Here is a 58,153-nt window from a genome sequence, read left to right on the forward strand (position 1 = left end):
CATTATCTCATTAGTCATCTCTCCCCCCCCCCCAATCCCTCTTTTTTGCTGAGCTAAAAAAGTTTCAGCTTCCTTGCTCATCCAGAAGATGGTCAGCGTCAGGATAAAGACTGGGGCAGATTTTGCCACTCGGCAAAATGGGTGGGAGGGCACCCCCAAATGCAGTGGGGCTGGCTTACCAAAATGTGGACAGAGTGAAGTAATAAGGCACAGGACCATCGAGAGGGGAATCAGTCTAAAATTACCTAACTGCACCAATAAAGGTACTCCCATCGCCTCAATCACGTTGCTGTAGCTGCTCCAACGTAATGATATCATTTTGGACCTGGGGAGACCAGAACTGCACAGACTGTTCTCAGTGTGGCCACATGATAGCTTTACGTAACAACAGCCTGATGAGGTCTGCTGTGCGATTTGTTTAAGTCCCTTTCGCTAAGAATTGCCCTTTTTCCACAGATCACAGCACACTGAGCTGAATTTTCCACTGTGACATTCACAGACACACACCCCAAGATTGCAGCCAGTTTGGATTAACACCTGTGAAGTTTTTTACTATTTTTTACACTTTTGTCCCAACGGGAATCCCTCCTCACTTGTTTACAACTGAACCTCTTCTGCTATTTTGCTGGTGGTTTGTCCAATTTGGAGAGATCTCTGAGGGAGATTTTCTTCACAGTCTGCTTTGGGGATTTCAGGATCCAGAATACTTACTTGCGTGTTGTTCTTAAAATCTGGCTACCTCTTTGCTCATCCTGGAGTCCAAATAGTTTGTGACCAAGTTAAATAGCACCAGGCCCTTTCGAAATCCCAGACTGATGCTACAATCTACTTCTCCATATTTAAAGTTTTTAAGGCTAAAAAGCCAATGTGTTGTAGTGGTCAGAGTCTCAGTACCAGCACTGGGTAGATCTGGGTTCAAATACCCATTTGGTTGAGCCAGCCTCTCTCTCAAACTAACCTACCTCACAGGGTTGTCGTGAGGATAAAAAGAAAGTGAGGGAGGAAAACCACATATGCTGCCTTTGGTTGCTTGAAGGAAAGGCAGGATATCAATGTCATTAATAATAACAAAAACAGATGCCTTACTGGAGATCTGTGATCAGAATTCCTGACCTTTACCCCCCCCCCCAGAAAGCAGCCACAGGAAATCCAATTTTGACAAAGGCAGTGGGAGAATGAGGAACATAGTTTGTTCAACATAACGTGTAGCAAGTTACCTTATACTGTGTCTGATCAGTGGGCCACCTATGTACTGTCAACACTGACTGACAGCAACAACTTGCCAAGGTTTCAGACAGTGTGTGATTTCAATTGCAACTTTGCAGTTTCATTTTCTAAAAATGATAATCACAGCAGCTGAGAGCTGATAATTATCAAGGCTGCAGCCAGCTTTCCCTTCCCTAATTCCCTGAAATCCTTCTTCTCCAGGTGCTGTTTGCATCGGAAATAAATTCCTCATTGCCACCTTTGCACGATGACATCCTCTGCCTTGCTCTGTATCAGCCTTTTTCAACCTTGGGAGCCTAGATATTGTTGAACTACAACTCCCATCATCCCTAGCTAGCAGGACCAGTGCTCAAGGATTATGGGAGTTTGGAGCCCAGCAGCATCTGGAGGGCCACATGTTCCCTGCTCTGAATCTGCCAAGTGGTAGGGCCGGCCCTGTACCCAGACTAGCTCTGATACTGGAAGCCAGCCAGGCTGGGCAAAACACTTCAAAGGATCAGAGTGCAGTGAGATGAGATGAGGGAGGAGTGACTTCAGTGTTACCCCCCAACATGCTTTGTGTTTGGTTTATATGTTAACCCCACTTACAGTTCATAGCCAAACCCAGAGCAGGCACCTGACGTGGACCCCAAAATGGCACTCCCTTCCCCACCAGCAAAAGGCAGGGGTCAGTGAAGATTACAACAGGAACAAGCTGAGAAGATAGATTGACAACAGAATGAGCTGCCTTGGTGGGCCCTGCTGCTTGAGGGTCACCTTGCCTCATGGGTAGGCCGGCCCTGACCAAACCACTGGCACTTGCATAGCAACTACACATGAGCCTTCAGGTTGCTTCGAGAGGGCCTGTTTATTGAACATTCAACCCAATTTGTTTACACAAAGTTTGTGGGTCAGTTAGGTGACGCTGCATCAAGCGAGTGTTATCCTAGACTTTGCAGGGCACTTTATCATCACTTTCCTTATCACAAAAGAGTCTGAATTGGGTTTTGTGGGTTGGGTTGTTCCACAAGAGCGCCAAATCAACTTTAACTGAATGTTGGAAGATTCCAGAAAAATAAGAGAAAGTACTTGTTCACACAGCCCAAACTGACAGGAGGCAGTGAAGGCCACCGACTTGGATGGCTTTAAAAGAGGTTGGGACAAATTCAGGGAGAACTTTGTCAATGGCTACTAACCACAATGGCTATGATCTGCCTCCACAATCAAAGGCAGAGATACTGAAAATTTCAGGAAGTGGTAGGGCTCTTGTGCTCAAATCTTGCTTGTGGGCTTCCCACAGGCATCTGGTCGGCCACTGTGAGATGCTGGACTAGATGAGCCACTGGCCTCATCCAGAAGGCTCTTCTTACGTTCTTAACTGAGCAACTTGGATTTGCTGGCATGTGATCAAATCCCACCTGTTAATCATAGAATTGTAGAACTGGAAGGGGCCACAAGAGTTATTTAGTCCAACCCCCTATAATGTAGGAGGAGTCTTTTGTCCAACGTGGGGCTTGAACCCATGACCCTCAGATTAATAGTCTCATGCTTTACTGACTGAGCTATCAGAGATGATAGGCCTCATTTTTCTGTGATCATTTTTTAGAAATAATAAATCTTGGTTTTTGACACCCACAAAGGAAATGATGGTTGTTTTCCTCCTGTGCCCCCAGATGACCCCCAAAGGATTGCAGTAGGAGTGGGGGCTTGCAAAGACACCCTGTTTTGTGTGTGTGTTCTGGAAAACAATACAAAGGAAGACACAGGTGCTGAGCCATTCAGCCTGATGTGATGAAGCTGAGGTCATTGCAAACTTTGCCCACCCCCCTTTCAGATCCTGGGAGATTTCTACTTCTTCCCCCCAACTCCCCACTTTATTTACACGCTCCTTTCCAGCACAGAATTCTTTGTTTTCATTTAAAAAGCCATAAATTCAAGAGAGTGCTGACTGGAACGAGGAGGCTGGAGTGCCTGGGCGGAGGACTGACGCCAATCACATCGGGGAATAAACAAGACAAACTCCCACAGTCCTCTTCGCCCTCCCGGCCTCACTCCCGTTTACACTTTGCCCATTCAAAGGATTAATCAATCCACTTAACATCACCTCATGGAGACCAGCTGCATCTTCTAAGCGAACCGGCCTGGACAGGAAGCCTTGTAGGATGCGGAATGAAATTATTTAATGAACTCACTTGCTGTTATTCATCACCAAACAATCCCCTTGCGCACACTGCAAAATTCGGAGAACTGTGACTTCCCTCCCCACGTTTCTCTCTAAGAGGAATTCTGGCTTCTTGCTACCCCTCCCCAAATTTACCACTTCCACCTCCTCCCTCAAGTCCTTTCCCCTACATCTAACGTAAGTACAGTGGTACCTCGGGTTAAGAACTTAATTCGTTCTGGAGGTCCGTTCTTAACCTGAAAGTGTTCTTAACCTGAGGTACCACTTTAGCTAATGGGGCCTCCTGCTGCCGCTGTGCAATTTCTGTCCTCATCCTGAAGCAAAGTTCTTAACCTGAGGTACTATTTCTGGGTTAGCGGAGTCTGTAACCTGAGGCATCTGTAACCTGAAGCATCTGTAACCCGAGGTACCACTGTATCTAATTATCCACCAGAGGCAAGTCACGGTCCCTCTTTCATCTCCATTTTGGCCTCGGGGAGAATACCTTATTCAAATGTTGTTATTGTGAGTTGGAATTATAGAGATGGAATTGTAGAGCTGGAAGGGACTTTGCTCAGTGCCGGCTCAGCAATGCAGGATGCAGCTTATTGGTTTTATGTTATATTATCTACTTCTTGATTTTGTGTTATGTTATCTGCTTCAAATGCTTTTACATACTAATAAAAGCAAGATAGGCACAGTGTCTTCGTGTGTGTGACGGTACTCACTGCTACGGAGTACCAACACCTTTTTTTTGCTGCCGATTGCCACCATTTTGTGCTGGCATCCACATCACTTTTGTCCTGAGTAGCTCAGCTGGTCAGAGCATGATGCTGATAACCTTAAAGTCCCACCTTGGGACTGGTTGGGAGAAAAGCAATGACAAACCTAGACAGCATTTTAAAAAGCAGAGACATCACCTTGCCGACAAAGGTCCGTATAGTTAAAGCCATGGGTTTCCCAGTAGTGATGTATGGAAGTGAGAGCTGGACCATAAAGAAGGCTGATTGCCGAAGAATTGATGCTTTTGAATTATGGTGCTAGAGGAGACTTGTGAGAGTCCCATGGACTGCAAGAAGATCAAACCTCTCCATTCTGAAGGAAATCAGCCCTGAGTGCTCACTGGAAGGACAGATCGTGAAGCTGAGGCTCCAATACTTTGGCCACCTCACGAGAAGAGAAGACTCCCTGGAAAAGACCCTGATGTTGGGAAAGATTGAGGGCACAAGGAGAAGGGGACGACAGAGGACGAGATGGTTGGACAGTGTTCTCGAAGCTACCATCATGAATTTGACCAAACTGATGGAGGCAATGGAAGACAGGAATGCCTGGCGTGCTCTGGTCCAGGGGGTCACAAAGAGTCAGACACGACTAAACCACTAAACAACATTGGGACTGGTAGGTCAGAAGGCAAGGAGACTGACAGTAGGTGGCGCCATAGCCAATGAGAGGCAGAACCAACTAATTCTAGTTTTGTCCCCTTCCTCAGGTATTCCATAAGACTTTAGCCAGTCCTCTGCCATTATAGTTTTCCTGCAGTTTTCCTCTCAGTTTCCTCCATCCCTGCTTTGCTCTGACTTCTGCCATTGTTTTAAGCCACCACTACCCCCCTCAGCGTCTCCCCTTTCTCACTCCCATGCCCAGCCACTGCTGATTTCATGCAAATCCAGGGTTTTGATGCAGCACTACAAATCCTCCAGTGGGGGCTACATGGTGAGATTCTTAATTTTTAAAAAATATCCTTTATAGAGAGAAAAATAATAAAAAGCGCAAGCTAAAGGGGTTGTATTCAATTAGGCCCTACTCAAAAGTAGACTCGTTGAAATGGATGTGCCTAAGTTAGTCATATCTATTAACTTCAATGGGTCTACTCTAAGTAAGACTAGCATTGGAGACAACATAGCATACCTAGCTTTTTCAACCATTTCTCATAAAACTTGGGTTTTCATCCTCTTGATCACCCACTTTTGGACAACCTCCAGTTTCTTCATTCCTACATCTTCACACGCATATGTATTTTTGCATCTTTGGATGTCATATTTGATGGTGTTCGACTAAATTTTAGTCAGTGTAGACCCATTGAATCTAAAGAACACAACAAAATTATATCAATCAAATCAAAAGTTAAGAATGGAGTGGAAATATTTCGGAGATTATATGTCAAAATAGTGTTCTGAAAATGACATGTTAATAGGCTTAGAATAAAAAATGTAAGCAATAACAAAACAAATAAAGAAAGAAAAAAAGAAAAATCAGAATTTAACAAAAATAATTTATTATAGAATGCAAGGGGGGAAGGTAGAAAGAAATATACAGAAGTCGAATTGCTGTGGAGGGAAGTAGAGGGTGGGTGATGGGTTTTATAATTAAGTGTATAATTATGCAACTGTTGTAATTTAGATATTATATTTTATGTGAGGGAATCATTGGGAATTTTGGTTATTGTGTATATATGTTAAGTTTCAATAAAGATCTTTGAAAACTAAAAAAAACAAAGTTAGTGCCATTAATTCAAATGGGTCTACTCTGAAGTAAACCTTAGTTTAACACCAACTGTTGTTTTCACCATCCTCGGTTTCAGGCAGGAGACATTCCTGGTTCTCCCTGGACCTGGGACCTCCTTCAGTTCTTCTCAAATCATTCCTCCAACATCTCCTTAAGAGAGACGGGGGGGGGAGTTCTCTCGTTTGTCTGCTTTCTTTGGACAGCATGGTCTTTCTTGCAAAGCATCACTCTAGGAGTCAAGGGGTGAGAGGAGAGAGAGAGAGAGAGAGAGAGAGAGAGAGAGAGAGAGAGAGAGAGAGTCAGTCCCCGGCATTCAGCCCTCAGTGCGTCTGTCTCCTTCTCCGGCCATCTCCATCCCCTGTCCGTCCTGGGCCTCACATCTGGATCCCATCGTCTCCTGCACAGCTGCAGAGATTCATGGCCCACATCTGCTTCCAATCCCAACACAGAGCATGACTTCACCCGTGGCGGTGCTGGAGGTGGCTCCTCAGGCTTGCTGAGTCACTGCCGACAACCATCCCACCTGAAGCCCCGTCGCTGCGCAGCCCTCACACCAAGTGTGTCTAGATGCGGGTTCGAGACTAAGAGGCCTCGGGGCCATCTGGGTCCGCTCTGCTTCCAACTACCCAGGCTGCAGACACCTGAAGCCCATTTAAAAGCACTTAAAGCAATGCCCCACAGAGAATCCTGGGAACTGCAGTTTGTTAAGGGTGCTGGGAATATCCGGTTTGTTTTTGTTTGTTTTTGCAATGTACATAATATCTCTTGTTGTTATTCTGTTTTGTTTTCTATTTTTTTTTTAAAGATATTTATTATAGTTTTAAGAAACAGAACATAAAACAAAACAAAAAATCATGACCCAAAAAAAGCATACAGAGAAAAATTACAAAAAATACAACAATAAAAAACTCAAACACAAAACAACACGAAAAGAAAAATGATTAAAAACCAAATCAATTTTTCACATTTTTCAAACTTCTCATTAGCTTGTTTCTTTGACCTCCTCACACCTCCCTTTTTTGTATTCCCATTTCACATCATTAGTTCGGCAAATCCTTACCCCTTTTTCTTTATAATATTTGACTCAATTTTCAACAAATTTACATCTTTATACCTTAACCAATTATCAAACCATTTTTACATACTCTTACTGGTCTTATTGCTAAGTCCACTTAAATCCAATCCAACATCATTTTAACATTCTTTAATTTTGCAATATTTCTGTAAGTAGTCTTTAAATTTCTTCCAATCTTCTTCCACCAACTCTTCTCCCTGGTCACGGATTCTGCCAGTCATTTCCGCCAATTCCATATAGTCCATCACTTTCATCTGCCATTCTTCCAGAGTGGGTAAATCTTGTGTCTTCCAATACTTTGCCACGAGTATCCTTGCTGCTGTTGTAGCGTACATAAAGAAAGTTCTACCCTTCTTTGGCACCTGTTGGCCGACTTCTTCTTCTTATCTTACTATGTGCGCTTGTTATTTTGTACTTTTTTTTTTAAGGTCTGGTAATCTTAGCTCGGCAGGCAGTAAACCATAGTTTCCAGGATTTCAAGTCCATCCAAAGGCAACTATGGGGTTGCGGCGCTCATCTCACTTTCAGGCTGAGGGAGCCGGTGTTTGTCCGCAGACAGCTTTCTGGGTCATGTAGCCAGCACGACTAAACCACTTCTGGCACAACAGAACACCGTGACAGAAACCAGAGCACACGGAAACGCCATTTACCTTCCTGCTGCAGAATGTTAGCTATTTATCTACTTGCACTGGTGTGCTTTCGAACTGCTGGGTTGGCAGAAGCTGTGGGAACATGTGAGGCAAGTCAGTGCCTTTTTAAACATGTTTAGCTTTTTTGAGAAACCATTTCCTAGCCCGGTTGATTTATTTCTGCCCTTTAGCTAAAAGGATTATCAGAGTCACATTTTGCTAACCCATTGCTAGGGCCCACAAAGCCATAAAGTTCCTCTAAGAAATGTCCTGTTTCATGGAAGCTGCTCAAAATGGCAAAATTAAAATCATGCTGAAACCTTGCTGTAAGGAGAACAGCGCCTTCTCTGTGGTGATCTGCCAAAAGACATCGTGGATTCCCTCCCACAGATGGATAAAGGCCCATCTAGACCAAAATCCACACCCTCCAACATTTCTTCAATGAAAAGAGGGACGTCCTAAGGAAAAGTGGGACATTCCAGGATCAATTCAGAAACCGGAATGACTTCTGTAAATCCAGGACTGTCCCTGGAAAATCCCGTTTACACAGTGGTGTCCTGTAAGCAGGACCTGAACTCAACAGCAAGGTTAACTTTTAGGGTGCAGCCAGGGCTGAGGGTGGCCTTTCCTGAATCCAGGCCTGGTGTGACTTACACCCACCGGAGTGGTAAAGAAGAACCGGGAGCTTAGGAAGTAGCACAAGCAAAACCCTTGGCTCTTCTGAGCAATCAAGGTGCCCAGGAATTTATAGCAGCCTTGGCCAATCCAGAGGCCTCCAGTTGCCTGCCAATCAAAGGAACTGAGTCTCAGCCAATCCGAAGTGAAGGTCTTCAGCTGCCTGCTTATCTGAGGAGCTGAGTCTCAGCCATTCCGGAGGCCTGAAAGAGCCTGAACATTCAAAGAAGTTGATGTTCACGTCCAACTTTCATCCTTTGCCAAGTTCTGAGGTCTGACCGCAGATTCGCCGGCCTTTGCAATTCTGACGTGCCAAGTCCCTGGTTCTAGACTAGCTTCGCATCTCCTGATGAATATATTTGGTCTGTGCCGATGGTGGCAGCTGCCTGATTTAGACAGGAACTCTATTCTTGTAACTTGAAGCCATTGGTTAGAATCATAGAATAGAATCATAGAGTTGGAATAGACCACAAGGGCCATCGAGTCCAACCCCCTGCCAAGCAGGAAACACCATCAGAGCACTCCTGACATATGGTTGTCAAGCCTCTGCTTAAAGACCTCCAAAGAAGGAGACTCCACCACACTCCTTGGCAGCAAATTCCACTGTTGAACAGCTCTTACTGTCAGGAAGTTCTTCCTAATGTTTAGGTGGAATCTTCTTTCTTGTAGTTTGGAACCATTGCTCCGTGTCCGCTTCTGTGGAGCAGCAGAAAACAACCTTTCTCCCGCCTCTATATGACATCCTTTTATATATTTGAACATGGCTATCATATCATCCCTTAACCTCCTCTTCTCCAGGCTAAACATGCCCAGCTCCCTTAGCCGTTCCTCATAAGGCATCGTTTCCAGGCCTTTGACCATTTTGGTTGCCCTCCTCTGGACACGTTCCAGTTTGTCAGTGTCCTTCTTGAACTGTGGTGCCCAGAGCTGGACACAGTACTCCAGGTGAGGTCTGACCAGAGCAGAATACAGTGGCACTATTACTTCCCTTGATCTAGATGCTATACTCCTATTGATGCAGCCCAGAATTGCATTGGCTTTTTTAGCTGCCGCGTCACACTGTTGGCTCATGTCAAGTTTGTGGTCAACCAAGACTCCTAGATCCTTTTCACATGTACTGCTCTCAAGCCAGGTGTCACCCATCTTGTGTCACCCTATAGAGCAGAAGAAAGCAAGCTTGCTCTAACTTCCATGTAACGCTCTGTCTCGGGAGACAATGGAGGAGTGTGCCTTTGGGAGTGAGGTCAAGCTGTTGGAAGGTTGCAGCACCTGCTGTGGCCGTAGAGACTGATGCAGGAGAGACATGTTTTGTTGCAGCTGGGGCAGGTGAAGGTGTCCAGTTGTGTTGCTGCAGATGCACCAGGGTGTTTCTTCTCTCTGCGCTCCTCCCAACGGTCATTCCTCCTCCGGTCACTGCTATGGATGCACAACCTGACTGCCTGTCTCCTGGTACTGTGATTGTCTGCAAGGGATTCCTACACAGCAAGGTTGATTTTGCCAGCCTTCATGCTAAAGATCATATTTCCTGTCAGTCTCCTCTATTCCAAGCTAATGTACCCAGGTCCCTCAACCATTCCATGTAAGGTCCCCCCTTCTCTGCACATGTTCCAGCTTGGGTTTTTTTATATGGGGTACTCAAAGGTACGCAGTACCAGCACCTTGTTTTGTTTTGGTTTTGTTAAAAAGTGTAACACTTACTGTAACAACTTCATGGTGAGTTAAGAGCAGTGGACTCGCGTCCCTTTCTTGGTACCATGTCTAATTTTGTGAAGCAAGGCCTCAGGTAGTTCATGGTTCAGCTTCTTCTCAGCTAGTGTGGTGTAGTGGTTAAGAGTGGTGGACTTGTAACCTGGTGAACCGGGTTTGCTTCCCCGCTCCTCCACTTGCAGCTGGGTGACCTTGGGCTAGTCACACTTCTCTGAAGTCTCTCAGCCCCACTCACCTTACAGAGTGTTTGTTGTGGGGGAGGAAGGGAAAGGAGATTGTTAGCCACTTTGAGACTCCCTAGGGTAGTGACAAAGCGGGATATCAAATCCAAACTCTTCTTCTTCTATTTTTCTATAGAGAGAAAAGCTCTGTCAATATCCTTCTTAAATTGTGGCACCCAGAACTGGACACAGTATTGTAGGTGTGGTCTGACCAAGGCAGAACAGATTGGGACTATGACTTCCTCTGAACTGGACACTAGACTTCTGTTGATGCAATCTAGAATAGTATTAGCTTTCTTTGCTGTTGCATTGGTGTTATGTACTGAGTTGAATAGGATCCAAAATGCAGCAGTCTGACTGGTCCTAGAACAATGCAGCAGTATGATTGGTCCGCAGGAGCCACCCAATCCAGCTCCAGGTAGAAGTGAATCCGCAACCTGATTGGCCTACAGGAGAATCCCGGAATTAGCCAATCACGTGCGGCCAAATGTGTAAATAATGTATATAGAGCAGATATTTTGGGGAAACTTTCATTCCTCACTACTATGAGCTGAATAAAGACCATGAAATCCACACTCAACTCCGAGTATATTTCAATCACAGTTTAGAACAGACATTGCCAACATGATGTCCTCTAGATGCTTTGAACTACAGTTTCCTTGGCTGTTTTCCCACGTCAGGAAGGCTGGAGAGTTGGTGAGAGTAGTTAAGAACATAAAAAATCCTCATTGTAGTTCTCACATCCTGTTTTCACATTGGCCAACCAGTTGCCTCTTCTTCAAAGTCCACAAGCAGGTACCCCACCTGCAATTCCCATCTACTGGTATTCAGAGTGAGGGAGAACATAGCCAGCAAGGCAAGTAGCACCTGATGGGCTTAACAAGCCCTATATGTAATATCCCTTGTGTTTTTGTCTTTGTGTCTGTGGGTGTCATTTGGGCATAACGTCTCACAGCCGAAATCTCAAAGGGCGGAGACGAGATCCCCTTAGCAGACGAATCCAGAACTGCTCTCTGTTTTCCGTAAACAAGCTTGTTATCTCCCTTTCCACATAATTGATGTGGGCTGCGCAAGCTAAAATCTGACACTAATGAATACAAACTGACCTGACTGTTTTTGGAAGGCGTATTGAATTCTGGAACCAAGAAGGCACGCAAATGAAGCTGGAACGAATCGGCGCTTTACCTCTTCAAGGACCTCAAGGGCAGCGAGACTCTTGCATGGGCTGCGCCAGCGTAGTTTTATAGCTCTGAGAGTTTGGGGCTGGAAAAAATAGTGGTGCTGAAGAAGAAGAAGAAGAAGAAGAAGAAGAAGAAGAAGAAGAAGAAGAAGAAGAAGAAGAAGAAGAAGAAGTTAAAAGTGGGTTTCTAGTCCATATGAGTAGACACATGAAATATCTCCATTCAGAGTGGAGGTCAGTTTTGCCTTATGACTACAGTTCTGTGCTGAGGAGAAATGCTTCAAGTGCAGGATTTCTGTGTACACAAACTGGCAAGTTTTCCAGGATCCCTGGCCGAAAGGTATTTCACAGCTCTGATAATGGAGTTTCCCAGCCCCCACCCCCTGGGAGCATGCTGTTGCACTAAAGTCCTTCTTGATGGCTTCCAAGAGAAATCTGTCTAGCCGCTGTGGAAATTAGATATCTAAACCAGATAAGAACAGAAGACTCTCCTATGAGGAAAATTTGCAGCATTCAGGACTTTGGGGCTTAGAGGGAAAAAGCAAGTAAGAAGCAAAAAGGTGTTGTTTAGTCATTTAGTCGTGTCCGACTCTTCGTGACCCCATGGACCAGAGCACGCCAGGCACGTCTGTCTTCCACTGCCTCCCGCAGTTTGGTCAAACTCATGCTGGTAGCTTCGAGAACACCATCCAACCATCTCGTCTTCTGTTGTCCCCTTCTCCTTGTGCCCTCCATCTTTCCCAGCATCAGGGTCTTTTCCAAGGAGTCTTCTCTTCTCAGGAAGCAAAAAGGTAGAAGTTTATAAATAATAATAATACAGTGGTACCTCTGGATGCCAACGGGATCTGTTCCGGAGTCCCGTTCGCATCCTGAAGCAAACCCAACCCGCGTCTGCGTGTGTGCAGGTCGCAATTCATCACTTCCGCGCATGCGCGTGGCGTCATTTTGAGCGTCTGCACATGCGCGAGCGGCGAAACCCGGAAGTAACGCGCAACCCAAAAATGCTCAACCCGAAGCATATTTAACCCGAGGTATGACTGTATAATAATAATTTATTATTTATACCCCGCCCATCTGGTTGAGTTTCCCCAGCCACTCTTGGCGGCTCCCAATTGAGTGTTAAAAACAATACAGCATTCTGCACGGCATGAAGAAAGTGGATAGAGAAAGATTTTTTTCTCCTTCTCTCATAACTCCAGAAGTTGTGGACGTCCGGAGAAGCTGCATGCTGGGAGATTTAGGACAGATCAAAGGAAGTGCTTCTTTACACAGTGCCTGACCAAACTTTGGAATTTGTTCCCACAAGAGGGAGTGATGGTCACCAGACTAGACTGCTTTTTAAAAGGATTAGACAGATTCGTGGAGGAGGGGGCTATCGATGGCTACCAACCGTGATGGCTCTGCGCAACCTCCACACCAATGCTTCGGAAGTGCAGTTGATGGAAGCTGCCAGAAGGGGGAGTGATATTGTGCTCAGGTCCGGTTTGCAATCTTCCCATAGGCCTCTGGTTGGCCACAGTGAGAGGATGCTGGGACTAGATAGGCCTTTGGTCTGACCCAGCAAGACTGTTCTTAGGTCTTTTATGGTGATGACTGTAGTTGAGAGATATATAAATGAATAAAACAAAACTAGGGGGCCATGCTTGCTAACCACGCCTACTTGCCAACACCATTGCCAACCCCGCTTTCCCCAAACTTGGCCAAGTCCTGACTGGTTCCCAATCTGTTTACACCTCACCCTGTTAGAATTCCTGCTCAATGATTGCAGTCATAGGATTGCTGTCTTTCACATGACGGTGTATGTTTTGACTCCACAGAGTGGGAAGTGGCAGAGACGGGATGCTTGTGTTACTGTGTTCTGTGAAGTGGGACTATTGTCCTTTGTCCTTTTTCTTTTTGCTGTCTGAAGCTAGAGAGAGAGGGAGCCATGTTGCAGCGCTCCGTGTGTGTTTATATGTAAATAAAGTAGATTAGCCAAAATGCTGAGTTGCTGAGGTCTGTTACGCAAGCTGCGAAGACTCTGCGGATCCCCAAGTGTGCCCGTGTCTGTTGGCATCGGTCGCTGTGATGTTCGGGCAGAAGAAAGAAGAGAAGAAGAAGAGTTTAGATTTGATGTCCCGCTTTATCACTACTCGAAGGAGTCTCAAAGCAGCTAACATTCTCCTTTCCCTTCCTCCCCCACAACAAACACTCTGTGAGGTGAGTGGGGCTGAGAGACTTCAAAGAAGTGTGAGTGGCCCAAGGTCACCCAGCAGCTGCATGTGGAGGAGCGGAGATGCGAACCCGGTTCACCAGATTACGAGTCCACTGCTCTTAACCACTACACCACACTGGCTTTTGAAAGCTTTTGAAGCTCCCGAACGATTGACCAGGAGGGAGAGAACATGCCAGTCGGGCATGTGTCTCTACCAGGGTCCTTTTCAAGTGTAGGACGAGCTCCTGACACACACACCCCTCACAGCTCACCCAAACCTCCCCACCCTCTCCCTTCAGAGTTTGTCCTACAGCCTCCCATCGCAGCTCGCTTCAAGCCTCATCCCCTTTTTGAAGGAAGGGGGAGGCAAATCATTCCCTGAAGGGCCTTCCTCCCACCTCCACTGAACCTCACTGCAGTTGCATTTAACAGAGTAGGAAGGCGCTACAGAGCAAGGTTCACCTATTGGTGGCTGTGCAAACTGCAGCATGACAACAGCCTTACTTTTGTATGCATATAGGAAGATATGAAACAAACTTCTCCCTCATCCCTACATATAGCCATCAAGAGGGACATTTCCCCCCCCCCCATTTTCTTTAGCCTGCTAGGCTGTGCCAGGCCAGTCACAGCTTCAACACGCCTGGGATTTCGTCTTCATCTCTGGTCAGGAACTGGCTAAGAATTTCCGCCACAGTTACGATTTCATATGAATCAGAGCAGAATCATATCCTTTGAGTGGGTTTCATTCAAGATCGCTACTCATTCAAGTCTGTCACTCACTGTCGGTAAATCAGGCTAAGGAAGCAGCTTCCTGCTGCCATCTTCTGATCAAGCTCAGTATTGCACCCAGTAAGGACTCCTCACTGAACGCAAGATCATCATAATAAAATAATAAATTTTTATTTATACCCCGTCCTTCCTGGTTTAGGAAACCGGGCTCAGGGCGGCTAACAACAAATTTAAAACACTGCTGGATCAGGCAAGGAACTGTCTAAAAGAGCATCCTGTTCTCACAGTGACGAAGCAGGTGGACAAAGGAAACCCAACAGCTGGCATTATTTATATTTATATATAGTAACACTGATTCTAGTCTTTGGGCAATCACAATGATGGATATGATGAAGCTAGTAGCCATTGATGGCTTAAGGGAAGCCCTCTGGAGGAGGAGCAAATCTCAGGGAGACTCTCAATCTGTGTTCTGCGACTGCTAAAGTGTGCAGTTAAGTGTGTAATTCACTTAAATAGGAATCGTGACTTTTGATTTTTTTTTTAAGCTGGTTTCTAACCCTCATGTGCTCAAAGCACATCAGCTACACTAGCCAAGGTTGTGTAAGTCAGAGCTGGGGGGGGGGGTGGATAGTTCTGGGAGGAGGACTGAGAAAGATATCAAATACTTGGCAGAAACAGTGCTTTAAAATCAAGCAAATATGCGCAGGCCTGCAGAATCTGGAAAAAAAATAAAAGGTTGATATGACAACAGCTCAAGTACAGGATGCCTCGGTTTTTATTTTATTTTCAAAACACACACAAAAAGTATACACAATCCCGGCCTTCAGCCAGGGTGCTCTCTACGGAGTCCAGCGCTGCGGGAGGATACAAATCTCCCATCTCACCTTGGGGGAAGCAATCTTTCAAGGTCAACTTCTTAGAGCATGGGTAGGCAAACTAAGGCCCAGGGGCCGGATCTGGCCCAATCGCCTTCTAAATCCGGACCACGGACGGTCCGGGAATCAGTTTGTTTTTACATGAGTAGAATGTGTCCTTTTATTTAAAATGCATCTCTGGGTTATTTGTGGGGCATAAGATTCGTTCATTCCCCCCCCCCTTCAAAATATAGTCCGCCCCCCCCAAAGGTCTGAGGGACAGTGGGCCGGCCCCCTGCTGAAAAAGTTTGCTGACGCCTGTCTTAGAGCAAATCCGCACCATGAGCTTAAAGCACACCCAACGCACATTTAAAGCACATGATGTCCCCCTGCCAAAGAATCTCAGGAACTGTAGTTTGTTAGGGTTCCTGGGAATTGCAGCTCCATGAAGGAGAAACAGCCAACTCAGTCCTCCTGCCTTCTTCAAGCTCATTCCAGCTGTGGCCACCCTCTGACAGCTTGTGAGAAATGAAACCCACCATAAGCACCCTGTGACCATGTGGCATTTTCACCTCTGATGGTGTCTCACTGAGTCCATGGTCCCGAATGTGAGCTGGTCTGCATGTTTCCCAAGCTAGGCTATTGCACCTCTCCAACAATCCATCGGGATGCCGAGCAGGAAAGTGGACTCAGGTGCTGCCTGCAAAGTCCTTTGTCCCAAAGGTCTGTGCAGCAGGGTCAGGGATAGCTCAGTCGTTAGAGCCAGAGACTCTTAATCTCGGGGTCAAGGGTTCGAGCCCCACGTTGGGCAAAAGATTCCAGCATTGCTGGGGGTTGGACTAGATGATCCTAGTGGTCCCTTCCAACTCCACAATTCTGTGACACCTGGTGCCTCATCACAGATCAATCTTTGGAAGCAAAACCAGCTCACGGCCTGGGAAGACACAGGTTCTGAAAAGCCAAGAGGGCTCTCTCCACCACCTCGACTGAGTGTGTCAGCCGTGAATGGGAAACTAAACCTCCCAGGATGCTTTGGGGGGAAGCCACGTGCTTTGAATGTGGACTGAACATGACAAAAATGTGCAGAGCGGACCTGCCCTTCAAACCAGGATTTCCACTCGCTTTCCACATGTGTAGCAATGCTTAGGCCATATATCCCTCGTAACAGCAGTAACGTTACAGCGGCAGCATGTGGAAAGTTGAGTGGGCCTCTGCAATGCCACGAAGGAGGTTCCCAAGAACCTCTAACCATTTCCCCTCCCCTCCTTCTAAGGTTTGAGGTACGCACACACAGACACCTCCATGGTTGACTATTTACGAGTGCAATTTCTGGAATGTTGTGGGCGGTATCAATATAGAGCAGGAGCAGGGAGCTTCTTTTAGCTCAAGGGCCATATTGCCTTGCAGGGCACCTGCCAGGGGCCAGGGGTGGGTGAGGCCAGAGGTGAAAGTGAGCAGAGCAACTTGTATGCATGATTCATACAATAGGCTACAGGCAATGGGTCAATGGACACACCACAGCGCCCCCTGCAGGCCGCTCCCTGCTGCCAGTGGAAAGGAGGGCAAATTTAGCTCTAAGCACGGCAATGTTCTCAAGGGATGGATTTTGTCCCAAAGGGACAGATGGCAGTGAGTTACTTACAAAGGAGGAAGGTGGGGTCAGTTCTACAGTGTGGCCTGAACCTGCCCAATTCCCCCTGCGCCCCCAGCCACGGAGAATCAACCTTAACTTTCTCAATCCCATCCTAAGGAAGCCCTGCTGGATCAGAAAAAAAGCCCATCAAGTCCTGAAATTTTCTCTGCAATGAAGCCAACCAGCTGCCTCTGGGTGGCCCCCACGGGTGGGATATGAAGCAAAGGCCACCCCCTGATGGCTCCTCCCACCCACCAGGAAACCAGTCCTACACTACGCCTGAACCCAGAAGCTTCATAAAGCTATGAACACGAATTGCCACTAATGGACCTACCCTTTGTGAACTCGTCTGGCCACTGCTTAATAACAAAAAATGAGTGCTTTTTGTTTCTTGGTCAGGCAGGGGGAACCACGGGGAACCCTTGGACTCTCTATAAATTGCACCCCGTCTTCCCAGGCCACAACCCTCCTGGCCCTGTCTCTCTCCCCTGCCTAGAGTGTTTTCATGGTCCTCAGCCTCCACTATAACGCCCGTTTCCTTGATGGAGGACACAGAAGGATGGAGCACTTTAGAATGTTCAAAGTGACCTGCATTCCGAGAATCCTTACAAACCACTCTCTAAAGTGGGCTGCTGTAGCTTAGGGTAGTTTAATCCGGGCTGTGGATTGTTTAGGCTTCTTTTGCTGCCAGGAAAGAGGTATTTTCCCCCTTCTCCCATCTTTTATTGCTTATTATTATAACTTTTTAACATATTGTCTTGTTTGTAAGCCACCCAGAGAATTTGTTGTTGAGTAGCTGCATTTTTATTTTTATTTTAAAGACGATTTGTGGGTTAAGCAACACTCTCCTCTCAAAAGATCTGAATCACTTTGCTGCCAATCTTAATCCAGGATTCCACTTCCCAAATAAGACCACCTAGATCAGCCTTTCCCAACTTAGGGCTCTCTGGCTGTTTTGGACTACAACTCCCATCAGCCCCTGCCAGCACTGGGAGGATGGGAGTTGTCAAAGCAGCTGGACAGCATCAAGCTGTGGGGGTCGTGGACTGATCTAGCTACTTACCGTTAAGCTAACAAACATGGTAGGAATCAAACAATTTTATCCTATTGCCTTGTGCCAGGCAGATGGTTCGAAGATATACTGCCCCTGCAACTGGAGTTTCTATCTAGCTATTGCATTGCTAAACTGCAGCTAGGGCACATTTCGCTAAAAGGAGGCCCATTTGTGTTCATGGGGAAGCAGCCTATGACCAGCTTCTTTGCTCCTCTGTTCTGCACTAGCCATCACACCGCTTCTAAAACTAACCGCCGATATAAGCCTGAAATTTTGCTTCCGTTCCCCCTTACTATCCTATTCTCAGCCTACTTCTATTTTCCAAAAAACCACCAGTACTAATCCTAGACCCTCCTCTATCCTCGCTTCCTGCCTGCACTGCACAGGCCCTCCCGATTCCAAACACCTTAGGGACTAGCACCCTTTCTACGAGTGCTGAGATGGACCTGTGTGACCAGAAAAGGCTAAATCATAAAGGGACAGGGCAGGAGGCACCAGTCACAGAAGTGATACCCGGCCAGAGAGGTTGCTGGGCCCCTGCTCAGCAGCCTCCCAAGAGTTCCCCACGCTGTAGCTCTCAGCAGAGTGGATTCTCTGATGTGTGGTAAGGGAAGAGTGAGTGCTGAAGCTCCTCCCACACTCGTTGCAGATGTAAGGGGTGTATATTGAGTGCGTTCTCATGTGTCTTGTGAGCTTTGAGCTGGAAATGAACCTTTTCCCGCACTCGGTGCATCCGTACGGCCTCTCCCCTGTGTGGACTCTCTGGTGCGTGTTCCGGGTCGACAAGTGGCTGAAGCTTTTCCCACAGACGTTGCACAGGTAGGGCTTCTCGCCCGTGTGGATCCTCTGGTGTTTGCTGAGGTTCGAGCTGTAGCTGAAGCTCTTCCCGCACTCGGGGCAGCTGTAGGGCTTCTCGCCCGTGTGGACCCTAAGGTGTTTGGTGAGGTCCGAGTTCTGCTGGAAGCACTTCCCGCAGTCCGGGCAGCCGTAGCCATAGGGCATCTCTTCCATGTGGATCCTCTGGTGGGTGACCAGGCCTCGGTGCTGGCTGAAGCAGGCCCCACACTCGGAGCACACGTAGGGCATCTCACCGGTGTGGGTTCTCTGGTGGATGAGAAGGTTTGAGCGCTGAGCAAAGCACTTCCCGCACTCGGGGCACTGGTGCGGCTTCTCGCCCGAGTGGATTCTCTGATGCTTGAGAAGGTTCGAGCTCTGGCGGAAGCACTTCCCGCACTGGGGGCAAGGGTAAGGCTTCTCCCCCGTGTGGATTCTCCGGTGGATGGTGAGGCTGGAGCGCTGAGTGAAGTGCTTCCCGCAATCCGGGCACTGGTGGGGACTCTCTGCCGCGTGGACTCGCTGGTGTTTAATGAGGGCCGGGTTTTGGTGGAAACCTTTCCTGCCCTCAGGACTCTGGAAGTGCCTTTCCCCCGGCCGGGCTCTGCTAGGAGTCTTCAGGCCGTTTTCTGTGCTCCGGTTTCCTCTCCTCTCCACGTAGTCACTGCTGGAGCTACCTTTGTCTAAAAGAAAAGGGGGGGGGAGAAGAGACCTCACGTTTCCTAATGGACTTGTGTCTCCCAATACGGAGGCAGAGATCCCAAGAAAACTGGATACTGTATTTTTCGCTCTATAAGACGCACCACACCACAAGACGCACCTAGTTTTTGGAGGAGGAAAACAAGAAAAAAAATATTCTGAATCTCAGAAGCCAGAAGAGCAAGAGGGATCACTGCACAGTGAAAGCAGCAATCCCTCTTGCTGTTCTGGCTTCTGGGATAGCTGTGCAGCCTGCATTCGCTCCATAAGACGCACACACGTTTCCCCTTACTTTTTAGGAGGGAAAAAGTGAGTCTTATAGAGCAAGAAATACGGTAGTTTGTTTACGTACGCGACAACATCAGCTAGAACTTCATATGAACAGAGGTGGAAAGAGCAAGGATTACCAACTAAGGAGGAAAGGCTTATGAAACTGATGGGCTATGCTAAAATGGCGAAATTAAATGCCAAACAAAGAGGGCATAATGACGAAGTGTTTAAGGAGGATTGGAGACCACTGATAGATCACCAATATAAGAAGTCGTGGTCAGGTTTTGAAATATAAAAGCTTTAACGACAGCAGGGTTTAGATAATAAAAAATATCTGTGTTATAAAACAGCTAATAAAAAGGAATAAAAAGGAACAAACACCAGGAAAGGGGGGGTGAGTAAAGAAGAAACTTTGTATGTTTTTTTAAAAAAATGTATATGATGATAAATGCTTTGGAATATTGTTTGAGACTTAATAAAAATGATATATACTTGTGTCTCCCAAGATGCTGAAGAGAAAGTAACCCTTTTCACATGAGCCGATGAGTTTTTCAGATGGCAGAATGAACAGGCCCAGCAATCATGTTCCAACCCCAAATCCCAACTAGACTCCTTTACTATAGTCTAGTTTTCAAAGAAGTGGACCTCTGCCTGAGCGGTATCATTTGGACTGCAAAGGAAGGCTCGTCTCATATACCAGAGATGAGGAACCTATAGCCTTCCAGTTGTTTTATTGCTCCCATAATGCTGACTGTTGACCATGCTTGCTAGGGCTGATGGGAGTTGTAGTTCAGCAATGGGATGGAGCCTTGGCCTTCCTGGGCCCAGCCAAAATCCGTGGCTGTTTCTTGTCAGTCCTTTCATGGAAAGAAAGGGCTTGGGTGGGCAAGCATCCAGGTGGCATCACCACTCTCATAGCTACCGCGAACCGCTCACACTCCCAAGACAGAAGTAGCCAGGCCCTAAGAAACACGCAATAAACTCTGATGCCTAGAAGGCAGCAAATCCTTACCCAGTGCTCTGGCTTCCTCTTGCTTCACCCCTCTGCACAGCCGCTTCAGTCCGGGACCCATGGGAGATGGCTTTGCCTCGGGACGATTCACAGCTGGGGCTTCCAGTGCCTGCAACAGTAGTTAATTTAAACGTACGAACGCGGGAAGAAATTAGTTTGGCTTGCTTCTCAATGCAAACCTACATCATTTGCACTTCCTAACTTAATACACAAACCAGAACACAGATATCGTAAGAACATGGTGATTCAAGACAATGGCCCATTTAGTCCAGCATCCTGTTCCTGCAGGTGATGGGAAGTCTACAAGAAGGACCAGAGAACCAAAGCATTCTCCCTAACTACCAACCCCAGCAGGTGGCATTCAGAGGCACATTGCCCCTGGCAGTGGAGGGAGAACACAGCCGTCCTGGCGAAGTAGCTGGTGGGAGCAAGTTCCATATTTCAACTATGTGATGATAATAAAGGTAAAGGTAAAGGTACCCCTGCCCGTACGGGCCAGTCGTGTCTGACTCTGGGGTTGTGCGCCCATCTCACTTAAGAGGCCGGGGGCCAGCGCTGTCCGGAGACACTTCTGGGTCACGTGGCCAGCGTGACGAAGCTGCTCTGGCGAGCCAGAGCCGCACACGGAAACGCCATTTACCTTCCCGCTAGAAAGCGGTCCCTATTTATCTACTTGCACTTAGGGGTGCTTTCGAACTGCTAGGTGGGCAGGAGCTGGGACCGAACGACGGGAGCTCACCCCGTCGCGGGGATTCGAACTGCTGACCATGCGATCGGCAAGCCCTAGGCGCTGAGGTTTTACCCACAGCGCCACCCGCATCCCTTGTGATGATAATAATAACAATAATAATAATAATAATTTATTTTATTTTATTTATATCCTGCCCTCCCCAGCCGAAGCCAGGCTCAGAGCGGCTAACAGCAATAAAAGTAACACAGTTTACATAAAATCACAACCAGTTAATTGACATGAATTCTAAAATCAATTCATTCTAAAATCAATTCAAGAAACATGAAATCCCTGATATTTGCAGATACTCATGTGACTTTAAATTACATTTGTCTGCATGCAAATAAGTGGTGCAGGTAGGAAACCACACACATATTACGCAAAGCTCAAGGAATTTGGTTTCTGAGAGCCATCTCTGTGCAGTACTTTTGTAAAATGTTGAGCTCTGAGGGGACCACGGACACTCCTGCCGCAAGCTACTTGGAACAAGATTAAGAGAAGTTACCTGTTTTTCCTTCCTCTCGGCCTCTCGCCGCCTCAGCAAGAATGCCTCGGCCAGCGGCACTGCTTGGGCGCAGGTCTCCGGGTCGTGCTCCCTCACCCAGCTCTGGATTTCCTGGGGCAGGAGGGTGAGGAACTGCTCAAGAACCAGGAGGTCCAAGATCTGCTCCTTGGTGTGCTTCTCCGGCTTCAGCCAACTGCGGCACAGCTCACGGAGCTGGCCGCACACCTCCCGGGGACCCTTGGCCTCGTGGTAGCGGAACTGCCGGAAGCGCTGGCGCTGCGTCTCCATGCGGATGGCGTCCACCTTCAAAATGGCCGCCTTGACTTTGCCGTACTCCCCTCGGTCCTGCAGGCTGAGGTTGCTGTAGGCCTCTTTGGCCTCCCGGCTCAGGACAGGCAGCAGGCGGGCCAGCCACTCCCGTCGAGGCAAGTGGCAGGTTCCAGCTAGCCGCTCGAAGGAGGCGAAGAAGGCCTTGTTGTCCCCCCATGGCGCAGCCTCCTCTGTCACTGGTGGGTTGCCCCATCCCAAGTGAGAGGACTGCATGGCCCGGAGGAACTCTTGCCACTGGGCTTCCCAGCATTCAGGCAAACCCTCATCGGGCTCCTGTTTCACTTGCAGCGGGGCAGCCCAGTCAAGGAACTCTCTGATGGTCCCAACCTGGAGGACACGAGGAGATTTCCCCGCTTTTTCTGCTCCCTCGGCTGGTTTGGGGCCTGCTGGGTCACGTTCCTCCATTTTGACACTTGAAGGCGCTGGTGTGGCCTGGCATCTGCCAGCCGGTGCAGACCCTTTCTTGGTTGCCATTTCCTCTCAGAGAAAAGAGTGGAGCTCTGGACTTTTACACACCCTCTCCCCAAGAACTTGTTGGAATCTTCCGTGTTCCTCTTTGCTGCTCTCACAGCCCTGCTCTGCAATTTGGTCAAAAGAAGAGGTCGTTTTCCATAGAAGTGGGGATTTTGTGTTTTTAAACAAGCGGTACGTCACACAACATACTTATGCAGTGAAGCTTCTCTCTGAGGGGGGAAAAAACAAGCACAGACTGTGAGAAACATAACTTACTACCTATTAATGGCCAAATTGAATTCAATGTGATTTACTCCCTGTAAGCAGACGCACGATTGGAACCTAAACTGATGCTGGCTGTTACTGTTTTACTGCTGGTTTTAACTGTATTTTGTTAATGTTATTTATTTATTCATTCATTCATTCATTCATTCATTACCTGCCCTTTACCCTAAGGTCTTGTGGCAGGTTTCGGTATCAAAACACATTATCAGTTTTTAAAACAACAACAACTTAACATCATAAAAATAAATTGTAAATGAAGTTAGCGCTTTTGGGTGATGACAGTTTGGATGCAGGGTTGAAGGAGCGTCTCCACCCTCATCATTCAGCCCTTCTGGCGGTTCCCTCACTGCCAAAAGTGAAGTTACAGGGAACCAGGCAGAGGGCCTTCTCAGTAGTGGCGCCTGCCCTGTGGAACGCTCTCCCATCAGATGTCAAGGAAATAAACAACTTTCTGACTTTTAGAAGACATCTGAAGGCAACCCTGTTTACGGAAGTTTTAATGACTGATGTTTTAATGTATTTTTAATATTTTGTTGGAAGCCACCCAGAGTGGGAAACCCAGCCAGATGGGCAGGGTATAAATAAATTGTTGTTGTTGTTATTATTATTATTATTATTATTATTATTATTATTATTATGTGGGAAGCAACAACGAATTGCTGCCATGTAGCAGCAAACACAGGGTCTGTTAATAAATGGCCTGGGTAAATATAGACATTTTTAGCTGGCACCAAAACCCCACAAAGATTTGTCGCTGTTCAAATCTCTACACTGAGAATGCCATTCCCGTGTCACCACATATTTAGTTTTGGCATTGGGGGTGGCATCCCCAGCATTTCTTAGGAAGCGGGTAAGTTAGTCAGGGAGAAGGCACTTTTGGGGATGGGTGGCCTGTGGCAACCCCAGATGTCGGTGGACTACAAATCCCATCATTCTTGGCCCCTGGCCATACTGACAGGAGTCTGAGCCCAACAACAGGCTCAGACTCTCCGATCTGGGTCCCACGCAGCTGCTTCGAGCTTTGCAGGTTAATATGCAAGTGCCTTGGACCTGGGCTTGTGTGCATGTCCACTTGTCTGATCTGCAGGCTACAAAGGGAGGCGGAAAGCAAACAAGCAACGTATACACACAGAGAGAAAGGGCCCGTTTATTCAGCAGCGCCGGGCCTTGCCCTGCTGCACCCCTTTTGATTCGCAGCAAACCGGCCGGTGATCCGCGCCGATCTCCACGCCGGCTAAGCAGCAGCTCCTGCGGGCTTAATTCCTGCAGGTCAGCGCCGCCATTTAAAGGCAAACGCCTATAGGGAAGGCGATGTGAAGATCTGACAGTTCTGGACACATTGGTCGCTTTCTTCTCTGGAAAGCAGCCCTTTTGCAAACCACTTGCTCCCGGGCTGAACTTGATGGTTGCAAGGAAATAAGATTTCAGATTGCATCCTCCCTCCAAGTCCAGTTTTTTCTGCTCTCTGAAAAGCAGCAAGAAATCCCCCCCCCTTTTGTAATTGTTTACTCACCTTTCCTCCAAATGCACCGACCTCCCCCAACAATACTACTCCTGGGAAATCCCAAAGCCAATTTTTTTCTTTTTCTTTCTCCCCAGGGTAGCTAGAACAGAACAGGAAGGTGCGTCCAGTATTTAAATCCCCCCAAAAAAACTCTCTCCAAGAGTCCTGGGCCTCTCTAGGCAATGGGGGAGTCTCTAGGTTTAACCCTTGGAGCGCCTCGCCCGAGAGACAAGAGACAGAGGAGGAGGAGGAAAACCAAGGAGGGCAACTTCTTTTTCCACGTTTGCGACAAGTAAAACAAAACAGCACAACGCAACTTTATCATTCCTGCACAAAAGCAGGCACTGAGGCTACAACCCCAGGGTTGCAACAATATAATATTATATAATATTAACAAGAACAATAATATTAACAATAATATGCAATTTTTAAAAATCAGAACTTTCCAAGGATAAATAAAACAAGTTGAAAAGCATTTGGATTAGGGCATTTGCCCCTTAGTGGCTCCTCGCTTTGTTAGGCGTGGGGTTAAAGTGGTTAAATGGACTGAGCTGAGATTCCTAGAGGGACCCCGGTTTATTTATCAGCGCTCCCTTCCTTTTCCTGCCGCTGCCTCTCTATGGCTGGATAATAATAATAATTAATAATAATAAGGAGAAGCAGCCTTTTGCATGGTCTAAACTTGGGTGGATCTGTGGGATCTCCTGCAAGGACGAAGCTGCAGCAGAGACAGAGGCTGGAAAGAGGTGAGTGGTTGCAGGGGGATGAAAGAAAGGGGAGAGATCAGAGGGGAGAGCAAAGATCTGGTGCTTTGCAAGGCAGACGTCCCCAAACACGGGCTCTGGGTTAGGGGGTGATGGGGTGGCTGGGTGGGTGAAATCTGTAGCCCTTCAGATGTTGGGCTCCCAGCTCCCATCAGCCTCCAGTCAGCACAGGCAACATAGCTAGGGAGGGTGGGGGCTGTAGCGCAACAACATCTAAAGATCCACAGCTTCCCCCATGGCTGCCCCTAACTCGAAGGTTGTCTGTCCAGCTGCAGCCCCCCCCCCCAGGCCTGCCCCTCAGCCTAGCCCCGGGAAGGGCTGTGGCTGGGTGGAAAGAGCAGCTGCTTGGCATGTAGAAGGTCATAGGTTCAGTCATCAAGGGCAACTCCAGACTGACCAATTCACTTGTACATAAAAGGGCGGTTGTTGCATTTAACTCTTATTGCAGAGAATTTAGACCATCAAAACGCAGAAAGAATCTTGTGTGTTACGGCGTTTACTTTAGGTTTCCCGTGGTCGTCAAGAGGCTTTAAAGGGAGTCCAAAAATGGTTAGAATAAAAAAACAACTCAGGACGTTAAAGATTGGGAAAAGGCTGAACTTGGAATACAGAAACGGGAAGCAAGAGGAAGTCGAGGAAGTAAGGTTTAAGAAATTAGGACATGAAATGGTACTTGTTTTTTGTTCTGTTAATGTTTGTTGTTTGTTTTTGTATGTTTTGTTTGTGTTAATATAAAAATTGTTTAATAAAAAATATTATATAAAAAAAAAGAAAAGGCTTACTTTAGCTTTGGGGGGGGTTTCTTTAAAAAAAGAATAAAGCGGTGTATAAATTTTATGAAATAAATTGTGTTTCTCATATATTTCCCATAGTACATTAAATAATGCCAAGACAGCGCACGTTTCCTATTTCTGAGGTGACCCCTTTGCTTGTTGAAGAAAGGGAAGCAATAGTGCAAGAGAATGGAAAAATTTCTGGAAGAAACCACATGGTTTGGAGAAGACTTAGTGAGAAACTTGCAAAGAAGAAAATCAACATTACTGCATACAATCTGTACCTAGCTGTCCTCAGGGGTCGCTATGGGGTCTACCAGACCTTGGGAATTTGTACAGAACCTGTTGCTTCTGACTGGGGAAATCATGAGCATTCATCAGCTTTATCCTCTGATGAGTCCAGAGACCACAACATGGATGGAAGCACTGAGGAAAGCGAGGAGGAGGAGGAGGAGTACTTTTTGAGCAAACAAAAAATTGTTGATGAAACCCTGGACAGAAAGAAATTCACAGTCACATTTTCTACAGAGGAATGGGCTGAGATTTCACCGGAAGATTTTACATACAGGAGCACAAGAGAGAACTCCATTCGAACCTACAATATAGGTATGGACTCACAAGCTAAATATTCATGTGTGGTCTCATTTGTAATTGCCGTGTAAGGGAAGATATAGGGGAGGTAAGGTCTCTGTGTTAGACCGGGCACAAAAATACAGTGGTACCTCGGGTTACATATGCTTCAGGTTACATACGCTTCAGGTTATAGACTCTGCCAACCCAGAAATAGTACCTCGGGTTAAGAACTTTGCTTCAGGATGAGAAAAGAAATCGTGCTCTGGCGGTGCAGCGGCAGCAGGAGGCCCCATTAGCTAAAGTGGTCTTCAGGTTAAGAACAGTTTCAGGTTAAGAACGGACCTCCGGAACGAATTTAGTACTTAACCCGAGGTACCACAGTATTTGAAAGTGACAGGAGATTGCTTGTTTTGCAAGTCACAGTTCATTGCATGCATTAAAGCAATGCTTCCAGCAGAAGGCCCAGTAGTAATGCAATGTTTTTACAAGGAGCGCTTCGATGATAAGAAAACTGTCTTGAGTTGCAAGATATTAAAAAAAAAAAATTGTCCAGTAGCAGCTTAGAGACCAACTACGTTTGTTCTGGGTATAAGCTTTTGTGTGCATGCACACTTTTTTGGTATCTGAAAAACTGTGCATGCACACGAAAACTTATACTCAGAGCAAACTTAGTTGGTCTCTAAGGTGCTACTGAACATTTTTTTTATTTTTTATATATATTTTGACTGCGTCAGACCAACACGGCTACCTACCTGAATCTGGAGTTGCAAGAGAGAGAGAGCTTTTTTTAAAAAGGCAAATGAAAATATGTCAGCAACTGCTCTTTGTCACCAGTATTCAGATGGCAGTATGACATTTGGTGATCCTGAACCTAGTCATCTGCCTGCAAGTAATGTCTTGCTGGTAACAAAGTGCAAAGCTCTGAAGGAAACTCACCTGCAGGGGTCTTTTTGCGGGGGTTTTGCTGCAAAACCTTTGCCAAAGTTTGGTGCCAGTTTGGAGTGAATCAGACAAGGTTGGGTTTTTGGTGACCCCGTGACCCCCGGGTTTGAGTGTCAATTGCTCCGTTTGTGGGGCGATGCAAAATGCGGGGGGTTGCTGCAAAACATTTGCCAAGAGTGAATCGGACAACATTGGATTTGGGAGCATTAAGTACAAACCCCATTTTGAAATATCAGTTACTCCATGGGGCACTGCAAAATGCAGGGTTTTCACTGCAAAATGACTTTGACACCAGTTTTGAGGGGATCCCAGATTTTGGTGTTTGTAGTTAATGCAGCTGAAAAGACTGACACTTGGAGGGGCTGTGGTGTGAATGTAACTGGAGATGTTTTTTACTTGTAACTGATTTTAGAATGCATCCCTGTGAATGTGCTTGCTGTCCTGGCTCCTTGTAGAGGAAGGGTGGGATATCAGTTCAAACAAAATAAGTCAATAATAATTTGGGTTCCTTCAACGAAAGTGATGGGCAGTAGATTCAGGACAGGTCAGAAGCAAGGACGACTTCACACACTCCCTTTTTGTTTGCTTGCTTTCAGAACTTGAGAAGAAATTTTCAGAACCAAGCAAAATGGAAGAACTGGGCCTAGCGGGCCCTGAGGCCAAAGAGGAATTGGAGGCAGGAGGACAAGATCTTTGTGTTGTTCAGGTTGGGACCGTCCAGGACCTTCTGAGCAGGGCAGCCCCACCACAAATTAAAAAGGAACCAGATGAGGCGCTTCAACAGCGCTGGGAGACCCAGTGGCAGGCGTTCCTGAGGAGGATGCAGTCTCCTCAGTCGGAATGGGGGCGGCAAAGCCCACGTCTACCTCAGCTCTGGTCAAAGGACGGTGCTGAGGACTTCCAGGCCTGTGTCAAGGCCATTGTGGATACCATCTGGTGGCCTGCAGGAGAGCGCATGGCCCAACCCTTGCCAGGCCTACTCAGAGAGTCCAATGAGGCCAGTCAAAGGCTGGATCCTTCTGTGAAAGTGAAGAAAGAGGTTCCGGATGAGGAAGACACCACCAGGTTGGAGTTGCGTTGCCGGCGCTTCCGGCGGTTTGGCTACAAGGAGGCTGGGGGTCCCCGAGAGGGCTTGAGCTGATTCCGTGAACTTTGCCACCGGTTGCTGGCACCGGATGCACACACCAAAGAGCAGATTCTGGATCTGGTGATCTTGGAGCAGTTCCTGGCCATCCTGCCTCCGGAAATGCAGAGCTGGGTGAGAGAACGGGGCCCCGAGACCTGCGCCCGAGCGGTGGCTCTAGCAGAGGATTTCTTGCTGAGGCTGCGTGAGGTCAAGGTGCCAGGACGAAAGGTGAGGGTACTCAGTGTGGCTAAATTGCCAGGAGTTCTGTTCCTCCATCTCAATAGCCCCCTTTATATCTTGGTCTTCTATAGAGGTAAAGCCAGAAAGGAGAGACAGACTGGAGCTGTCCCCAGGTTGTTGGCCTTCACTGGTAGCCAGGGAAGCTGGTGCCCCGTGCCACACCTTTTCCCCTTCAATTCAAGCTCGTGCCATCTCTCTCCTTAAGAAAAAGTGCAAGCAAAAGGGGGAGAGGAGCTTGCCCTCAAAGGAAATGGCTCCCCAGGTTTCCAAGTAGTGGCATCGCAAAACCATTCATTTCTCATTCCAGGTACAGGGGCCTTTGGACGAGGCGGCTGCTAATTCCCCCAAGGCAGAATGGGATCCATCGAGTGCTGTGGAGTCCAATGCTGTGGAGTTGCCTTTGCCTATGGAGGTCAAGCCGGAGGAGGATGGTGAGGCCAGCTTGCTGGGTAAAGGTTTATTACCGTATTGGCTGCACCCGAATAGAAGCCGCACCTTTAAAATTCAAGGGTCAAAAAGAAAAGAAAAAACAATACCCGAATATAAGCCACTCCTTTAAAATTCTGCAAGAATTCACACCCGTTCTGTTTTACCATATGTTTGTTTCAGCAGTGATATTGTAAAAGCCCATTTTTATAAGGTCGTGAATTTAAGCCGCACTTTAACTTTTCACGGTCAGAATTGGGGGGGCTTATATTCAGGTCAATACGGTAATTATCAATGTAATTATTTTAAGCATTTGTACCTTGGGGTGCACTGGGAATGGTTTCCAGAACAGCTTACAGATCGTCACTGCCCTCATAGACTCATAGTCTAAAATACATGCTATGTTTTATTTATATATTTGTAGGAATATTTCTAAACCACCAACCAAAAAAAAAATGACTACCATTATGATGATGTGTAATATAAATGTTAAAGCATCATAAAATTATAAAACCAGACAATTATTCATACACTGATTTGGGGGCCAAAGACTCCCGAGTCGTGAATGTTACATTAATACACAAGTAAGATGCAGTAAAAGTATAATAAATCAGTCAAAACAATAAAACATAACAAAAATACTTGAGATGAAAGGGAAAAGGGGCAGAAGCACAGGGCTAGGTTTTTGTTCTTACAGCTATGTTTCTTATAGCTACCAGGTTGGATAAAAACAGTTCAGGATTCCTAATGGAATGACTGCAGTTAGGTAGCAATTAAGAATGGGAAAACATTTTTTTTCTATTTCCGCTGTATTTGTCATATGCAGTGCCCTTTCTGTTCTGCTACAGTTTGCCTCCTGCCAAAAACTACATTATTTGTCTCACTTCCCTTTGTGCTGAAATTACATATATTACATAAATTAGGTTGCCATTAATGTTATTCCACCCTGTTCGTTTCAGTGCAAAGGAAACACAATACATATGGGCAAAAACACATCATTGATTATTTAGAATTATAGAACTGTAGAGGGTATGTGACTCGTGTCCTAAATTCTCTGTTCCAGAAGCTGATGGGCACATTTGGATGGACGTTGGCTTGAAAAGACCCAAGAAAGTTGATGGGATGCCATTGACAGGAGCCCAAGGGGGTCTGGAGGAGCTAGAAGAGGCACCAGGGAGACAGATGTGCCCCTCAGAACAGCCAGAGGAGACAGAAGGCCGAGCTTTCCCATATAACAAAGGTTTCAATTGTTGTCCCTCCCAAAAGGGCCTTTTGAAAACTGGCACCAGAAGCGAGAAAAGCTGCCCTCCGAGAGCGGACCTTCCCAAGAAAGCCCAGAAGATGTACGAATGCGCCTACTGCGGCAAAATCTGCAACAACAGCGCCCACCTGGTGATCCATGAGAGAATTCACACGGGCGAGAAGCCGCATAAATGCTCCGAGTGCGGGAAAAGCTTCACCCAGAAAGGAAACCTTACCACACACAAGAGAATCCACATGGGGGAGAAGCCCCACGAGTGCCGGGACTGCGGGAAAAGCTTCAGCCGGAGGCAGCAGCTCGTGAGGCACGAGAGGATCCACTCGGGAGAGAAGCCCTACAGATGCGTCGTCTGCGGGAAAAGCTTCTGCCGGAAGGACTCTCTCATCACCCACAACGGGACCCATACGCGGGAGAAGCCCTTTGAGTGCTCTGACTTTGGGGAAGGCTTCCCTTCTAATGCTGGACCTCAAAAAACGTAATATATCCATGCACACCAGGTCATAGACATGTTCATAATGGGGGATTTGACTGTACGGACATCCATGACTGGAGTGTCAGGCTGAGACTGGTGTGACACTCTGCCTGGCCTACCTCATAGGGTTGGTGTGAGGCTCAAATGGGCAGTGGTGGAACACTGTGTGCTGCCCTAAGCTCCTTAGAGCAACCTCCCCAAGCCTGCTGCCCTACGGATATTTTTTGGGACTACAACTCCCCAGGTCAGGAAGGGGGGGTGCTTTAATGAGATGGGGGGAGACCCTGCTAGATTGGGCCAAAGACATCCCTGTTCTCACAGGGGCCAAACTTAGGGAAAGCGTTCCTTTTAGGCGGTGGGGGGCTGGGATGCCCTCAAGCTCCCGGGTGCAAGAGTGCTGTCTCCCCACTTGTGATTCCCAGTAATTGCGTATACAGCAGCATACTGCCTCCAAAATACTTCAGTTGTTGCTAATAGCCATGAATAGGCCGCTAATGGAATTGCCTAACCTTCTTCTTTGAACAAATTGTTTTTATTAAATATTTTTGGGTTACATAAGTACATACATCGCCTCTGAAGAAGAGAAGAAGAAGTGTTTGGATTTGATATCGCGCTTTATCACTACCCTAAGGAGTCTCAAAGCGGCTAACATTCTCCTTTCCCTTCCTCCCCCACAACAAACACTCTGTGAGGTGAGTGGGGCTGAGAGACTTCAGAGAAGTGTGACTGGCCCAAGGTCACCCAGCAGCTGCATGTGGAGGAGCGGAGACGCGAACTCGGTTCCCCAGATTACGAGACTACCACTCTTAAGCACTACACCACACTGGCTCTCTGCGTTCAGATCATAAAGTCCTTTCTACAGATCAGTTATATTTGATGTGAGACGTTAAATGTTAAAGCCATCCTGGTTGGTGGCCATCACTGCCTTTTGTGGGATTGGGAATGTGTGTAGCAACTGCCCAGCTGTACAAAGGTAAAATTCACATCTGTTGCTCTGTCCACTTTTTCCTCTGCCCTGACCAGAACAGAACGCTGCCCTTGGTCAGCAAAGAGTCCCCCATCCCTGCTCCAGCTCTATTATAATTATTTATTATAATAATTATTTATTATTATTATTATTACTTTTCAGACACACACACACACACACACACACTTCAGATATATACATTTAACTGATTTTACAATCATTTTGAAATTTCAAAACTTGACTTCCTTCCCCCACTTTCTGTGGCTCCTTAAATGTATTTTTAATATCTTCTGCATATCCAAATTAACTTCAATTTGTTCACTTATTCATCTTCTTTAAATGTATACTCTTATGAAGCTGCAGGTTATTACAATAATCCTGCCAATGTTTTTATCTGTAAATATTCAATAAACCATTTCCATTCTTTTGTAAAAAGATTGTTATCTTGATTTATTATTCTTCGGGTAAGTTTCACCATTTCAGCATATTCCATAAGTTTTTGTATCCATTCTTCCTTTGCTGGAACTTCTTCTTTTAATTTTTGGACAAGTAACATTTTTGCCACTGTAGTCACATACATGACAAGTTTTAGGTAGTTCTGTCCCTATAATTCCCAAGAGAAAAGCTTGGGGGGGGTTATTTAAAAAACTCTGCTTCGGCTCTTTGTAAACGTATTCACAACCACACCCACCACCCTGTCCGGGTTGACAGGACTGTACAGGGAATAAATAAAGACCTAGGTGTTAAAAGTGGGTTGAAAAAGGCTGAGGGGTGGGAAAGAATGTGACGAGGAAAATTTTACTTAGGAACTTTGAGCGTCAGAAATAAAAGGCCTGAGCATGTATAGAGGGCACCTCCCTTTTCAACAAGGAACCTCTATGTTTCATAAGATTATTCCACAACACAACAGTAGTCCCCTTTTTATTTACTTTTTTTTTGTATTTTATGATTCTTGGTGGCTGGTGATGAATAAATATGTTGGTTATATACTGATATTTCTCGGCTCCAACTCCCAACCAGGCCCGTGAGGCAGATTTGTTTTTCTCAGGAGATCCTAAGGTGGGTTTCATTTCTCTGAAGAAAAAAGAAAGGGAAGAGTGTCTGTCCAGAGAAGGAGGCTCCTGAGAACGTGTAGAGATGGGCTCCTGTGTCAGCCTCGAAAAAAGATACCTCCCTCGCTTCATAGTTCAGAGCCACTCGGATCTTCCTGGGCTCCCCACTCAGCGGCAGAAGAGAGTAGTTAGGGGGGTCACAGGCCCTGTACTCTCCTTCCCATCTCCCCATAGCCCAGATCCCTCCCTCGGGACTTAAGGGAAAGTAGTTCTTCCTCCTCACAGACTTCCTAGCAACCCCCACAGCCCATCCTTCCTCACTTGCCCCAACAACTTCCCAGAAATGTCTGCCTGCTGTGAATCCCTCAAGTCCCATCACAGAAGGACGTTGGCTGAATCTCTCAGGATTGCTGGGCAAGTCTTGCAGTTTGGCTCCATATCTCACACTTTGAAGATCCTCAGACAAAATGAGAATGGGATGGGCTGTGTCTGGATCCAGAGTGACATTTGCTGTTGGGGAGAAGATGAGGAAATGAGAGTCAGAATCAGCCAAGAGTCAGAGACAGAGGTCTTGATCCAAGGAAACACCTCAGGGTCTTTGGGCTCATCCACACTTGTCTTTGGCCCCACACTTTCTAGGCACAATCCTGTACTTTAAAGCTGTGGATCTAAACACTCATCCACCACCACTTTCCCCAGGAAAACCTGCTGTTTAAGGATGAGTCAGAAGAAATGGCGATTTGGGTAGATTGCCATTTGCTCCAATTCAGTGGTGAAAAGTGAGTTTTTGCAGGGAAAGCGCCTGGGCAAAAAGAAAGAACGTGCTCAGACCTATGCCTATAAACATAGCACAAAAGGAAGTCTGGATGAACCCATTCATGCATTGATGTCAGGATTGGGACACTCCCCTCCTTCTCAAGAAATAATATCTTCTTTGTTCAGTGTTTTGAACCAGGTTTATTTTTTATGCCCCCCTGTCAATCCAGGCACCCTTCACAAAAAGCAAAACCACCCAGAAAAATGTTGGTGGAGCTTTTGTATATAGTGAAGCGGAGGGGGAATGGATGGGGGCAAGAGAGGAGATTTGCCAGGCGGCTCATACAGAACACTGAAGAAGAGGTAGTGACAGGGGTGGAATTAAATACAATTAAGATTTAAAGGTGAATCTGTTAAAGCCACACTTTCCAAAACAAGATGAGAAGCAAAACACCTCACTCCTCCAAAATCCACACTTCTCTGCATTTTGCTATGCAGTTCTCCAACGAACGGAAGCTTAGGAATATGCATTTATTTGGGGCATGTGGGCTTAAAAGTGAATATGGTGCTGGCTGCCTTTATTTGTCACAACCACCATTTCTTCCTAAGACTTCCTTAGACTGACCGTCCATATGGGGCATTATTTAGATAGGGGTAGCTTGACTGAGAAGAGAGCTAGTAAACAAAGCTGTAGGAGCAGTGACTGGTGAGAGATTGCTAGAAGAAACAGAACAAAGAGAGCTTGCATCTTTTGAATTAACAAAAGGCCTGCTTGCATTTTCATGCTGCACATGTGTTATGTACTGAGTTGAATAGGATCCAAAATGCAGCAGTCTGATTGGTCCTAGAACAATAGGATTCAGAATGCAGCAGTCTGATTGGTCCGCAGGTGGAAGTGAATGCACAACCTGATTGGCCTACAGGAGAATTCCAGAATTAGCCAATCACATGGGGCCCATTGTGTAAATAATGTATTTTGGGGAAACTTCCATTCCTCACTACTCTGAGCTGAATAAAGAGCATGAAGTCCACACTCAACTCTGAGTATATTTCAGCATGATCTCAGGTGGACGGGCTGCTGCTGAAAGGAAGAGAGGCTGGAGGAGGAAGCAAGCAACTGACTCTGTTGGGAGTGAAGTTAACAGCCCTCAGGTCTACATAGCTGCCCTCGGTCTCTGGGACCTCGCAACCAGGAGTTTGTGAACAGGGCTAGCAAACAAGGGCATTTGCGAGGGACTTGGAGGGGGAGGCTCAGAGGGTTGTGTCACAATGTATGTAGAAGCAAAAGACACAAATGGTGAGGGAGCTGCTACTGCAAAACCTGAGCCATTTTTGTTTTCCTGCCTGAGCATGTAGGAAGCTACACCTGCAGCAAGGGGAAGTTGTTGATGATGATGATTAAAATTTCTATATTGCCCTTCATCTGAGGACCTCAGGGTGGTTTGCAATACAGTCATACCTCGGGTTACAGACGCATCAGGTTGTGCATTTTTGGGTTACGGGCGCACCAAAACCTAAGTACTGGAACGGGTTACTTCTGGGTTGCAGCACTCACACATGCGCAGACACGCCAAATCGCAACTTCTGCATGCGCAGACATGGCGCTGCAGGTTGCGGACGCTGCAGGTTGCGAACGTGCCTCCCGCACGGATCACGTTCGCAACCCACAGTGTCCACACAAAACTACATAACAAGGTAACAAACAAAAGCAATAGCCTGCCCACCCCCTCATAGTTCAAGAGACTGCCAAAGGCCTGGGAGAAGAGGAATGTTTTTACCCGGTGCCTAAAGATATGTAGGGATGCGGGTGGTGCTGTGGGTTAAACCACAGAGCCTAGGGCTTGCCGGTCGGCGGTTCAAATCCCCGCGACGGGGTGAGCTCGGTCCCTGCTCCTGCCAACCTAGCAGTTCGAAAGCACATCAGAGTGCAAGTAGATAAATAGGTACCGCTCCGGCAGGAAGGTAAACGGCATTTCCATGCGCTGCTCTGGTTTGCCAGAAGCGGCTTAGTCATGCTGGCCACATGACCCGGAAGTTGTCTGCCGGCTCCCTCGGCCAATAAAGCGAGATGAGCGCCGCAACCCCAGAGTCGGCCACGACTGGACCTAATGGTCAGGGGTCCATTTAAAGATATGTAAGGAAGGTGCCAAGCGAGCCTCTCTGGGGAGAGCATGGCTGCCTGGCTGGAGGAGAAGGTGCAACAGCTTTCTCCACCTTTCTTTAGGAGAAAGGAGATTCAGACTAAACATCAGGAAGAACTTTCTGAGGGTGAGAGCTGTTTGACAGTGGAAAGGCCTCTCTCGGGAGGTGGTAAATTCTCCTTCCGTGGAGGTTTATAAGCAGAGGTTGGATGGCCATCTGCCATGCATGTTTTAGTTGAGATTCCTACATTGCAGGGGCTTGAACTAGATGACTCTCAGGGTCCCTTCCAATTCTACAGTTCTATGATTCCTTCCACATTTCAAAGGTAATTCTGCTGGTGCTACCACAGTCTGTGGCAAGAACCAATTAAAGTCAATAAGACTTCATGGTTTCGACTTATACAATGTCCATCCTAAAACCCTTGCAGCCATACTTCATTACCTTTGAATTGATCCATGTTAACATCTAGAACGGGATTTACAACACAGTATTCCAAGGACCTGCTCCTTGGCTCTGGTGGGAGAGCCAGTGGATTCTCAGATGTCTCCATTTTCTCACAGCTGTTTGGAAAAACCAAGGGTAACCCACTCAAATCCAAAGTACAACAAAATAAAGGAATTGATAGGAGGAAGGAAACTTTAGAAAGCGGAGAGGGGGAGGCAAGCACAGATGGATGGAGGCACAGAGGGGAGGAGATTCCTCCTGACGATGGACTCCAAAACCAAACATCTGAAGGCCAAAACAGCAGCCCCAGGTCTCTGAGCCTCTTCACTTACATCTCCTCAAATGTAGAAATAGAATCAATCATGCCAAGAGTTCCTCTGTCCCAACCCCATGCAGGGAGCACAGATAAGAACCTGATGGGCATCCCCCAGGACCCCTCACCCACAGAGACTCTGGCATGTCCCCCAAACAGGAGCCCTGTTTTCTCTCCCGCACAATAGCCTTTAGTGAAAGAGGTACAGCAGGTTCTCAGTGCAGAGACAGAGGCAGCAAGGTGTGTCCTGAGAGCAGAGGAAGTAGGGTGGCTACTTCTCTGCCTGCTCTTCGGTCAGGGGCCTTTCTCAATATGCCTGTGACACATGGTAGGTTAGGAGAAGGTGACCTGGTGAGACGGACAGGTGGCCCAGCCAAAAAGAAGTCAGCCTTCAGGAAGATGGGAACCAGTGCTTCCTGCCCTGGCTGTCCCTGCCGCCTTCCATTTGGATGCCAAAATCCATCTTTGCCTTGATTATACCTATAGGTATAGGTATATATATTTGTATTTGTATAGATGTTTGGAACTATCCCAGATTAAATGAATCCGATGTACAAAAGACAGAGAAGATCGTCTAGCCATGCGAATGGGAGGTGGGCGTAGGGAGTGCTCTGGCCCTGGCAAGATGAAAAGAGGGGGCCCTATGTTTACCTGTGAAATGCTGTTGGGTTTGGGTGCCTGTCTCTCCCCCAGGAGCCCCTGGAGGGCCAGGTTACATGTATGGGGTCCTGGACCCTTCCTGGCCTTGTGGAGCAATGCTAATACAAATGAACAGGATCCACTTACCTCTGCAAGATGCCTCTCACATCCTAGAGGAGGGAGAGAGAGAAAGAAGGGAATTCACTGCATACCACAGTCTCCAGTATGAAGACCGCTCAGACCCTGGAATGGATGCACTGTTGAGACTTAGTCACCCTAGCCCACACCAGGGTTCGGGATAGGGATGGGTGAACTAGTCAGTTTTAATTTCTGTCAGTTTCCTTCAGTTCCCCACATTTCCATATCAGTTTAATTTTAACAGAGAACTAAAAAAAAAAAAAAAAGCCATTGGCATTATGTTTATGTAAAATATGCAGGGATTTACGTTATGCAAAATGAATCATGGAACGAGAAGAAGGGAAGTAAGCCCTGTTTAGGGGAGATTTTAATGTTTGACCTTTTATTGTGTTTTTAATATCCTGTTGGAAGCCACCCAGAGTAGCTGGGGAAACCCAGCCAGATGGGCGGGGTATAAATAAAATAAAATAAAAATAAATAATAATATTTTAAGGTTGTTTAAATAAATACTCAAAAATGTAAAACAGAAAATTTAATAAAAATTATAGGAAAAAATAAAATAAAACTAATTAGCATTATTGCATGAATTTCTCATGTTTGTATGCAAATCTGCATAACATTCACATCCAATTCTGTGTGCAAAAAACTTAACTTCAGCACACTTTTCATTGTGCAGTTCACACATAATTAGACCTGCAGGTTAGTTCTTCTAGGTTACCGTCCCAAATAGCCACCCATACACCATCCCCAAATTTCAGTCTGTTACCCTTTACCATTTCAGAGCAAGTTTGCTATGGCACCGTGGAAGAGAAAGAATTAAACTCACAACCACCCCCCGCCACCCAGCAGCCCCCCGACTTCTCCTCAGCTGCTAATTGCTTAATTAAACAACATGTAAGCGGTACTAATACAATTAGCCTAATTTGGACTGGATAATGACTCGCTGGGTGAATCTGCAGAAAACGTCCCAAGAAAAATCCACAGCTATTCATTGCCCTGTTAAGATTTCAGAGTGATATCCTACCTTAAACTCCCTGGAAGCCTCCTCCAGAGGGATCACCTTGTGGTTTTCATGCTCCCTGGACCTGTCGCACACCACACAGATGGGGGTTTGGTCCTCCTTGCAGAATAGCTTCAGGGGCTCCTGGTGCTTCTCACACACTCCCCGCTTCTCCTCTTGAAGGCTGAGCTTCTTGGTTATTTCTACAAAGTTAGCCAGTTTCCGATTGGGGGTGAGACTCCTTGGCTGAACTGCATATCTGCACTGAGGGCAGGAAGGCTGTGAGCCCACGACCCCAGAGTACCGGCTCAAGCAGCCTCGGCAGAAATCATGCCCACACGCAGTGGTCACTGGATCCTTGAAGTAATCCAGGCAGATGGGACAAGTGGCTTCAGCACAGAGATCCTGGATGGGACCTCCAGAACCGGCCATGGCTGCTGCCTCACAGTGAAGGCACAGCTGACTTTCACCTTCTCAGTTTTCAGCTTCAGGGAGTTTCCCTGCCTGCAAATGACTCAGCATCTCAGAACTGACCCGATTGGCTGTTGCTGTTTATACCCTGGCAGGCCCGCACAGCTGCTTAGCATTGTTTTGCATTGCTTTTAATGCCTGTGTATTCTTGCAGTGTGCTGCCTTGAGGGGGTGATGTGTAAATCATTTTATGAATGAATATGAGAACAGAAATCATTGACATTGTAGGGGAGGAGCCTCTGCTTCAAGAAAGAAGTGCTTAGCGGTGACTGCCTTCTTCTCCTGGCATAGACATCTTATGTCCCCTGCTCTGCTCTGGGATCTGATCTGGCTGGGAGCTGGCTTCAGACACCAGGCCCACTGGCAGATTTCCTCTGTGTTACAAAGATATAGTGGTACCTCGGGTTAAGTACTTAATTCATTCTGAAGGTCTGTTCTTAACCTTAAACTGTTCTTAACCTGAAGCACCACTTTAGCTAATGGGGCCTCCCACTGCTGCTGCTGCTGCGCCGCCGGAGCACAATTTGTGTTCTCATCCTGAAGTTCTTAACCCGAGGTACTATTTCTGGGTTAGCGGAGTCTGTAACCTGAAGCGTATGTAACCCAAGGCACCACTGTATCTGCAAACATGACATGAAGGCTGGCAACATTAACCCCTGGAGGGACGCCAGCTGAGTCCCCAGGAGAAGCACGCTCCGGAGAGGCCGCAGGCGCAAAGGGAGAGCGGGGAGTGCGAGTGGGATTCTCACGTTGCGATTCCTCCCTTTTCCTTTCCTGTATTGGTCTCTACAGCCACAGCAGGCGCTGTAACCTTCTGAGTTTGACTTAAGCCCCAAAGGCTCACTCATCCATTGTCTCCCTAGACAGATGGGTGCCAGCTTTGAATTTATTAAAATAGTGGGCAGAATGGGTTTTTCTTTGTCTTTTTTGACTATGATCCTCAGCCCACATTCACCCAGAGTCAGCGCTCTCAGCAATCATCCCACTCCAAGACAAAGTGCAAACACTCCCAGGATATATACATATTCCTTTTATTGTGTAATTGTGATGATATCTCTCTGGGAACTCATGCAATCCCAGTTTCAAGACCATTTCTGCCTATAAATGTTTGCAGTGGTCATAACTTCTTCATTTCTTATCAGTCATGTCCTGTTGCTTCCTTCAGAAATCCCATAAATTTTCATGCCAGAAATGTTCTGTTGTGATTTTCTGTTTGGTCCTCTTTTGTTTCATTATAGCCCAGGAGTGCCCTTCCAAATGGCAATAACGGGGAAACATTCTGGAAATATTGCAGAATAGCTACTGAAGCACAGTGGATGTGTGGATAGTCCAGCATCAATCCATGACTAAGGCATATTATTGCATCAATGACACATCACAGTTTGCACCCACAAAAAGTTGAAGGGCTCCTCAACATCCTGCAATGGAGGTTTAGGAGCTTTTCGTTAATACTGCTTCTTTTTTTTCAACTTGCATATACCTCCCAAATAACCAAAATTTGAAATCCATAAAATACCAAAAAAAAAATGATTGAAAATAATACAAAAGCTGTCCCCCCCCCCAAAACAAAAACTAATGTAAAACCATAACGACAGCATAAGATCATGAACAATTAACAGAGCACCAAAAACCAGCAACAGAGAAAACAATATATTTTTAAAGATTAAAGTATATTAAACTAGTTACTAAAAGCCAGTGGGTGGGGGAGATCCTGCCGACTTTGAAAAAAATGTCATTGGGGGTGCATCCCATAACTAAGTTAGGGACCACAGCAAAGTCTCCATGTGCCTTACATAGGGCACACATAGCCAAGTTGCTGGACTACAACTCCCATCATCTCTGACTCCTGGTCATGCTGGCTGGGGCTGATGGGAGTTGTGGTCCAACGTCATCCAGGACACACAATGTTGGCTACCCCTGATGTAGAGAATCCAATTGTTAAAACAAAAGATTAATGAAGCAATTCCAAAAACAATGAGCCAGAGGCCTCACAGAATTCAGAGATACTTATGTCTGAGGAAGTGTAGAGGTGGTGAGGTGTAGCAGTCCAGCTGTTCCAAATGGCGTAATTTAGCATAAAATAAAGACGCAGAAAAGCAACAATATTTCCTTGGACTGAGGGCAGCTCTTTTTCACACATCCTCTCCCTCTCCGGTCCGTTTTTATTATCCTTTGTTCTCTCCAGCCGCATGGCTGCATTCCAGTGTCTCATGTTACCTCATCCGGCCAAGGCTTAAACCCACCCACACCATATAGGGTCATCACTGCCCAGAGGAAACACAACTCCATTTAAGGTCAATACATCCTAATACATTGTAAGGCACGGACATGCAGGTCACTGAGGTCAGGAAGACACCAGGTGGCACTACAAACCTTTGCCATGACTTCCTGGCTCCCACAGTGAGGATAAAATTTGCAGGGGGGGGTTAAGTTGGTGCTTTAGTTGGAAGGAAATGCAAACAGTATGTGTGATGTAACAAATTAAAATGAGCTTTAGTAGCAAAAGTGGAAAGGGACTGTTTTCTAGGAATACGTGTGTATTTTAATAGTTGGTGTAGGCAAGCAATGAAAAGAAGATTAAAGTTGGTGGAGGCTGAACCCTTTTGATGAACAGATTGTTAATTGACACAGTTAAAGTGTTATGGTTTGTTAAGGACTCAGCTGCAGAGGAAATTCTAGGAAAGGGAAGGAAAGAGAAAATCCCAAGTTTTGTTTCTTTTCTTATTTCTGCTGATTGTGACTTCTCTCAAAGGTTCTCTGCAAACAGATCAAAACTGGCAAATGTTTTCATCTCAGTCATTCTGGTGTGGAGAGAAACTCCAACTGGGTCTGAGAGGCAAATTTCGTCTCCTCAGGAGATACTGAGGTGGGTTTTATTTCCCCCCAGATAAAAGAAAGGGAGGAGGGTCTCTCTGGAGAACGAGGCCCCTGAGAATGTGTGGAGTTCGTCTCCTGAGTCAGCATCAGAAAAAGACACACGTCCCACTTCATAGTCCAGAGTCACTCGGATCCTCTTGGGCTCCTCACTCAGGGACAGAGGAGAGGAATCAGGGGAGGTGAAGGCAAAGTACTCACCTCCTGACTTCTTCACAGCCCAGATCCCTCCCTCAGAACCTAAGTCAGTTAAGGAAGCATGCATTACTAAACGTGACCAGAAAGAGGTGAGATTACCCTTTCTCCTCACAGACTTCCTGGCAACCCCCAGAGCCCACCACCCCCCACTTTCCATAGTGACTTCCCAGAAATGTCTGCCTGCTGTGAATCCCTCACATCCCAACACACAAGGCACGTCACTGAATCTCTCAGGATTGTCAGGCAGGTCTTGCAGTTTGGCTCCATATCTCACACTTTTCCGATCCTCGGACAGAATGAGCCTGGGATGGGCTGTGTCTGGATCCAGAGTGACATTTGCTGTTGGGGAGAAGATGAGGGAAAGAGAAGAGAGGCAGAATCAGCCTAGAGCCTGAGACGCACAACCTGATCCAAGAAACACCCAGAAGAACCAGATTTCCTCTCAGATAAATGGGCGTCCTCACATTTCATTCAGGATTGGGACCCTCCCTTCTTTCTGCCAGACTCACCTCAGAATAAATTCCTTCCCAGCAGGTTTTTAAATAATGCTTTTTTGTTCCTTTTTACTCAACATATTTCATTGTGTCCCTCCTCTCAATCCAGTCATGAGGCAAAACAACCCAGAAAATATTCCCTCAGCTCTTCTATGCAGTGAAGGAGAGGAGGAAGGGATGGGGGCAAGAGGAGAAAAATGATTCTCCTTTGAATCACTCGGTGTGAATTGCCATTTGGGGCTTTCAGAGGCTTACATTGAAATCAGAGGGAATAAATCAATGTAGGCAAGATTTGCATGCCCCAGACTTGCAGAGGTAGTTTCACCATAGTTTCACCACAGAGTAGGAAGTGGGGAGCCCAAGGGGGAAAACATAGACTGTCAGTTTCAGCTCGGACTCAGAGACAAGGACACCGGAAATAGCTGATCCGAAAAATCATAGGCTCGAGAGAGTCTGTGAGAAGCGGGAAAGAGAAAAAGAGAAAGTGGGGGTTCTGTTGTTGGAAAAGGAAGGGGCAGAGCTCAGACTTGGCAACAGCAAATTTGGGGGAACACGCCGAGGACTGAGCTCCACAATGCTTTATGTGTTTGAGCAATAAATCTGAGTTAGTTACTACCAGAGTGTCTCGCATCTGTGGGAGAGAACCCCAAGCCATTACAGTTCAGTTATTTGCTCCGAAATTTCAAATATCTTACTGTCCTGGAAATTAATCCTTTCTTTTTGCCTTCTGCTATTTAAATGCAAGAGGTCAAATCATTTCTAATTGTCCATTTTTGTAATCACAAGCCTTTTGCTTGGAATTCTTTTCCAGCCGATAAGCTTGGTGTCTAGCCCAGGGCTGGCGTCTAGCCCAAAATTAAGGAGTTGTGTTTATTTTTTCACTACTCCAGATTACATTCCTGCTTGAAAAGTTTCTGTATTCTTTACCTCATAATACTTGTTTTTCAGAGTGAGTAATCCATCTTTTAAAATATTTTCTCTGGGAGCTCTCCGTTTCTGCTGCTTAATCCATGACCAGGAGCCCCCCCCCCGTGGTTTTTTTACTTCCTGGGTGGGGAATTATTTTGAGAAAAACAAGTGGAAGGGGGCAGCTCTCTGTGCACATGCCCTGCTGGTATTAAATCAGCATGATCTGAATCAGCAAATTAGAAGATAGCAACATATGCAACAGGGAACACCTACTGGTATGAATGGGAAAGACTGAAGATGCTCTCTTCATAGATAAATTCAGGTACAGTGGTACCTAGGGTTACATACGCTTCAGGTTACATACACTTCAGGTTACAGATTCCGCTAACCCAGGAATAGTACTTCGGGTTAAAAACTTTGCTTCAGGATGAGAACAGAAATTGTGCTCCGGCGGCGCGGCAGCAGTGGGAGGCCCCATTAGCTAAAATGTTAGACCTTTTCTTTGTTCCTTTATCTTGGAGCATCAGAAATCGCTTCAAAGAGTCAATTAGACAGCAGTAATATCATTTATTTTTGCCATGACAAAAAAAGGTACAGACAGGCTGATGTTCATTGCCTGCTGCCCCCGAATTCTGAGCGAGCCAGCTTTTTATACATTTGCAGAATACAATACCAAGTTATGGCAACTTCCTATGTCCTTACATGGGCTTGCCCCCCCCCCCTTCCTTCCTGCAATGGCCTCACAAGCCTCTGCTTATCTCTTTACAACCTTGAAAAATAAACATTTGAGCCTGTTCCATCAATGCCAGTCTTGTTCTCCCCAGACATTCCAAAGAGAGGCCCATTTTACTGTAACATTTGAGAGAGGAGAAAATGCCTAAAAGAGTTTTTGGGATCATATAGAGAACAATATTCTAATGGTGCTTCAGGTTAAGAACAATTTCAGGTTAAGAACGGACCTCTGGAACAAATTAAGTACTTAACCCGAGGTACCACTGTATTTGTGTGTGAGGACTACTCATCTAAATAGAATAGAGCAAAAGTGCTAATTAACAGTCAAATCATGCTCAGATGTGGGCAAGACCAAAGGATCCAGCAAAAGCAAAAGGGGAACGAGAAGACTGAGGGGAACGAGAAGTACTCCTCCCTCTCTTAGAATAACACCAAGGAAAGGACAGACCATTTAATCCCCAATGAAACACCAGCTCCCAACTCGTGCTTGAATTTGGTCCATCACAAAGGTTACCTTTCTGAGGATGTCTTCCGAATGATAGAGCATCTGAGGAAGCAAAGAGATATAAAGACTGAGAGCTAGACTTTTATACCTCAAATAATTTTGTGACAACATTTTCACTAAATGACATAATATCAATTGTTTCTTTATTTCAAGTAAAATGTTGATATGGAACCAACAATTACACATAAGAAAACTGTATGAAAAGATAAAAATTTTTAAAAATGTTAAACTGAGAAATGACAGAAACACTGCAATATCAATGTATTAAAAGAATGCAAGGGAGAGCTGTCTATAACCTTAACAGTTGTCCCAGGTAAACGGATGAAAAATCAGTTACAGATAGGTAGCCGTGTTGGTCTGCCATAGTCAAAAAAAAAAAAAAAATTCCTTCCAGTAGCACCTTAAAGACCAACTAAGTTGGTATGAGCTTTCGTGTGCATGCACTGTATCTGAAGAAGTGGGTATCTGAAGAATGGGTATCTGAAGAAGTGTGCATGCACACGAAAACTCATACCAAGAACTAACTTAGTTGGTCTTTAAGGTGCTACTGGAAGGATGAAAAATCAATTATTGAAGTCAAAATTGTTAACCATAATGACAAATTAAACTTGCAGAAGAAGAATTTGCCTGACCAAAGAATTAAAATTCTTTCAGATTCTTAACAAACATTTTGGTAGAAGCAAGAATGGGGCAGAAATTCAATTTATTTTGCATTCACACTTTCTGAAACAATACAGGAACTGAAGCACAGCAATCCTTCAAAACACACACTTATCTCAATTTTGCTATGAAGTTCTCCAACCGACTGATATATTAGGGGAATCCCTGCATAAAGCTGAATATGTTAGTGAAAGTCACCCACAAAATAGAATTCTCCTACTGAAAACTGCTTGAATAATTGTATACATTAGCCAAATATCTGTTTCTTAGGAGAAATTTGCTGATGAAATACGCTGGTGAATTTAGTGAGCATTAAACCACCAATGGGACGTGGGTGGCGCTGTGGTTAAAACCTCAGCACCTAGGACTTGCCGATCGCATGGTCGGCGGTTCAAATCCCTGCGGCGGGGTGAGCTCCCGTCTTTCGGTCCCAGCTCCTGCCCACCTAGCAGTTCGAAAGCACACTTAAGTGCAAGTAGATAAATAGGTACTGCTTTACAGCGGGAAGGTAAACGGCGTTTCCGTGTGCTGCGCTGGTGCTGGCTTGCCAGAGCAGCTTCGTCACGCTGGCCACGTGACCCGGAAATGTCTCCGGACAGCGCTGGCCCCCGGCCTCTTAAGCGAGATGGGCGCGCAACCCCAGAGTCGGACACGACTGGCCCGTACGGGCAGGGGTACGTTTACCTTTAAACCACCACCAAGAGAGGCTGGTGAATTTTCAAGGAGATTTAAAAAACAAAACACCACAAGAACACTCAGGAAATCATGATGGTTGCAGCACTAGGTATGTCAGCTGCTGGTGGGAGTCTGAGGAAGAAGAGAGAACTTAGGAGATAATTTCACAGCTGGGAAACAAGCTTGAGCTGGGAGTGGAGTAACGGTGTGTTTGTTAAGAGCCGTTCTAATGCCCATCGGGATGGGAAAACACAAGTGGAGTATAAAGAACCAAAATGAAAAGGAGGTTTGGTACAACTGTGAACTGAACACTGGAACAAAAATAAATTCTGACTTTGCTCCTATTGCTGTTTGTGGCAAGAGTAAATAAAATACAGTAAGAGCCTGGCATGTTCAACTTTCGGACTAATATATTGTCCAGTGTAAAATTCTTGCAGCCACTCATTACCTTTGATTTCCTTCATCCCAAAATACAGAATGGGATGTTTAACGTGGAAATTTGAGATCCGCCTCTTCAACTTTGATAGGAAATCCATTGGATTCTTAAATGTTTCCCTTAGCTGACACCTGATGGGGAAAAATAAACATTAACCCATTCAATTGCAGAATTTCTGAATGCAGCAAAAGAAAGCAATTGAGAAGAGGAAAGAGAATGTAGAAAGCCGAGAGGGAGACACAAAGGAATGGAGGCACAAAGGGGAGATGATTCCTCCTTACTAGGGACTCCAGAGGCAGACATCTGAGGGCCAAAGGAGCAGCCCCAGATCTCTGAATCTCCTCAGTTAAATCTACTCAAATGGAGAAATAAAATCAAGTGATACCATCCTGCTCAGAGCTTTTCAATTTCGGCTGCATTACCTACAATGTGGAGGGGAAAAAGATGATTGCTGCTGTTGACAAAAGTGATATCTTTCTTCTATCCTCTTATCATGAACCCGTGTTTCTTCTATCCTCTTATCATGAACACCTTGAAGTTACGTATTGCAGCTGAGATATTTTCAGGAACATGGCACACACCTCAACTCCTGCTCCCTTGTTGGAACCTTTCACCACATCCTAAGAGCCTGGAGGGGCAGGTTTTATTTCCTGTCCTCCTGGACCTTTCCCAGTTTCACAGAGTGATATTAATGGAGATGAGCAGGATTCACTTACCTCTGCAAGGTGCTTCTCACATCCTAGAAAGGAAAAGAGGGAAAGAAGAATGGGATTCACTGCCTACCACAGGGCCTATAATGAAGACCCATCAGACCCCGGAAGGGATGCCCTCTGGGTGAGTCTGCCTAGCAAACTCCAAAGTTTTGGATAGGAATGGATTTATCTAGGGGTCAGCAACCTTTTTCAGCCATGAGCTGGTCCACCGTCCCTCAGACCGTGTGGTGGGCCGGACTATATGGGGGGCGGGTAATGAATGAATTCCTATGACCCACAAATAACCCAGAGATGCATTTTAAATAAAAGCACACATTCTACTCATGTAAAAACACGCTGATTCCTGGACTACCCGTGGGCCGGATTGAGAAGGCGATTGGGCCGCATCCGGCCCACGGGCCTTAGGCTGCCTGTGAGCAGAATTAGAACTTACAGGGTTAAACAGTTCTGTGTGAAGTCTCTGCATTCTGAGGTGTGGTTTTGTTCACATACAGGAATCTTTCTTTGTGTGTGAGTTACTTTCACTTTTAGCTGTTGAGCCGAGGAGATGTCCACTCGATCTCCTGGCTGATTTATGATGTTTTTCTGTGCAATGATTAAAGCCTTCTTGGATTAGCAAGAAGCCTGCGTACAGACTATGATTTATTGCACCCACACAAAGGCACAAACCGCCGCTGCGATACTCTGCTTGGAGCCAGGAAGAGATCTTAAGTCTCAGAGGGTCACAGGGAAGTGTGCCGGACGCCATTACATCTTCAGACTGCCTACCCCTGGATTAATCTATCATTTCAATTTCTCTCAGTTTTTATCTTTCTGATCTTAAGTTTAGTTCTCCAGATTTGTTTCTGATTATTATTTTTTAAAACCTGATGAAAATTCATGGGATCTTCTCCTCTGTTTTTCCAAGGTATCCATAGTATATTGGCCACAGGAGAAATTATGAATAAGGGTTCCAACTGAAAGAGTTTCATTTCCAATTTCTGAGATATCCTTAAATTTAACCACGTGAGCTGGGCAGCTTCATACTATTAAGCTAAATTAGGGACTGCCAGTCCTCCTTTTGTGCATAGGAGTCCGCATTGGAATAGTATCCACTCTCAGGTGTTTCCTTTGCCAAACAAAATTGCCAAATAAAGTGCTGGTTTTGACCTATAAAGCCTTGAATGGCTCAGGGCCATAATACCTCAAGGACCGCTTCTTTCCATATGAACCCACCCAGACCCTGACATCATCTTCTGAGGCCCTTATTCATGTGTCCCCTCCACGAGAGGTCCAGAGAGTGGCCACATGAGAACAATATTTATATTTTTTGTGTTTTTATATTTTTATATATTGTAATTTTACCCTGTGAACCACCCTGAGACCTCCAGGTATAGGGAGGAATATAAATTTAATAAATAAACAAATAGTTGTCCAAGCATCTTTTTCCCCCCTCTGGAGCTTTCCCTGCAAAAATCTGCTCTTTAAAGCTGAATCAAAGCAAACGGCAATCCACAGAAGAACTGAATTGCCGTTTGTTGCACTCAGCATTAAAGAGTGAGTTTTTGTGGGGAAGTTCTGTGGGGGGAAGAAAAGAGCACTTTGGCACAGCCTGGAAAGAGCGAGGCAAAAGGTAAGTGTGGTTAAACCATTAGAGAGGAACTTTGGGCTGTTCCTGCCACAGTCTCACCTGCAGGAGTTCACTCGCTGGCTGCTGACTCTTCTCCTCCATCTCCCGGATGCTCCTTTCAAGAGAGGAGAGTTTCTCAGAGAGTCTAGCCAGCTGCTCCTCCCTTCTTCTTGTGATCTCCTTCTCCATCTCTTCTATTTCATTCAGCAGACGCTTTTCTTCTTCTTCCAGAAACTGGTGCAGTTGTTTGAACCTCTCCAGTGTATTCTGCCTCTCAGTTTCTGTTAATTTCTGCAAGAACCAGGAAGAAAGAGGAAAAGAGGAAGGCAGAGTGTTTTGAAACAATTTTATGGTAAATCACTCAGCAATGGGGCTACATCATTGTTAAGTTGTGGGCAAACATATTAGACGACACAGCGATTCTTCAAACAGCTCTTGTTTATTCAGAGGCCAGAACAGAACTGAACTGAAGAGCTCAGTCAGCCTGCTTATATAGAGCTCCAGTACAACGTAACTGTAACAATTTTCTAAAACTATCCAATCACTGAACGTCACTTTCGATCCTTCATTTGCATAACTATCTACAGTATCCCCCTGCTGGCCCAGGGTGAGAACTTCAGAACATAACAATCATGACTTGGTCCTTCAAGTACTTGTCCCCTTTGTAGTAATGGTGACACTTACAAACAGGTTGTTGCTTTCCTTTCCCATGTTTGCTTCGTAAGCCAGAATTTTCTCTCTCTCTTTCCTCAGATGCTCCAGGTGACGACAGATGATTGTCTGAAGAGGAAACAAAATCTAAGATTTGATTAGGGCTGCAGGCCCTAATTAATATTATGCTTACTTCTAGTACCTGGGCCCTACTATTCAATTTTTGCTTAATAATTGCTCTGGGAGTTTCTAGGGTTTTTTGATGTACACTAAAAAAAATCTAAAGCATGAGAACTTCCATTTCTTTATTCTTACTCCAGTTCATCATTATGATTACATTACACAGGAACCCTTTAGTATAAGTGCAGAAAAACAGTGCTTTTAAAAACAAAACCACATTTTAAAAAGTTGCTTTGTAAGCAGAACAAAGTTTTTGTTCTGTTTTGGATAGCACAGAAATGAGGCCCAATTTCTGATTCTCATGAATGTACAGATTAGCAATTTATGACGTTTGCTTTACAGCAACATTAAGAGCATATAAGTACTTAATTTGTTCCGGAGGTCTGTTCTTAACCTGAAACTGTTCTTAACCTGAAGCACCACTTTAGCTAATGGGGCCTCTTGCTGCTGCCGTGCCGCCGGAGCACAATTTCTATTCTCATTCTGCAGCAAAGTTCTTAACCCGAGGTACTATTTCTGGGTTAGCAGAGTCTGTAACCTGAAGCGTATGTAACCTGAAGCGTATGTTACCCGAGGTACCACTGTATATACACCGAAAGAGAGATGAAAGTATTGTGTTAGCAAGTGTCAAAATGACTTCCTACCTTGTATTCCTGGGCAGCCTCTTCCTTGAGAACCACAATGTGAGATTTATGTTCTGGGGATCGCTCACAAACGAAACACACCAATTCTTCATCTTCTTTACAGAAGAGGTGGAGTTTTTCCTTGTGTCCCTTACACAGATCCCCTTTATTTGGTGACAGGAGTTTAATTTTTTCCACTATATTGGCCAGCTGCCAATTGGGGCGGAAACTCCCTCTCTGCATTCGGGCTTTGCAGACAGGACACTCCAAGTCCCCCACCTGCATTGGTTCCCATGTGTCACAATACTTTACAATGCAGTCCCGGCAGAAGTTGTGGCCACAGTCCAAGGTCACAGGGTCTGTCAGATACTCCCTGCAGATGGGGCATGTGGCTTCTTCTCCCACATCCGTGGATGAGGATGAGGCCATGATAGAGGAAGAGTCTGTGGCTTTGTTGAGATGAGAGGCAGCAGGAGGGGAATGAACTTAGGAGGGGAACAAATGCCTGTAAGGTAAAACTATTCAGTATTAAGTGTTTCCACATACTTCCAGTGAAACTAACTCTGCATTTCACTTTCTTATGAAACATATCTTCCATAATTAGTCCTGTTAGATAATTTTTAAGGTACGTGCAGATAATAGGCACATACTCACCAAAGAAAGCCAAACCTCCAGCCTTCAAAAAATTAGGAAATATAGGAAATATTCCCTGAAGAACTAGAAATTCTATTTGAGTGTATAAAATTTAGACAGTTCACAGAGCAAGAGCGAGGCTGCCTTTAGACTCCAGCTGAACTGTGGGACCCCTCCATGTAGGTAGAAGGAACTTCTTGGTAAAATCATTCTTCCACAGCCTGGCAAGGCTTTATACTTTCAAATCACTGTATTTGAAAAGGGGCCAGTCTGTGTCAGTAAACTCTGACACCATTTCCAAAGGATGCTCTGGCAAGCCCCGGAAAAACAATTAGCATGTATTGTTCAAATCTCTGAGTGGCAGATTTGTAAACTTATTGGACCAACATATTATTATGAGCATGGTCTGATTTACAAGTGCATCCCTTTTCTGTGTCGTTTGTACAGGCAACACCCCGTCCACATCATCCCACACAATGGCAGAGTGCATGCAAATCTGTCCCCATTCTGGGCCCCAAGAGTGTGTGCATGGTCACGTGTCAATTGAACACACGCAAAATGCTTTGTACAGTGGTACCTGGGGTTAAGAACTTAATTTGTTCTGGTGGTCCGTTCTTAACCTGAAACTGTTCTTAACCTAAGGTACCACTTTAGCTAATGGGGCCTCCCGCTGCCACTGCGCAATTTCTGTTCTCATCCTGAAGCAAAGTTCTTAACCCGAGGTACTATTTCTGGGTTAGCGGAGTCTGTAACCTGAAGTGTCTGTAACCCGAGGTACCACTGTACCTGTATGATGACTTTTGGTGGTCCTTGGTTAAGGGCTGTACGATTTCTAAAATCTTTAAAAGTTTTGTTCTGGGTCCCCTCACTTCCTTGCAAGGTGGGGACGGGGAGGGGGAACTCTGTTGCAACAGACATCAAATATTTTATTTGCTTTCCTCCACTGGTTCCTCCCTCCACTCATTCTTCTTTGACTGATAATGGACTTAAGGGATCCTGGCTCCCTTGATGGAGAGATGGGCTGTAAACGTCAATCCCTAATTTCCATATAACAGTCCCACTGCCTGAAACTCAACTGTAAAACCCAAACGAAAAATCAGTTTGCACACTCATTCATCATTTACCTACAAGATCACCTTACCCCAAATGTGCCCACTTGACTGCTTCGATTGGAGGAATTGGCACTTTTACTGGTGCCACATAATACCTGCCCTACATCTGTCAGAACTCAATCATTTAGTGTGGTGGCTCCAAAACATTGGAACTCCCTTCCTATTGACCAGAGTCTTCTTTTCAGTGCCTTGTTTAGACAAGACAACCCAGATGATTAGAAAGTTTCTATGGCTTTTCATTTGTTTTAGTCTAGCCTACTGCGGTTTTAACTTTTTGAATGTTTTAAATTATAGTTTTAATTTTTAAGGGATAATTTAATTGTTTTTATCTTTTTCATAAACTCCTTTGAGGTTCTTCTACAATGAGGCAGTATTTTGTTAAATAAATAAAACATCTGTAGCCAAAGCCATTACAAAGTAAAAAATGATGAAACACGTTGAGCAGTTAAAATAACTATTAAAACAAGGCAGTCTGTCAAATGAAAATGTGCTCCACTGAAGAATTGAACTTATCATCCCCACAAACCTTCCTCCTTAAAATTGCCAAGTTAAAGCAAAACAGGTCACCTTTTCAGAAATGTTTGCCTGCTTCATGTATTCACTATTCAGCAGAAAGAATAATGGAGCTCCATGAAATATGGAGAGGTCCCTCAGTCACTGAGTGGGACATAATCTCACATTCATGTGCAGGTCCACTTTCCTGGCACTGCATCAAGAGTGGCCCAGGAATGGCACCAAGGTGACAGACAAGGACAGAAGCCATTGCAGGGCTCCAAGCCCTCCTTTGGGTGCCCAGCCAAGACATCCATTGACACCCATGGGAGCTCCTCTCCAAGAGCTAACAGCATTCCCATAGGTGCTTGAATTTCAGCTGAATGGTGGGGGAAGGCAAGGAAGAGGAACGGTTAAAAGGCTCTTCTATACACATTGGGAACTGAATGAAAATAGACCTGCTTTGGCCAAGGGCAGCCTGGGAACATGCAGTGGGGTTTGGTTGTCAGATACTCACCCCAGACTAGCTTCTGTTGTGGGCAGGGAGATGGTGTACTTGATCAAGAAGAAGTTATGGGGTTGCCTTTCCTTCTTCCCGGCTGTTCCTGCTCCTGTCTCCTTCCCCTTTCTTTAGGGAGGGGCAAAGGGTGTGCACTTTGTACAGCTGTGACGACAACTTGCAACTGTTCTTTTCTTCTGCTGGGAGAGCTCAGCTTCCTTCTCCCCCTCCATCTTCTCTCCTCCTAACAGAACAACCATTTGCTCACCACCTCATCTCACCCCAAACATGAACAGCTCTTTTTCAAAAAGAATAAGAAAAAACAGGCCTTTGGCATATATTTATAATTGTATAAAACAAAGCCTTGTTTCCCCCCCTGAACAGGTCTTTTTATCAGCTATCATAAATGTGGCATTGCTTGGTTAATAAGTGATAGCTTTGAACTTTGTATGAATGTTCCTCCACACCCATTTTCTTCAGGATGCAGACAAAGAATTCTTTTTTTACTTTCTGCATTGGACCCCTGGCTCTTCCCCTCCTTCTATCCATAGTGCCATCAGGGAAGCACTTTAGGGCAGACCCGACCCCAGGGACCCACTTGGGGGTCACACCCACCTCTGCTTGCTGTTTGCAGCTGAATTGAGGAAAAGATCAATTAGTTTTTCTGAGGATTGACATTTGTTCCTAATTCAGTGGGTTTTCCCAGGGAAAGCAGAGGGGCAAACTAGAAACTGCTTTGACCCATGCCTAGAAAGCATGGGAGAAACTTCTTTCTCTAGCCTGCTGTAAATCATCGGACAGTGCTGTTTCAGTCCCATGATGGGGTCTGAATCCTGATTGGAAGGCTGGACTGGAAGCAGGAAGGCTATGCCCCCCCCCCCCCAAATACTAGGTCAAGCAGCCTCGGCAGAAATCATGCGCACACACGGTGGTCACTGGATCCTTGAAGTAATCCAGGAAGATGGGACAAGTGGCTTCAGCACAGAGATCCTGGACGGGACCCCCAGAACCAGCCATGGCTGCTGCCTCACAGTGAAGGCACAGCTGACTTTCACTTTCTCAGTTCTCAGTCTGTGGGTGTTTCCCTGTGTGCAAATGACTCGCCATCTCAGGGCTGATGTGCTTGGCAGTTGCTGTTTTTATCCTGGCAGGCCTGGACAGCTGCTTAGCGGTGTCTTGAGCAGCCTCAACTGATTTGCATTCTTTCCATGCCTGTTTACTGTGGTAGCATGTTGTCCTTAGCGGGTGTAATTCTTTTATGAATGAATGAGAACGCAAATCACTGTCGTTGTGAGGGAGCAGCCTCTGCTTCAAGAAAGAAGTGCTTAGCAGAGACCGCTCTCTTCCTGGCCTGGAAATATGAATCCCCTGCTCTGCTCTGGGATCTCATCTGGCGGGGAGCTGACTTCAGGCACCAGGCCCACTGGCGGACCAACTCTGCGTTTCAAAGATGTCTGCAAACATGACACAAAGGCTGACAATATCAACCCGGCATTTTGGAATCCCTTGCAGGTGATTGCAGTGCCTAGAGACAGACAGGTCATGTATTCACAGCAGCAGCCAGAGGGGGAATGACCGCTAGGAGGAGCACAGAGAGATGAAATGCCCTGGTTCATCTGCAGCAGCACAACTAGACGCCTTCATCTGCCCCAGCTGACACAAAACATCGCTCCTGCATCAGTCTCTACAGACACAGCAGGCACTGCAATCTTCCAACAAGCTTGACCTCACCCAAAGACGCACTCCTCCATTGCCTCCCAAGAAAGATGGATGCCAGCTTTGAAAATATTAAAACAGTGGGTAGAATGGCGTGAAACAAGGCTGCATATTGGCTCCCACACTCTTCAACTTGTACAAAATAATATGGTGCCACATCTAGCACTGGCGCAATCCCCTGTCCCATCAATTAGCAATAGGAAAATATCTTGTCTGCTATATGCCAATGATGTGGTCTCCTATCACTCTCCCAATTAGGTCTTAACAATCTGCTTACAGCGTTTAGCATGTATTCAAGTGGGAAGACCTCCTCGTGAATTACCCCAAGACCAAAATTATGGTCTTTGGGAAGCGTAGTCCCAGATTCAAATGGAAATGGACCAGCAGAATCTGGAGCAAACACACTCCTTCCGATATCTGGGAGTTCTCTTCACTGAGACGCTATCATGGAAGGGGCACATTGAGGCTACGAAACTCAAAGCGCAGAAAGCTTGTGGGGCATTAATGGAATTCTATTTTATGGTGGGTGGCCAGTTACTAGAAGAAACTGTGCTGAAAATCTTTGCCAGCAAAGTGGTTTCCCAGATGCTCCATGGAGTAGTGATATGGGGAATGGACCTAAAGGCTAACAAAGCCTTAGAAATAGTGCAGAACAAATTCCTCAGGAAAGGGCTCTCGCTCCCCAACAGGACCCCAGCTGCTCTTCTTCGTGCTGAAGCTGACGTAACAACAATACAGACTAGAATTGATTCCCTGTGCCTAAATTATGTGAAAAGACTTCAATCTCTTTTGGAGGAGAGATTCCCCACTATGTCTTACACAGAACGGGAACAGACCAAATGCTGGAAGGCTGGCAACCAATGCCTCTTGTCCCAATATCAATAACAAGATCTTCAGGTGACCACAAAGAGGCAGTTAAGAGAGTTGTCTCTTTAGGTCCGATGCAGAAAGAGATCTAACCATGATTGCTTTTTCCAAGAGCTCACCATGGTTCCCACTTATCAAAACGGAGCATGCCCGAGCCAGATACCTGACAAAGCTCCCACTTGCCGTACTAAGAATCGCTTTTACAAAAGTACGATTCCAATTGATGCCCTCGGTGGTGTTGGATGGACGGTACAGCAAAGTACATTACGAAGAGAGACTCTGTCTGTGTGGACAACCCTGCGTCGAGGACCTGGGCCATTATTTATTGCAGTGCCCGTTATATATAGACCCAAGAGACCAATTTATAAAACCCCTGTTTACAAGTGGAACACATTTGAATAGGGTGGAAAGGGTGAAATGGCTGCTGAGCGACACCAATGACTTTGTTACTTATAAAGTAGCACTCTCTGCGCTGGCAGCTAAGAAGATCAGGATGAAGGAACTAGAGAAAATAGCAGTCAACTGCTGGGTTGGCAGGAGCTGGGAGAGAGCAATGGGAGCTTACCCCTTCGAAGGGATTAAAACCCTCGACCAACAGGCTCAGTGGTTTAGACCACAGCGCCACCTGTGTCCCTGGATATCATATACCTCCCAAATAACCATGTACTCTGGTGACAGGTAACTGTGTGGGACTCTGTGGAATAGTCCCACTGATGGTCCATGGGACAGGTGTCTGTGTGGGACTTAGTGGGGCAGCCATCACAGAGTTTGCTGTTGGTGTGGCAAATCTAGATACTGGGAAGTATTATCATTATTATTCATTTCATTCCTATTCCACTTTATATTATATTCTTTCCCAGTTTACCTGTGAAGTTTCAGGGAGTGATATTACTGGAGATGAGCAGGGTCCCCTTACCTCTGCAAAGTTCTTTTAACATCCTAGAAGGGAAAAGAGGAAACTCAGAATGGAATTCACTGCCTACCACAGGCCCTGTAATGAAGACCCATCAGCCCCTGCAGTGGATGCCCACTGGGGTGAATCTGCCTAGCATATGCCAAAGTTTTGGATAGGTATGGATGCATCTAACAATTCTGGTTTCTCTCCATTATTTTCCAATCTTAAGTTCCGTTCTTTTTTATTTTAAATGTTCTGATGAAAATTCATGAGATCTCCTCTGTCCTTCCTAGGTATCCCTAGTATCTTGGCCAGTGGGGAATTTATGAATTTATGAATAACTCTTCCAACTGAAAGAGTTCCTTTTCCTGAGATATATTTAACAAAGTTAGCCAAGCAGGTTCACACTACTTAGCTAAATCACACTACTTAGCATAGTAACATTATCCACTCTGGGAAACTTACTTTGCCAAATAAAATTATCCATACTTTTCAATTCCCTCAAGTCAACCAAGAGAGGAAGAGTAAGAAACAAAACCAAAAACCTTGGCAGTATTGTCATGCTTATTGTACTGCTCTTTGCTTTTCATAGAATCATAGAACTGTAGTGTTGGAAGGGATTCCAAGGATCATCTAACCCATATGATTTTAACTTACCTCACCTTTCCATATCAGGTTTCTGATGCAGCCCTTGGCTAGTGCTTCCCCCTAACACTGCCATTCCGTGAGAGGGCCAGGGGTGTGGTGGCAAGACCCCTGGCACCAGGCGGGGTGGGATCCCTGCAAGGGGGCGCCTGGCTCACACCCCCTCAAAATCATGTGCCTGGTGCATTCTATTCATTATTTTCATTGCTATGATCCTACACTTTGTCGAAGGGAAACTCCCCACCAGAGTAGAAATCATATATTGAACAGATGGAAAGCTCTTTAATATGAGTAGGCTGAAAGCAAAGAGCAAGGTTACTGTAACTTCCGTCATAGAGCTTCAGTATGCTGATGGCAACGTAGTGTGTGCACGCTCAGAGGATGACCTGCAAACCATCCTAAATATCTTCACAGAAGCTTACAAAAAGCTTGGCCTATCGCTCAACAAAAACCCAACGTGCTGCACCAACACGTACAAAATAGCCCCTCTGCAGCACCACAAATCCAACTTAATGGTGTAACGTTGGAAAATGTCAATCACTTCTCCTACCTGGGCAGTTATCTTTCCACAAGGGCCAACATTGATGCCAAAATCCAGCATCGTCGGAGCTCTGCAAGTACAGCTTTCTCCCGATTGAAGCGCAGAGTGTTTGAGGACTGGGACATTCACAGGGAAACCAAAATGCTTGTTTACAAAGCTATTGTCCTACCAACCTTGCTGTATGCTTGTGAAACATGGATCACTTATAAACGCCATCCCCAGCTCCTTGAAAGATTCCATCAATGGTGTCTCCGGAAAAAAAATTACACATCACTTGGGAAGACAGGTGAACTAATACCAGTGTAATGGAAGAAGCAAAAGTAATCAGTGTTGAAGCAATGATTCTTCAACACCAACTTTGTTGGAATGGTCATGTTCTGCAGATGCCTGATTATCGTCTTCCGAAGCAACTACTCTATTTCGAACTTAAAAATGGAAAGCATAATGCTGGTGGTCAACAAAAGAGGTTTAAAGACTGTTTCAAGGCAAATTTTTAAAAATGTAGTATAAACACTGACAATTGGGAAGCACTTTCAGTTGGAGAACAGCC

The 58,153-nt window shown here is 45.9% G+C and overlaps 4 protein-coding genes across 13 annotated transcripts; 1 reads left to right on the forward strand and 3 right to left on the reverse strand.

Moving 5' to 3' along the window:
- Positions 1-16,088: 16,088 nt before the first annotated feature.
- On the reverse strand, positions 16,089-24,693 carry LOC128409017 (zinc finger protein 397-like). The gene is made up of 4 exons (XM_053379175.1): positions 24,455-24,693; positions 21,874-22,886; positions 20,639-20,747; positions 16,089-19,340 (listed from the first exon to the last, which is right to left on the reverse strand). The coding sequence occupies exons 2-4, from the start codon at positions 22,675-22,677 to the stop codon at positions 18,322-18,324; spliced, it is 1,932 nt and encodes a 643-aa protein (XP_053235150.1). The 5' UTR covers positions 22,678-22,886; positions 24,455-24,693; the 3' UTR covers positions 16,089-18,321.
- A 26-nt stretch (positions 24,694-24,719) lies between these two features.
- Positions 24,720-32,424, forward strand: LOC128409105 (zinc finger protein 397-like). Of its 5 annotated transcripts, none has more exons than XM_053379328.1 (6): positions 24,720-25,191; positions 26,082-26,588; positions 28,094-28,851; positions 29,171-29,194; positions 29,234-29,312; positions 30,353-32,424. In XM_053379328.1, the coding sequence occupies exons 3-6, from the start codon at positions 28,744-28,746 to the stop codon at positions 31,027-31,029; spliced, it is 888 nt and encodes a 295-aa protein (XP_053235303.1). In that variant the 5' UTR covers positions 24,720-25,191; positions 26,082-26,588; positions 28,094-28,743; the 3' UTR covers positions 31,030-32,424. The 5 variants fall into 5 exon arrangements, with proteins under 5 accessions (XP_053235303.1, XP_053235304.1, XP_053235301.1 ...); XM_053379329.1 differs by having other exon boundaries at positions 29,234-29,294; XM_053379326.1 differs by having other exon boundaries at positions 29,171-29,312.
- A 349-nt stretch (positions 32,425-32,773) lies between these two features.
- LOC128409101 (zinc finger protein RFP-like) lies at positions 32,774-40,653 on the reverse strand. Of its 2 annotated transcripts, XM_053379317.1 has the most exons (5): positions 38,498-40,653; positions 37,483-37,505; positions 36,381-36,499; positions 33,363-33,551; positions 32,774-33,063 (listed from the first exon to the last, which is right to left on the reverse strand). In XM_053379317.1, exons 1-5 carry the CDS (start codon positions 38,903-38,905, stop codon positions 33,056-33,058), a joined length of 747 nt encoding a protein of 248 aa, XP_053235292.1. In that variant the 5' UTR covers positions 38,906-40,653; the 3' UTR covers positions 32,774-33,055. The 2 variants fall into 2 exon arrangements, with proteins under 2 accessions (XP_053235292.1, XP_053235291.1); XM_053379316.1 differs by having other exon boundaries at positions 32,774-33,551.
- A 944-nt stretch (positions 40,654-41,597) lies between these two features.
- LOC128409050 (tripartite motif-containing protein 10-like) lies at positions 41,598-56,832 on the reverse strand. Of its 5 annotated transcripts, XM_053379240.1 has the most exons (9): positions 56,388-56,832; positions 52,516-53,237; positions 50,225-50,708; positions 49,434-49,547; positions 48,810-49,040; positions 47,144-47,166; positions 46,440-46,558; positions 44,666-44,698; positions 41,598-42,355 (listed from the first exon to the last, which is right to left on the reverse strand). In XM_053379240.1, exons 3-9 carry the CDS (start codon positions 50,630-50,632, stop codon positions 41,796-41,798), a joined length of 1,488 nt encoding a protein of 495 aa, XP_053235215.1. In that variant the 5' UTR covers positions 50,633-50,708; positions 52,516-53,237; positions 56,388-56,832; the 3' UTR covers positions 41,598-41,795. The 5 variants fall into 5 exon arrangements, with proteins under 5 accessions (XP_053235215.1, XP_053235214.1, XP_053235213.1 ...); XM_053379239.1 differs by lacking the exon at positions 56,388-56,832 and having other exon boundaries at positions 52,516-53,726; XM_053379238.1 differs by lacking the exons at positions 52,516-53,237; positions 56,388-56,832 and adding an exon at positions 51,623-52,272.
- Positions 56,833-58,153: the final 1,321 nt, after the last annotated feature.

This window comes from Podarcis raffonei, chromosome 2 (genome assembly GCF_027172205.1).
Source record: "Podarcis raffonei isolate rPodRaf1 chromosome 2, rPodRaf1.pri, whole genome shotgun sequence".
Taxonomy (NCBI): domain Eukaryota; kingdom Metazoa; phylum Chordata; class Lepidosauria; order Squamata; family Lacertidae; genus Podarcis; species Podarcis raffonei.

Coding starts and splice junctions, on each gene's coding strand:
- LOC128409017 (XM_053379175.1), bottom strand. CDS start 22,677: ATGGCAACCAAGAAAGGGTCTGCACCGGCTGGCAGATGCCAGGCCACA. Junction 20,748..21,873: donor CCGAGAGGAAGGAAAAACAG/GTAACTTCTCTT, acceptor CTACTGTTGCAG/GCACTGGAAGCCCCAGCTGT. Junction 19,341..20,638: donor AGAGGAAGCCAGAGCACTGG/GTAAGGATTTGC, acceptor CTTTTCTTTTAG/ACAAAGGTAGCTCCAGCAGT.
- LOC128409105 (XM_053379325.1), top strand. CDS start 26,093: ATGCCAAGACAGCGCACGTTTCCTATTTCTGAGGTGACCCCTTTGCTT. Junction 26,589..28,093: donor CATTCGAACCTACAATATAG/GTATGGACTCAC, acceptor GCTTGCTTTCAG/AACTTGAGAAGAAATTTTCA.
- LOC128409101 (XM_053379316.1), bottom strand. CDS start 38,905: ATGGCCGGTTCTGGAGGTCCCATCCAGGATCTCTGTGCTGAAGCCACT. Junction 37,506..38,497: donor AGGCTTCCAGGGAGTTTAAG/GTAGGATATCAC, acceptor TCCCTCCTCTAG/GATGTGAGAGGCATCTTGCA. Junction 33,552..36,380: donor TAACATGGATCAATTCAAAG/GTAATGAAGTAT, acceptor TCTCCCCAACAG/CAAATGTCACTCTGGATCCA.
- LOC128409050 (XM_053379240.1), bottom strand. CDS start 50,632: ATGGCCTCATCCTCATCCACGGATGTGGGAGAAGAAGCCACATGCCCC. Junction 46,559..47,143: donor GTGAGAAGCACCTTGCAGAG/GTAAGTGAATCC, acceptor TTTCCCCATCAG/GTGTCAGCTAAGGGAAACAT. Junction 44,699..46,439: donor TGGGATGAAGGAAATCAAAG/GTAATGAGTGGC, acceptor TTGCTTCCTCAG/ATGCTCTATCATTCGGAAGA.